Source organism: Artibeus jamaicensis, unplaced genomic scaffold, assembly GCF_021234435.1.
Source record: "Artibeus jamaicensis isolate MK-2021 breed Jamaican fruit bat unplaced genomic scaffold, CSHL_Jam_final contig_3303, whole genome shotgun sequence".
NCBI classification, from domain to species: Eukaryota; Metazoa; Chordata; class Mammalia; order Chiroptera; family Phyllostomidae; genus Artibeus; species Artibeus jamaicensis.
In genome coordinates this window covers 195055-256908 of record NW_026521782.1, presented here as the reverse complement: position 1 = coordinate 256908, position 61854 = coordinate 195055, and the positions used below count along the sequence as shown (strand labels likewise).

The 61854-nt window shown below is 41.9% G+C and overlaps 1 protein-coding gene across 1 annotated transcript; it reads left to right on the top strand.

Moving 5' to 3' along the window:
* The first annotated feature begins 2708 nt into the window (after positions 1-2708).
* On the top strand, positions 2709-43557 carry LOC119040291 (butyrophilin-like protein 1). The gene is made up of 11 exons (XM_053663810.1): positions 2709-2854; positions 31152-31309; positions 31828-31969; positions 35189-35539; positions 36131-36412; positions 36550-36750; positions 37316-37336; positions 37426-37452; positions 37642-37668; positions 40612-40638; positions 41284-43557. Exons 2-11 carry the CDS (start codon positions 31307-31309, stop codon positions 41811-41813), a joined length of 1611 nt encoding a protein of 536 aa, XP_053519785.1. The 5' UTR covers positions 2709-2854; positions 31152-31306; the 3' UTR covers positions 41814-43557.
* Positions 43558-61854: the final 18297 nt, after the last annotated feature.

The window sequence follows — 61854 nt, the reverse complement described above, 5'->3', positions numbered from 1 at the left end:
TTTTGTTTGGAAGATCTATCCATCTTTAACAGTGGGGTATAAAATCTCAAGTATAAGTGTGCTGCTGTCTATATCCTTCTTAAAATTTTCCAAGATTTTCCTTATATATTTGGGTGCTCCTATGTTGGGTACATATATATTTATAATGTTTATGTCTTCCTGATAAATTCTTTTCTTGAGTAGGATAAAGTGTCCTTTGGGGTTTCTTTTTATGGTCTGTGTTTTGAAGTCTATTTTGTCTAATATAAGTATTACTACCCTGGCTTTTTTTTTCTGTCCATTTGCTTGGAATATTTTTTCCAGCCCTTCACTTGCAGTCTGTGTAGGTGTTTTGTTCTGAGGTGGTCTCTTGTAGGCAGCATATGTGTGGGTCATGTTTTCTTATCCATTCAGCCATTCTATGTCTTCTAATTACAGCATTTAATTCACTAACGTTTAAGGTTATTATTGATAGGTATTTATTCATTTTACCCCCTTTGTACCTGTGTTCCTCTCTCTCACTCTTTCTTCCTTATCCTATAGCAGTCCCTATAGCATTTCTGGCAGTGCTGGTTTGGAAGAGGTGTATTCTTTCAGCCTTCTTTTGTCTGGGAAATTCTTTATTTTGCCTTTCATTTTAGTTGAGAGACTCCCTGGAAAGAGTAATCTTGGTTGAAGGCCTTTGTTTTTCATTACTTGGAATATTTCTCACCATTCTCTTCTGGCCTGTAGTATGCCTGTTGAAAGGTCAGCTGCTAGCCTTATCAGAGCTCTCTTGTACATTACTTCCTGCTTCTCCCTTGCTGCTTTTAAGATTCTCTCTTTGTCTTTAAAACTTGACATTTTAATTGTGATGTGTCTTGGAGTAGGCCTCTTGGGTTTATCTTGATTGGGACCCTTTGTGCTTTCTGAACTTGCATAGTTTTTCCTCTTTACAGGTTTGGAAATTTTCTGTCATTATTTTTTCAAATAGGGCTTCTCTCCCTTGCTTCTCTTCTTCTTCTGCTGGTATTCCTATGATTCAAATGTTGTTCCATTTCATGTTGTCTTAGAGTTCCCTTAAGCTATTTTCATATTTTCTTTAGTTTTTTTTCATACAGCTCTACCTGGGTGTTTCTTTTTACCTTATCTTTTAGGTCACTAATTCAGTCTGCTGCTTCATCCAGCCTGATTGTAATTCCTTCTAGTGTGTTTCTTATTTCAGAAATTGTATTCTTCATTTCTTCCTGGTTCTTGTTTATAGTTTCTATTTCCTTTTTCATACTATTGTAGTTCTCACTCAGTTCCTTATAATTGTCTGTGAGTTCCTTGAGCATCCTTATAGCCATTCTTTTGAATTCTATATCTGATATTTTGCTTCTCTCCATTTCATTGATCTCTTTTGGTGGAGAGTCTTCCATTCCTTTTGTTTGCAGATTTGTTTTCTTTGTTTCCCCAGTTTAAATGGGTCTTTTTGTTTGTTTCTGTGCTTCCTGATGCTGTGCTTTGCTAGCTGTCTTTGAAGGATGAAATTCTATGGTATGAGTTCTATGGGATTCAGTGTTGTGGTCTCTTTGATCAGCTTGTCTGATGTTCTAGGGTAGCTTTTTCTTGTGTTTGTGTGGGCTCTCTTGCTGTATATAGGCTTTACCTGTTGGTGGTTCCTCTGTTGGTGGGTTCTCTACTTCAGTGGGTTTACTGGTGTTCACAGCTCCCATCTTACTTTGTATATCACAGGTGGCACACACAAGGCCCGCAGGCCAAATCTGGCCCTCCACCTTGTTTCATCCAGCCCGGCATTTTGTTTGTACTTGGCAGGAGTGCCAAGCTCCCTGTCCTTAGTTAAGGAGTAGTTACATTTATACAGTCCTAAAATTACATTCAGCCCTTGGAAGGCAACTGCGAGGCTGATGTGGCGCCTGGTGAAAATGAGTTTGACACTCCCACTTTACAATGTGGTGGGTGCTTAGTTGCTTTGGTCCTTGGCTTCAGTGAGAACTTTTGGACCATTCCATTTTTAATACTCGAAAACTCTCCTGTAATGATGTGGGTGTGGTGTTAACTCAGTCTAAGATCATTCGTTCCTTAAGGCTGCCCACGCATTTCCTTTTGCATATTTTTTCTCTAAGGAATAAATTATTCAGTGTTCCATTAGGTATTGTAAGTCTAACAACATATGCTCTAATATATATATGTATATATATACACACACACACACACACACCTATACATATATTCTTTATGGTTAAAGTTATCCATTCATTCATTTACCAGACACCTGGGTGCTTTCCATGGATGCAACAAATACTGTGCACACACGAACAATGTGGGTCACCATTGGTAAAACAAACACCAGCCCTATCCGAGTGGAGCAGGAGGGGGGACCAGGTGCAAATAATTACATTTAAATATTTGCTTCAAGCACTGTAAATGAAAGCAATAGATTGCTTTGGTAGACAGTAAGGTATGGGAAGGAGACAATTTCATTGAGACAGTGACTTTGGAACCGAGCCTTAATGGATGGAAAGTGGCCAGGTCACGGAAACTGGGTCACATTCACTGTAGGACAGTTAAAAATAGCCCCATCTCTAGAGCCGGAAGGCTGGAAGTGTGGGTAATGAGGCCTTACTGCCAGCACTGAAGATGGAAGGTGTTGAGGGCATGCCCATGCCCTGACTGACTGGCCAGAGCTGCATCACATGGGTGGCCACCAAGCTTCTGGGCTCACAGGCCATGTTGCAGAGGTTGCCGGGAGCTGGCCTCACGGGGCCTTCTGGGCTGCCCACCTGGGCCAAGCAGCATGCATGCAGAGGATGGCAGGCTTGTGGGCTCACTGCCTCCCTGCCTCTCGGCCTTCTGGACCCCTGACTCCCTGCATGGTGGACTGTGGCACCAGGTAAGAGCACCACATGCCCCGGGGTCCACCCTCCCTTGCCTGCACCTGGGTCCTGGTGACCCCCGTGCAGATGGAGGTGACCTGCCCCACTCCCCTAAGGCCGCTCCCTTTGAGCAGGAGAGAGTCAGGGCAGAAGCTGGTCCACTCGCCTCACCGTCCCCTCTCCTCCTGGGCAGCGTCCTCTAACCTCCCAGCCTCCCCGGAATGCCAGCTTCAGGCAGGTGCATGCAGACCCTCAGGTGTTCCCAGTCTCTTGGCACACCTAACAGTGTCCTCACCTCCTAATGCCCTTAACACTGGCCCTCTCCTGGTCCCCGGGTACACGTCATTGTGCCTGGCTGGTGACTCTTAGCCACTTAATCCTGGGGGCTGTTACAGCATTTACCAAGGGGACACCTTGCTTTGCAGTGCACTCTGCTGCCTGCCAGGATCTGGGAGCTCTAGCAGGTTAAGCCCTGGCTATAGTTTGCGTAGACTTGCCCTTTCTCTTTAAAAAAAAAAAAGGCTTCATTTTGAAAAATAGATAGACTGAATTTAAGAAAGCCTGTCTTTGGCATAGGGTTCCCCCCCTTTACTTTTTTTAGTGTGATTGCTTCTTGTGATGTCAAGATAGGCAAAAGAGGCCTTCGGAAATTTCCTGTATTCTCTTGGCCCAAGCTTAGCTGATTTTTGGAAGGTGTTACTGAATCCCACCAGCTGGTAGTTTAGAAATTCAAGGTTGCCTGCTTGCTTTATAGATGAGGTACATAATAAAATAACCTGAAATGAAATGTAGTCTTTCAAAAGATTTTTCAAGATGGGATTTTGATCTTTTTTTTTTTTTTGTCACAAAATAGTCCATGAGTGTTCACTGTGGCCCTGATTCTTTTTTTTTTTTTTTTCATAAATGCACTTGGTTTGGTTTCCTTGACAACCTTGTGAGGGTGTCTTCTTTAATTTGCTGCCACTGGTCTCCTACTGATCTTTTTTTTCTTTTTGCTGCTGAAGCCACCAGTCGTGGTTACAGGCTGGAGAAAAGCCCCTGCGTTTTGGCTTGGACTTAATCTTTTTGAAAAACACATTGTGCCAGAAGTATTATGACTTTATTTTAGAGGTCATTTTGCTGCCCAAAACAATTCAAAGTCAGGATTGGTGTTAACACCCCCCACCCAAATGTGGGCTCCCTGGCCCATCCCCTCCTCCCCACTATCAGTGTTCACCCCTTACCCACCAAATCACAGGGGGAAATCACTTTTCCCCACGTTTGCATGTGCAATTTTTGCTTTTGTATTTTTGGTCTTGTCGGACTGTTGAAATCCAAAGTATTTCTTGGTAGCAGCAATAAAATAATGCCCACAGGGTTTGTCACTTTTAATATTAGTAAGCTGGAAACTTGACTCATCATCCTTGCTATAAATATCTAAAATGACCTCAGAAGTTTTGACCTTCTGAGGTCAGTGATCAATGTAACTTGGCTCTTTTGGAGACAGAACTACAGGATGTCATTATTTTGTGGCTCAAAGTCATGCTGTCTTCAGGCTGTTGTAGGCTTTGCCATCAAGACTTAGAAACAGTGTCAGGGGATCTGACGGTGGGTGTCACATAGGTGTGTTCTGTGATGGGAAGGACTGTGGTCTGTCATGTATGCCCAGTGTCCAGTGGATGGCCAGAAGGAGCTGCCTAAAAGAGCCCACATTTACTTAAAGCATTTTAGTAGTTCTCACATTTCCCAGAGACCTTAAATGATTTCTGGATGGATTTTTACCTTCAAATAGGATAAAAAGGGGTAAACACAGAGTAGAAATGCCCAGGACCAAGGGAAAGCATGGGCCTGGGGAGTCACCCGAAGGTGCAGGCCTGGGGCTGTGGTAGTCCAGCCCCACGTTTGGCCTCAGTGTTCCTGTCTGACAAACTGTAAGAGTCATCTTTGCTATGTAATTCTGTCACCGGAAAGCGAGAGAAATACCTGTTTCTCAGGTGAAAGAGCTTTCTCTAGTACTAAATTCTAAAGGAAAACTTCACATTGGCTAACCTGTTCTAGTCCCCGTCCCACACCCCTCCCCTCTGAGATCTGTCGGTCTGTTCCATGTTTCCATGTCTCTGGTTTTATTTTGTTCATCAGTTTATTTTGTTCTTTAGGTTCCACATTTGCATGAAATCATATGGCATTTGTGTTTCTCTGACTGGCTTATTTCCCTTAGCATAATGCTCTTCAGGTCCACCCATTCATGTATGCACAGCCCATGGGCACAGGCAAGAATGTGAAGGCGGGGGGTGGGGAGGGGAAGAGGGAGTTGGGTGAAGGGGGCAAAGGTGGGGGGAATTGGGGACATCTGGAATAGCATCAACAATAAAAATTTTTTAAAAGAATATTCACATCTAACTGTACATGGTGGACTCCAATGATTTAGTAAACAGTGTAGTAAGTAGTAGTTTTTATAGCAGATGAATTTCATCCTGGTGGCCTAGCATTGTCTGATAAACCCCGAGACCAAGGTGCGAGCCCCTGTGCTGGGGGCCAGGATGGCGTGGGCTGTGGGATCCGCCCGATCCAAAGATAAAGCTGGGCATTGCTGGGGTCATAGTTTTCAGAGAACATCCACAAACACTAGTCTCACTTCTCACAACCAAACTTTTTAAATGGAGATTCTGTATTTTTAAAATCTGTTTCTAAAACTTCCTAATCTACTGAAAAGCTGCCAGAAGTGTACCCAAAAAACTACATGTTCTTCATCCAGTTTCACCAACTATTAACATTTGGTTTACCATTCCCTGTATATCCATGTCTATTATTATTTTCTGAACTGTACTTCAGTGTGTATTTTCTGAGAACGAGGAACTTGCATTAGCACAGACCAAGGATGGAAACCAGAACAGTTAACATTGTACGATAGTGTTGCAGGCAGCCCCGTTTCCCATGCATGACCCCCACATATGCCTTGTGGACTCTGTCCTCCCTGTCCCCTAGCGGCACACCTGCTGTTTGGTCATCATCTTGTCCTCTCAGTCTCACGTAACTGGACCAGTTCCTTAGCCATTTTCTGTCTCTCAAGACATTGACATTTTTGGCAGCCAGTCCTTAGGGCATCCCATCAGAAGGCATTCTCTCCCCTCAGTTTCACTGACCTGTAATTTACCTGGGTAAGTTGAAGGTATAGAACATGTTGATTTGATAACATTTGTATACTTGCAAAATGGCCATCACCACAGCGATAGCTGACACCCCATCAGGACGCATAGTTACCATTTGAGTTTTGTGGTGAGAGCACTGAAGATCTGCTCTCTCAGCCACTGCCGAGTGTCTAAGACAGTGTAGTTAACTGTGATCGCGGTGCTGTCCCCGGGATCCCCCAACCTCATTCATCTCATCACAAGGCTGAAGGTCGTGCTTTGCCTTGCTCAGGATAAGGTCCACTTGGGTCATTTGGACTTGGCGATGCCCACTAGATTTCTTCTCTGTCTGGTTCCTGTTTCCCTTTCTGTTAGTACTGTCGTCTGTGGAGAGAGACCCTGTTGTTCCTTAAACTTTCACCCACTAGTTTTGGTATCCATTGGTGATTCTTGCCTTTAGCGGTTATTACAGTGAGTGTTGTAAAACTGTGATTTAAAAAAAACAGCTCTAGAATTATCCACATTTATTAATTAACATCTTACTATCAGGAAGCAGTTTCCCATAGCCTCCATTTATTTATTATTTGCCTAGGTTATTATTGATATTTTACTTAAAGGGTTAAAATCCATTATGTCATTACTATATTCAGTGGGTTATTATCTGTTATGGTCATTATTTGTTCTGATGCTTAAATTGTTTCAGATTTTGCCAACTGGAGCCCAGTCAGCCTGTTGCTGGTGCTCGTTAGACATATCCCCACAGTTTTTTGAGCATTTTGCTATTATCAAAAGGCTGCAATGATAGATACCTTTTTAAAATATATTTTTTATTTGTTTATTTTTAGAGAGAGAGGAGAAAGTGAGAGTAGGAGAGAAACATCAGTGTGTGGTTGCTCTTGTGCATCTCCTACAGGGAACCTGGCCCACAACCCAGCCATGCGTCCTGACTGGGAATTGAACCAGTGACCTTTTGGTTTGCAGACCAACGCTCAATCCACTGAGCCACACCAGCCAGGGCCATACATCTTGCTATATATTTTTTAAAGAAGTCTCTTTTTAAGAAAGATTTATTTATTCATTTATCTTTAGAGGGCAAGGGAAGGAGAGAGGGAGAAAAATATCAATGTACGGTTGCATCTCGTGGGTTTCCTGCTGGGAACTGGCCTACAACCCAGGCATGTGCCCCGACTGGGAATAGAACTTGTTACTCTTTGGTTCACAGGCCTGCACTCAACCCACTGAGCTACACCAGCCAGGGCCATCTTGCTATATTTTTTCCTGAAGTATCTCTGGGTTACATTTCTAGAAGTGGAATTTCTGGGTCAAAGAGTAAATGTGTGATGTGATTTTTCCAGTGTTGAATCCCACTCAGTGGTGTGTGTTTGCAGCAATGTATGAGAGAGCCTGTCTTCTTGCAGCTTCAGTAACGGTATATCATCAGTTTTTATTATTTTTACCAATCCAGAAGGGCAGAAATGACACATCTTAACTGTAGTTTGAGTCTGACTCTCTTATATTGTTATGTGGGCAAGTGAGCATCTTTTTTATGGTTACGAGGCATTGGCATTTCTGTTTTTTGTCTCTTCATTTCACTAGCCCATTTTTCTGTGGGGGTTTGGTTTTCAACCTCTTTATTTTCAGAAGTCCTTCATATATTAGGTGTGTTCAGAGCCCCACATCCCACCCTTGGGTTCAGTGATTTGCTGGGAACAATCATAGCACTGTACTGAAAAGGTACAAAGCAAAATCAGCCGAGGGGGGAACTGCACATAAGGCATGTTTGGAGGAGACCAGGAGCCAGCTCCCAGGGTGCTCAGAGCCACACCCCTGTGCCAACAGGATGGACCAACTGGCGAGCTCACTGTGGCTCTTCCCAGGTTTCCACTGTTTGGGGCTGCTGGAGGCACCCTCCGCTAGCACAGGCTGACCTCCTAGCGTCCCAGAAGGAGAGCAGGTGTGCAGTGAACTATTGCTTGCGTGGGTCAGGCACACACGAACCACTCTTACTGTTCAGGGGATGGTGAGCCCCTCCCGAAACCTGACTGCCCAGACGCCAGCCAGGGCAGGGCTCGCACGCAGGCCTGTTAACGCTCTTCTGCACACAGTGGTGCTCACCCTTCATCATGTAAGTTGCAATTACATCTTTCCTATGTATCATTTGTCTTTCGCCAGGCAAAACAATTTTAAAGCAATCAGATTTATTTTTTTCCTTATGTTTCTGGATTTTGAGTCATAGTTAAGGAAGTTTTTCCCCCCATTCCCAGGTGCATGTATGTATGTATGTGTTTAACTTTTTTATTTATTGATTTTAGAGAGAGAAACAGACATCAACCTGTTCTTTTCTGCTCCACTCATCCATATGTGAGCCCACAACCTTGGCGTATAGGATGATGCTCCAAGCAACTGAGCCAGCCAGCCAGAGTGTGAGGCCTTGTTTTTTGATGTGTAGGTAGATTCTGATTAGTATTTTATTTAGATTTTTGCACCAATGGACGTGTGTGCATGCCTGTGTGTGCACATGCCCATTCCCTTTCTGCAACTTCTGTTATTTATGTGTTGAATTTTGGGGGCTGTTTCTTAACCTTTCTCCCTGTTTTTCATTCTTCTGTCTATTTTCTTGGTTTCTAGGATATTCCTCTTCTATCCCTTCTCTTTTTTTCCATGTTTGCTCTAATTTCCACAAGTTCTTTGTGTTTTCTAAATGTTCTTTTAAAAAATAGCATCTTGACTTCCTCCAAGATGGAGGCATAGGTGGATGTGCCGTGCCTTCTCACACAACCAAGTTTAGAGACAACTAAATATTAGCAACAGAAAGCACAGCCAGAACACGGAAAATTGAACTTTTCGGAAGTCTGTTGGCAACAAATTCTTCAGCCTGACCCCGGTAAGGGGCGAAACCAGCGGCTGGTGAAGCGGAATTGCACAGGAGGTCTCGGTCAGCCGGACTCAGGCGCGGAATCCAGACGCGCGGAATCCAGGCGCAGGGTTGGACCTAGTGAGCGACCGAGCGAGCCACCAGGCGAGTGACCGCGGGGGAGACAGCGGGGGGAGCTGAGTGTTGACTGTGGTCGCGCATATGTGCGCGGGCGGACAGGTGAGGGAGTGGGCGGTTGGACCGGGGCCCAGCGGGTCCCCGCGGCCAGCGGCAGTGGAGGGCACCGCCATTTCCCTGCTCTGACCCCACCTCCACATACAGCGTCATAACCCAGTGACTCTGAGTGGCCCGGCCCAGGTGAACCACCTAAAAACAGCAGAGGGGGGTCGCCATTTCCCGCTCTGACCACGCCCCCACATACAGCGTCACAACCCAGCGACCTGGGAGTCCAAGGCACCGCTTCTCACACTTAAAGGGCCAGAACAGACCAAAAATGTCGCAAGAAGATCTCAAAGCCCCAGAGTCCATAGATCTAAGTGATGAAGAAATAGCAAAACTCTCAGATGCACAGTTTAAAACACTGGTGATCAGGATCCTCACAGAACTGGTTGATTATAGCCACAAATTAGACAAATATATGAAGGCGAAACTAATTGAAATGAATGGAATTGCACAAGACACCAATAGCAATGAAAAGGAAACTGGGACTCAAATCAATGGAGTGGACCAGAAGAAAGCAAATAATGGCCAAACAGAAAAGAGTCAAGAAGCAAGAATTCAAAGAAATGAGGAGAGTCTTAGGAACCTCCAGGACATCTTTAAATGCTCCAACATCTGAATTATAGGGGTATCAGAAGGGCGAAAGGCACAGCCACCAGTGGAAAACTTATTTGAACAAATAATAAAGGAGAATTTCCCCAATCTGGCAAAGGAAATAGACTTCCAGGAAATCCAGGAAGCACAGAGAGTCCCAAAGAAGTTGGACCCAAGAAGGAACACACCAAGGCACATCATAATTACATTAGCCAAGATTAAAATGAAGGAGAGAATCCTAGAAGCAGCAAGAGCTAAGGGGACAGTCACCTACAAAGGAGTCCCCATCAGACTGTCAGCGGATTTCTCAAAAGAGACCTTACAGGCAAGAAGGGGCTGGAAAGAGGTATTCCAAGTCATGAAATCCAAAGACCTACAACCAAGATTGCTCTATCCAGCAAAACTTTCATTTAGAATGGAAGGACAGATAAGGTGCTTCTCAGATAAGATCAAATTCAAGGAGTTCATCATCACCAAGCCCTTATTATATGAAATGTTAAAAGGACTTATCTAAGAAAAAGAAGTTAAAGAAACATGAACAGTGAAAGGACAACAAACTCACAGTTATTAACAACCACACCTAAAACAAAAGCAAACTAAAAGGACAGCTAGATCAGGAGTGGAAACATAGAAATGAAGATCTCAAGGAGGATTAGCAACAGGGGAGTGGGAGTAGGAGAAGGGGGGGAGAAGGTACAGAAAATAAGTAGCATAGACAGTAGATAGAAAATAGATGGGGGGGGCAAGAATAGCATGGGAAATATAGAATCTAAAGGAATTGAGACACATGGTCATAAACTAAAGGGGGGTAACAGGGATGGGGGGATAGGGTGGAGGGGAATGAAGGGGGGAATAGAACAACTGTAACAGCATAATCAATAAAAAATTGAAAAAAATAGCATCTTATCTGTAACTTAGATTACTCATTTAGAATGGAAGGACAGATAAAGTGCCTCCCAGACAAGGTAAAGCTAAGGGGGTTTGTCATCACCAAGCCAATATTATATGACATGTTAAAGGGACTTATTAAAGAAAAAGAAGATCAAAACTGAATGTTAAAAAAAAACAACAAATTCACAACTATCAACAACTGAATCTAAAAAAAGCAAAACAAAATGAACACAAAAGCAAACTAAGCAAACAACTACAACAGGAACAGAATCATAGATATGGAGACCATTTGGAAGGTTTTTGGCTGGTAGAGGGAAGGGGGAGAGAGGAGATAAAGGTCCTGGTGTTAAAAAGCATAATTGGTAGGAACAAAATAGACAGAGGTTGTTAAGAACAGTATAAGAAATAGAGAAGCCAAAGAACTTATAATTATGACCCATGGACATGAACTAAGGGGCTCAATTGCTGGAGAGAACGGGGATACTGGGCAGACAGGGGCAAAGGAAGAAAAATTGGGACAACTGTAATAACATAATAAAACATACTTAAAAATAAATACAAAAATAGCATCTTGTTTCTTGGATATAATGTCTTCTCATAGGATATTGATGATAGTGGGTTTATTTATTTATTTATTTATTTATTTATTTATTTATTTATTTATTTATTTTTGCTGTTAGTGGGGTTTCTCTCTCTAGTTTCTGTGTCCTCCAAGTTGTTTTTTTTAATTTGCCTGTTTTTATCTCTGTATTTCCTAGTAAAGGCTCTTCTCATATGTTGGTAATTTCTGGTTGCCCACTCACGATTAAAAGTCAGAAAATCGAAGAGCTACCAGAGCTGTGCATGTGTGGGTTTGGCTTGCTAATTCTGAGCTTCATCCAGGGTGACTGATGGGGCAGGTGGTTTGTTGGGGACTTATTAGAGTCTCCAGATTTTGGAGAGTGCTGGGGTCGGGAGAAGCAGTGACCCAGCAGTGTGGGACAGGAGTGGGAGTCTCCCCCCCACCCCCCCACCCCGGGCCCAGGGTTTTGGGCCCTCGAACCCAGTTCCCTAGGTCTCATGCAGCTACCACTTCTGGAGCCTTTCAGAACCCAGGTGTGTGGGGGCAGGCTCTCAGCTGTTGCTTTTGTGGGTTTTCTTATCTCTCCAAAGCCAGCTACCACTGATACCACTGGGTCTCTGCTACCCAGAAGCAGGATTTTGCTATTACTTCTTTTTTCTCCATACATCTTTTAAAAAGTCATTTTGCCTTGGTTTTAGTGGGGCTTTGGGACAGAGAGCAATCAGATGTTTAGTCTACCATCTTTACCTGGGAGTCAGAATTCACCTGATAATGCTCAAAATCCACAGAGAGGCCATAGCTCATGATCTGTGTTCACCAAGCATAGAGCAAAAAAGTGTTGTCTGTAGGAGAAATGGAGAAGTACAGGGTCTGGCACAAATAATGCCACTTTTTTATTGTAAAATCTTTTATTACAAAACCATAAGCGTGCACTTCTGTAACTTAACAATATTCTACTCAAACACACCATAGAACATTTCATGTGAAATGCTCAAATTAAAACTATAAATCATTACACCCATATTACTACCCAACTAACCACTCTCAAGCAGGCATTACTTCTGCCAGACCCTATATATTAGGTCATGTAAAACTTACAGATCAGAAAGCCAAAGAAGTGATAGGGGACTCAAGACTTGGAAAATTTTAGCTTAAGGTAAAAAGTTATAAGTCCAGTGTGTAAGTTAAAGCTTTTGTTTCAGAAACTACAGATAAAGTCCATCCTGGCTCCTGGGAAAACAGCCGACCTCCTGGGGCACTGCTAGATTACCACCTGGGGACCAGTAGGGGCATCCAGGCCTTTGTGTTTCAGGGAGAGGCAGACAACCACCCACCCCTGGGAACAGCTAACTGCCCAGGACAGGAACATTGCAGTTTCTTTCACCTAATTCCCCCTGAATCTCAAAGCCCTCACCACACCCTTTTAATCCCTGCTATAAAAACCTTGTCCTGGAAAGAGAAGACAAGATGGTCTGTTAGGGTATGAACCCACCATCTTCTCAGATTGCTGGCCATCTGAATAAAGTGCCCATAAAGATTCAATTGCTGTCATTGCTTATTGGGTTTGACAGTGACAGGCAGTCCGAATGCCGGTGTCTTTTCTGGTTACAGAATGATATTGGATTTAGGTAAAATAATAAATTTGAATGTGGCACAGAACACCCTGTTTTGTTCAGCAACCTAAGGAATATTCGAAGAACCTGGTCACATGCTAATTTACAGAGTACAATGTGGGAAGTGTGTATAATTTAGAAATATGTCATTAGGGTTTGGGAGTGGTTTTAAAACCATATTCTCAGGCACTGTGGTCACACTTATTTTTTAATACTGAGAAAGTTTTGGGAGTAGAGCTGTTTTGGGTGAAGTTGGGGTTTGCGACTGGACTTCACACAGGTCTCATTCGAAAGAGCCTCCCAGCATCAACACAGTTTGGAAAACACTGTTCTCAAGTGGGACATCTCCACTTTCAAATGTGAATTAATTGAGCTTAAGCTTGTCACCTTCTGCTCTAGACACAGGATTGTAGGAGGCATTCCAACCACATACACATGTGTGGAGGTGACTGTTATCAGATTGATCCTTCTGGCTGCCCAAAGAGGCTGCTGAGGGAGGGAGCTGAACAAGGGTGATGGAGCTCTGTATGAGGTGGTTTGGAAGGTGTGGGGCAGGGGAGGATCTGTCGTATTTGCAGAAAGAGGCATCGGAAGATACACAAGGTGGGTAGAAGGCAGAAATGAGGTAGATGAGTGTAGGAGTGGGAGCAAGACATCTTAACAGGTACCTCTCTCAAGTGCTTTGAGTCGGAGATATGAGAATGTATTCATTGAAGAGGCAGAGTTGTAACTGCTGGTGTTGCTCTGTGCAGCTGTTGGCCCTATCTCCCTGTCTGTCCTGATTCCATGAGGGGACAGGTCTCAGGTCAAGGCTGCAGGGAAGGCAGTGCTGAGTTGACAGTATGGCTGCATCTGGAAGCACAGTGAATATGTTTTGGAGAAGGGACTCATGCCTTCACCAGGTGGGCCAGCTTTGTGGGAGATAGTGTTCAAATAAACACAACCCCAGGGGCTGTTAATGTAAAATTATTGGTCTTGATTCCTCATATACACCGAGAACTGGAAGAGAAGCAATATGACATCTTAGCATTGCCAGGTGTTTCTACAAGCAGAAACCATGAAGGGAACTGCTCAGGAAAAGAATTGCTATATTTGATCACCTAAAACAGGGGTGTCAAACTCATTTTCACAGGGACCACATCAGCCAGTTGCCTTCACAGGCAACTGAATGTAATTTTAGGACTGTATAAATGTAACTACTCCTTAATTAGGGGCAAGGAGCTCTACATTCGGCCCTTTGAAGTCAACCAAAAGGCTGATGTGCCCTGGCCCCGTGAAAATGAGTTTGACACACCTATTGTATGTGATCAGTGGCAGGGAGGAGGCAAAATGGATTAAGACAGCGGGAGAGTATTCTATGGGATTTAAAGTACCAACTAGTAGAGAACAGAAGATCCTTTGGAGAAGCACATTGGTAACCTCGATATTTCACCCAACTGGTCACTTTTTATTAAAGGTGAAAAGAGATAAGACTTGTTAGAGGAGGGAAGGCTTGTGAGCTGAATCCAGAAAACAGAGCACTTGTGGGAGGTGAGATTATGAGATATGGTGAGAGTAAAGGATAGAAAATAGGCATAGTATGCGAGAGAATAGAGCTTAACCACAACAGTAATAAAGCCTGAAGACAGGGAAATGGGCTAAGCTCTAGGAGGGGTGCTGTGCAGTATGTACAGTTGCATGGAACAGTTATTTATAGTGCTACTGGAACAACAATCATATGAGAAGCACTATGACTTGAAGAACAAGAATAGAAAGTACACGATCAAGAGTAGCATGTTATTGGAATACAAGTGAAGGAAAGAAAAAAATTAAAATGCAATATGAAAGAGAGAACAAGGAAAACCAGTCAAACAATGCAATTAAATAAAACAAACTAAACAGAAGAGAAATAAAAATTATGATCAAATAAAAGAAATAAAAAATTTCAAAAAATAATAAAACGCAAGTTCTGTAGGCTAGCAAAATGAAATTTGTCTCATTTCTCAGCTGTTGGCTTAGCCTTGTGATCTCTCTCTGGATCTGTCTTTGGTCCTTTCACAGGTCCAGGTCTTACTGTCTCATACTTGGAGGGGGAAAAAAAGCCTCCTGCTGACTTTAAACCTGCTAAGTGAGTTCTGCTGGTCTTCCTGGATGCTGTGGGCAGAGGGGCAGGCTTTGTTTTTTTTCCTTTCCTGTGGTTTTGTGAGGATGGGGGCCAGGTCTGGGCTGCAGTATTCAGGTGCCCAGCCTCCAGCCCAGGCCTTCAGAGCACTGCCAGGCCCCCGCTGTCCATCTGTGCCAGGCCAACACCTTTAATCCACCAGCTGGAGGTGCACCGATTAGCAACTCGCACCCCACCTCTTTCCTCTCTGTTGGCCTAGGTGCTACTCACTCTCAAAGTCCCTTCAGGGCAGTTTAGTTCCCCTATTAAATTAAGTCTCTCTGGGGACTATTATCCCTCTGAGCCCCACTTTGATCAGTCCCCAAGGCACCATGATTAGGAGCAAATAGCATCCCTCCTCCTCCCTGTTTGCTGTCCCAGCTGCTGTACAAAGGTCTCTTAAATAGCTGCTGAGGGTTCCTTTTTTTCTTTTGAGTAAATTTCTATTGTTTGTGCCTGTCGTTCTCAACAAGTGCCCGGCTTTTCACACAGCCCAACCCTGACCAGTCTGGAGACTATCTGGGTCAGGGTCCTCCATGGCCCAACTCTTCTCCCGTCTGCAGGTGTAACCCAGCTCTCCAGTTTCTCTGGCAATGTCCCAGCTGGTGACCACAGTCCCAGTGGCGAAACACCACCTCTGTGTGTCTTTCACTTCGTCTTTATTCTTGCAGTGACTTCAAGCATCCAGGTCACTCCTGGTGCAATGCTGCCTTCCCTGTTCTGGGAGGGGAGGGAGCTGCTGACCCAGCTCTCCTTCAAACCTCCTGCAGCAGCCACCCCAGTGCCAGGCGCCAGTCCATGGACAACAGCAGCCTTGGTCCCTCTGCCCATCTCAGGGACCTTACCCAATCTAGGTACCCTCTGCCCAATCTAGGTACCCTCTGTTTTTCAATGTCCCCTACAATTTTGGCCTCCAAACTTCATATAAGCTGGGATTCCTCTGGCTGTTCACTCTGTTCTTCAGGAGATCATCTAGGTATTCCAGTGGGGTGTACCAGCAAGTGGGTTCAGCTCCCACCTACCCTGCCACCACCATCTTCCCCTCAGTTCAAATAAGTTTTGAATTTCTTGCTCTTTCTCATCTCCTTCCAGCACCCCTACGATTCAAATTTTGGTATGTTTGAGGTTGTCCCAGAGGCTCCTTACCCTATCCGCTTTCTTGGATTCTTTTTTCTTCTTAGTGTTCTGATTGAGTGTTTTTTTCCTTCCCTATGTCCCAAATCATTCATTTGATTCATGGCTCCATCAACTCCACTGTTGATTCCCTGCAAATTTTTTTTTATTTTCCTTAGTGTAACCTTCATTTCTGCCTGGGTCTTTTTTAATGCTTTTGAAGTACCCAATGAGTTCCCCAAGCATCCTAATAACCAGTGTTTTGAACTCTGCATCTGATAGATTGCTTATCTCCATTTTTTTTTAGTTCTTTTTCTGAAATTTTGTTCTGTTCTTCATTTGGGCCATATTTCTTTGTCTGCTCATTTGGCAGCCTCCCTGTGTGTGTTTTTGTGTATTAGGTAGAGCTGCTTTGACCCCTGTCTTAGTAGCGTGGCCTATTGTAGAAACACACACCATAAGTTGGACAGGGCAGAGCTTTAAGCAATCGCCAGGGCAGGACAACCCATGTGAACTAGGTTGATGGAGTCTCAGGTATGATGTTGCTTCTCTGTGGCTCTGTGTGGAAGAGGGCTCAGAAGGCACAGTGTCTGCTGCCCAGCCTCTGGAGATTTGTCCAGGAGGAAGCTGCCCTTTGGCTCTTGCCCTTATACCAGACACTTCAGCTTCTTCCCGTGTGTCACTGGTCCCCTTCCAGCTGCCCCGGTGCTGGAGCCCAGAGGAGTGAGTCTGAGTAATTCCTAAGTTCATTGCAGGCCCTTTAAGAGAAGATACCTGAGAATCCCACAGTTTCTTCTACCACACCAACCCCCACTGATTTTTACAGCTAGAAGTTGTGGTGACTTATCTTCCTGGCACTGAGACCCTGGGCTGGGTGGTCTGATGTGGGGCTGAGGCCCCTCACTCATGAAGTATCCTTCCCAATTTTTATCCACCACACCTGGGTGTGGGATTGCCTGTTCCACGTCTCCATGTCTCTGCATCTCCTCCCCTCCTACCCATCTGGATGAATGCACCTTCTTTAATTCCTTGGTCATCAGACTTCCACACAGTTTGAATTTCCTACAGTTATGGGTGATAGTTATTTTGTAATTTAGTTGTAATTTTTGCTGTGGTTGTGGAAGGAGGCTAGCTGTGTTTACCTAGGCCTCCATTTTGACTGGAAGCTCAAGAACCCTAAGCTCTTCTGAAGTGAGAATGAGGAGTACCTGTAAACGACACTCTGCAGCTTTCTAACTGACAATCATCAGAGTTCTCGCTGTTCTTTGAAGACCATTCAACTGCAGCATTTGGGGTTTCTTTACAGTCGTAATATTCTTTCTATTTTTAAACACTTTAAGTTTGAAGCTATGTATTATTTTTCCACAAGTATACACACATTTATTTTATTTAGTTTTTAAATTTTTTCAATTGTGATAAAATACATCATTTAACCATTTTAAAGTGTGCAATTAAGTGGTATTTACACTTTCACAATATTGTGCAACCACCATCATTGTCTAGTTTCAGAATATTTTCATCGCTCCAAGGTAAACTACATCCCCATTGAGCAGTCACAACCCATTTTTCCTTCTCCACAGCCCCTGGAAACTGCAAGGAGCTTTGTGTCCTATGAATTTGCTTATTCTCAATATTTCATATAAATGGAATCATAAATAATATGAATTATTTTTGTGTCTGGCTTATTTAAAACTCAGTATAATATTTTCAAAGTTTATCCATGTTGTAGCATGTACCAGTACTTCATTACTTCTTTCTAATTAACAGGCTATTTCTTAAGAGCTGTTTTGGTTTCATAGCACAGTTTAGTGGGAAATCCAGAGTGTTCCCTGCTCCCATATCCCGCCCCCCTCCCCCTATGGTTTTCCATTTTATTAATATCTGTCCTCAGCATGATCACAACAGACGGATCAGTGCTGACACATTATTTTCAACTGCAGTCCACACTTTACACTGAGGTTCATGTTTTGTCTTGTATATTCTGTGGGGCTTTATACATTGTTTACATTTTTTGATAAATTAATATTCACTTATATATCTTTTTAATTTTTATTTATTTATATGTTTTAATACAAATTTAGTAGTAGACAAAATTTGTAGTATGTTAGCACTGCCTTAAAATATTTTTGACATTGCTTTACTTTAATTTAATGTAACTGAAAATGTTTTATTTAATGTTTGAAGGTTAACTGTTTTTTTAAATTTTTAATTTATTATTTTCAGCTGTTCTTCCTCATCAAACTAACTCTTGTTAGTCTTGTATGTTTGTGCAGGACCTACATGTAAGTATGCATACTCCCTAAGAAAGTCTCATGAAACTATTTTTTTTCAGTCAAAACCTTTATTATGTATTAAGAAATATATTTTTCTTTAGCTTCCCAAATTGGGGATTAATTTACAATCTCCCTTATTTTAAAAAAAATTTTTAAATTTTAATTGTTGTTCAAGTACAGTTTTCTGTCTTTTACTCCCATCCCAGCCCACCCACCCAGCCCTCCCCTCCTCCCTACCATTTCTTCCCCCTCTAGTTTTTGTCCATGTGTCTTTTATACTTGTTCCTGTAAACCCTTCCCCTTTTCCCCTGAAATTCTCTCCCCTCTACCCTCTGGACATTGTCAGACTGTTCTCTATTTCCTGTCTTCAGTTATATTTTGCTTGTTTGTTTGTTTTGTTTGATTAGGTTCCTGTTAAAGGTGAGATCATATGGTATTTGTCTTTCACTGCCTGGCTTATTTCTCTTAGTAGAATGCTCTCCAGTTCCATCCATGCTGTTGCAAAGGGTAGAAACTCCTTCTTTCTTTCTGCTGCATAGAATTCCATTGTGTAAATGTACCATTGTTTTTGGATCCATTCATTTACTGATGGGCACCTAGGTTGCTTCCAGCACTTGGTGTTTGTAAATTGTGCTGCAATGAATATTGGGGTGCATAGGTTCTTTTGAATTGGTGTTTCAGGGTTCTTGGTGTATAATCCTAGCAGTGGGATTGTTGGGTCAAAAGGAAGATCCATTTTTAGTTTTATGAGAAAATTCCATACTGTTTTCCATAGTAGTTGTACCAGACTGCAATCCCACCAACAGTGTCATTGGGTTCCCTTTTCCCCACAACCTCTCCAATACTTGTTGTTTGTTGCTTTGTTTATGATGGCCATACTGACTGATGTGAGGTAGTATCTCATTGTGGTTTTAATTTGCATCTCTCTGATAGCTAGTGATGCTGAGCATCTTTTCATGTGTCTCTGGATCCTCTGTATGTTCTCCTTGGAGAAGTATCTGTTCAAGTCTTTTGCCCATTTTTAATTGGGTTGCTTATATTCTTAGAGTGGGGTCATGTGAGTTCTTTATATATTTTGGAGATTAAACTTTTCTTAAGGTATCATTGGCAAATATGTTTTCCCATATAGTTGGTTCTTTTTTTATTTTAATACTGTTTTCTTTAGCCATGCAGAAGCTTTTTATTTTGATGAGATCCCATTTGTTTATTCTTTCCTTTATGTCCCTTGTTCTAGAGAGCATACCAGTAAAAATATTTGCTGTGTGAAATATCTGAGATTTTCTTGCCTATGTTCTCCTCTAGGACTTTAATGGTGTTACAACTTATATTTAAGTCTTTTATCCGCCTTAAATTTATTTTGGTGTATGTTGTAAGTTGATGCTCAAGTTTCATTTTTTTGCAAATAGCTGTCCAGTTCTCCCAACACCATTTGTTGAAGAGGCTATTTTCACTCCATTTTATGTTGCTGTCCCTTTTGTCAAAATATTAATTGACCATAGAGACTTGGGTTTATTTTTGGGCTCTCTGTTCTATTCCATTGGTCCATGTGTCTGTTTTTATGCCAGTACCAGGCTGTTTTGATTAGAGTGGCCTTGTAATACAGTTTGGTATCAGGTATTGTGATCCCTCATACTTTGCTCTTCTTTCTCAAAATTGCTGCAGTTATTCGGGGTTGTTTATGGTTCAATATAAATTTTTGAAGTGTTTGTTCTATGTCTATGAAATATACCATTGGTACTTTAATGGGTATTGCACTGAATCTGTATATTGCTTTGGGTAATATGGACATTTTGATGATATTAATGCTTCCAACCCATGAACATGGTGTATGTTTCCATTTGTGTCTTCCTTGATTTCTTTCTTCAGTGTTGTGTAGTTTTCTTCATACAGGTCTTTTACCTCCTTGGTTAGGTTTATTCCTAGGTATTTTATTTTTCTTTTTGCTATATTGAATGGGATTTTTTCTTGATTTCTGATTCTGCTGTTTTGTTGTTGGTGTACAAAAATGCCTTTGATTTCTGAATATTGACTTTGTACCCTGCTGTTTTCCTGAATTCATTTATTAGGTCAAGCAGTTTTTGGGTTGAGTCTATTGGATTTTCCATGTACACTATCATGTCATCTATAAACAATGACAGTTTTGTTTCCTCCTTTCTAATTTGGATGCCTTTTATTTCCTTTTCTTGTCTGATTGCTGTGGTTAGGACTTCCAATAGTATATTGAATAGAAGTGGTGAAAGTGGACAACCTTGTCTTGTTCCTGATCTTAGTGGAAAAGATTTTAGTTTTTGCCCATTGAGTATGATGTTGGCTGTAGGTGTTTCATATATGGCCTTCATTATATTGAGTAATGCTCCCTCTATTCCCACTTTGCTGAGTGTTTTTATCATAAATGGGTGTTGTACCTTATCAAAAGCTTTTTCCGCATCTGTTGATATGATCATGTGGTTTTTGTCTTTGCTTTTGTTTATGTGTTGAATTACATTTTCTGATTTGCGAATGTTGAACCATCCTTGCATCCCTGGGATGAATACACTTGGTCATGGTGTATGACCTTTTTAATTTACAATCTAACTTCTAATTGCAGTTAGAAGAATCATAGGGAAGGAGAATGATTCTGGCTGGAGTATAATGCATAGGTTGCTGAAGCAGTCACCATGGCTGAGGGACAAGTGACTGGGTCGGGCCATCAGGGATCCAGTTCTGATGCATAAATAGTTGGTTGGACTCATGTAAAGCATGGCAATGCTCAGAATAAATGCATAGACCTGGTGAATCTTAGTTTCAAGAAGATGACTGGAGGACACAGAGAAACTAAATCTGTTAAATTCCCTGCAGGATTTTTTCTCACTTGTCAATAGACTGTAAGTTCAATTAGGGCAGAAACACTTTTCTTTTTATGTATCCTCACAACCTAGAAAAGTAGCATAAATTCGTTGATCAATAAACATTTGTGGGATGCATGAATAAAAGTAGAATATTTATTGAATCAATATTTATAGAATGCACTGTGCGAGGTAGGCCCTAGAGATGAAATGCCTAATAATACATAGTTTTAATTTTTACTTTTTAATTTTAATTTTTATGCTGTTACAGTTATTCCCACTTTTTCTCCCTTCCCCCACCTCCACCCAGCTCTACCCTCATCTTTTTCAAGTCAGTCTCCATACTGTTGTTTGTGTCCATCTGTTGTGCATAAAAACCTCCTTTGGTTAAACCCTTCACCATCTTTCAACCCATTCTTCCCTACCCCCCTTCTTTCTAGCAGCTGTCAGTCTGGTTTATGTATCTAAGCTTCTGTTACTCTTTTGTTCATGGGCATAATTTCTGCCCTAAAAATGTTCTTATGCTATAAGTCTTTTTTGTGTGAATGTCTTATCATACCTTTATAGACTCTACTCAAAATAGGATTGCCAGTGTAGTTTATCAATAAAGAATTGATGGAGTCAGATGGTAAATTCAAGGTCATTACTTTGCTGGAAACAATAGGCTTCTTGGAGACCCTTCACTTCTTGTTGATTTACCCATAGCTAGACATGAGGATGCTATGGACCAGGCCATCCCTCACATTTCTACAACTGATTCCAATACAACATCAACCTTCTCATTTTCTTTCATTGTCCACCTCTAGCCTATGATCCCCAATCACTAAGCTTAGGACAAAAATTCATTAAAATGTGTGGGCAAGTATCAGGTGAAAAAATCCTATTGTAGAACAAAATATGCATTTAGTTCCTGCAGGAGAGATACTAAAAACCCATTTGGGAACCTTATGCTAAATGTCCTGACTTGAGAACAAAAGAAAAATTTCCCAAACTAAACCCATTATCCTTCCTGCTCTATATCATAGTTTCAGTTCCATTATTTCTATCTTGCTGTTGCCCACATATAGGGTTTTCATGTCTAGAAATGCCTTCTGATCCACCACATCTATTTGACTATACCAATTAATATTTTCCACTGTACATTTACCTCTCTCCTGCCTTTATTATTTTTTACTGGTTGTGTTAGCCCTTCCTTTACTGTCAGTGACATCAATATCCTGGGCTCTGGGTTTATTCTTCCTGGTTTCAAATACTGGCTTTGTCGCTTCATGTGCCAGGGAAGTTTTTCTAAGGAGATGCATCTTCCAAGGAAGATTCTTATGAGGACTTGTGGCTGAAAGATCTGTCAATAGTGTAGAAAAAGCTAAGTGGATCCCTTCTGTCACCAGGAAGAGAAGGCTCACTTAACAGGAGAAGGTCCTATGTTATATCCTTGAAGACATAAGCTTGGTGGTACAGTTACAGAAGGCTTAGTTGCATTAGAGGGAAAGGAAACCAGACTCTGGTCTGGATCCAGAGTGGGAAGAGCATGATGAGGAAGAGGGGGGAAAGCAGTGTTGTCAATGACTCCTTCTCCATGAAGGCTGCAGATGTTTCTTCATTCCTATTTGACTAGGGCTTTTTGTTTTTCTGAAAACATAAACTTTAACAGCAATTTCTTTCTCAGTCACATACTCACAGAGTAAAAGGTTCTGGACTTGCTGACCAGTGAGAACTTATTTTAAAAAAATGGGGAGAGGCTCTGGCCTCCAAAAAGGCTTGGTCTCCTGCCCGAATATTTTATGGTATTATACCAGTCCTCTCCACCTCATGGAAAACTCCAGGTTTACAAATCAGTGTACAATGAGGCAAGGACAAGCTAAATTTTTAACTGTCAGAAGATTTGAATGATTTTCTGTGTATTTCCAAAACTAGTAACATGTATAGAAAATTCACTCAATTGTTGAACCTCCCCTTCAAATAACACCCCCTCTTCCACATTCAATAACACAAAATAGCAAGAGGAGAGATTTCCCTTTTAAGTATAGTTTTTTATCAACATTATTAATTTTTTAAAATTTTATCGATTATGCCATTACATTTGTTCTATTTCCCTCCCTCATTCCCCTCCACCCTGCACACCCCTCCCTAACCATTCCCCCCCTTTAGTTCATGAACACGTGTATCAGGTCCTTTAGATTCTATATTTCCCCTAGCATTCTTACACTCCCCCCTATCTATTTTCTATCTACTATTTATGCTACTTATTTTCTGTACCTTCTCCCCCCTTCTCCTTCTCCCACTCCCCTGTTGCTAACCCTCCACGTGATCTTCATTTCTATGGTTCACCCCTGATCTAGCTGTCCTCTTAATTTGCTTTTGTTTTAGGTGTGGTTGTTAATAACTGTGACTTTGCTGTCCTTTCTCTGTTCATCTTTTTTATCTTCTTTTTCTTAGGTAAGTCACTTTAACATTTCATATAATACGGGCTTGGTGATGATGAACTCCTTGAATTTGATCTTATCTGAGAAGCACTTTATCTGTTCTTCCATTCTAAATGAAAGCTTTGCTGGATAGAGCAATCTTGGTTGTAGGTCTTTGGTTTTCATGACTTGGAATACTTCTTTCCAGCCCCTTCTTGCCTGTAAGGTCTCTTTTGAGAAATCAGCTAACAGTCTGGTGGGAACTCCTTTGTAGGTGACTGTCCCCTTAGCTCTTGCTGCTTCTAGGATTCTCTCCTTCATTTTAATCTTGGGTAATATAATTATGATGTGCCTTGGTGTGTTCCTTCTTGGGTCCAACTTCTTTGGTACTCTCTGAGCTTCCTGGATTTCCTGGAAGTCTATTTCCTTTGCCAGAATGGGGAAGTTCTCTTTTATTATTTGTTCAAATGAGGTTTCCACTTGTGACTGTTCCTCTTCCCCTTCTGGTACTCCTATAATTCAGATGTTGGAGCATTTAAAGATGTCCTGGAGGTTCCTAAGCCTCTCCTCATTTTTTTGAATTCTTGTTTCCTCATCCTTTTCTGTTTGGTCATTTTTTCCTTCATTCTGGTCTGCTCCCTTGATTTGAGTCCCAGTTTCCTTTCCATTACTGTTGGTTTCCTGTGCATTTCCATTCATTTCAATTAGTTTAGCCTTCATATGTTCCTCTAATTTGTGACTAAAATCAACCAGTTCTGTGAGCATCCTGATCACCAGTGTTTTGACTGTGCATCTGAAAGTTTGGCTATTTCTTCATCGCTTAGATTTATCGGCTCTGGGGCTCTGAGTTGTTCTTGAGCCATATTTTTATCTGTTTGTGCCTGTTATGTATGAGGGGAGTGGAGCCTTAGTTGTTTACCAGGGCCGGGCCACCCAGGTCGCTGGTTTGTGGTGCTGTATGTGGGGGCAGGGTCAGAGAGGGAGCAATGGTGGTCCTCTCTGCTCACCCAGTCTGCCTCACTGCTCGCCCCCGCCTGTTTATCTGAGCTCAAATGCCCGGGGCCTGCTTGGTCTGTCTCAATGCACATCTCTTCACTGGTTTATCTGTGTGCAAATGCACAACCGCAGACTGCCAGCCAAGCCGTGCCTTCCCTGAGTCCGCCCGTACCTAACCCACACCTGTGATTCACGCTCTCGGCTGCCTGCGTGCCAGGTTGGGGGATCTTTTTTGCCCGACCTGCTCCGTGGCTGGCTTCGCCCCTCTCACCGGTTAGCTGAGCTGTTCATTATTTTCGGACTCCATATTGTTCGATTTTCTGAGGTTTGGTTGCGTTTATTGTTATTAAAACTTTATTGTTTTTAGATTTGGTTGTGCGAGGAAGCAAAGTGTTTTCATCTATGCCTCCATCTTGGCGGAAGTCCCTAAATATAGTTTTTAAAATGGTTATTTCAACATACACTGAGCACAAGAACAGAAGAGGTGCCATACATTTGTTCAGAGTTTTCTTGTGACAAATTGTTGCTATTCATAAAGAGTATGCTTCCCCAAAGGTAACATTAGAGGAAATTCCCCGAAACATTTCCCAATTGTTTCATTTGTCTTTCTGTCTCTCCCTCTTTTAAAGGGGCTAAAGTGATGCCTGATGAAACTGAGCTACTCTCACCCTGGCTGGTATGGCTCAGTGGATTGAGGGCCAGCCTATGAACCAAAGGGTCACTGGTTCAATTCCCAGTCAGGGCACATGCCTGGGTTGTGGGCCAGGTTCTCGGTAGGGTGTGTTCAGGAGGCAACCACACATTGATGTTTCTCTCCCTCCCTTCCCCTCTCTAAAAATAAATTCTTACCTATAAGAGCTTTGAGTGAAGCCAGCTCAAAGATACCCAAGGGACAGACATTTAACTTCCTATGGAGAAAATAGAGACAATAGAGATCACAATGCCTTAAGAGAGAAGCATCAGGACAAGTTTCAGTGTGATTTGAAGTTAAGCAGATGGCCACAGATGCTCCAGGACCCTGAATGCTAAAATAAGGACCGAGGATCCCACAGAAAGTGATTCTAGTAAAGAAATAGATGTGAGACCCGTCAGCCATGTTGTAGAAGGACACAGGCCCAGCCTCCCAACCCCCACCCTCCCAGTCCAGGAAAACTATCCTATGAGCAGGGCACTTGCCTCAGTGACACAGATTCTGGCATGGAAGTGAGAGCCCTGATCTCTCCTTCCCTGTATGCTACCACCCAGAAATTCTTCTCTGGACATTCTACAAACCACCCCTCTCTTTTCACTGTATCTGAGCAGACACCCAGAACCCATCCGGTTCCAGGTCCACCTTCTGTTTTCACATTTACTTCTGCCTCCCTGTAAGGTCTCCCTGTGGTAAAGCAGTTCTGGCCCAGAACACTGAAGACGGTTTCAGACTCCTCTTGCCCTTGGTGTGTGGGGGCAGCATCGTTCTGAGAAACATTTTCTATTGAAGAAACATGTTTCTTACTCTCACATAAAATGAGTTTGGAATGAGCTGTGTCTGGATCCAGAGTAACAGCCACTGCAAGTATGGGGGAAAAAATTAAGGTCACTCCACCCTAAAGACTGATTGGCCTTAGGAAAGATGCAGATACAGGGGAAGGACAAAGGAGGGAAAGAAGAGGGAGAGAAATGGAAGAGCGAGTAAAACAATGTATATTCTGTCCCGTGTCTATTCATAGGAGACGCATGATGTGTAGATCCTAGAAAGCCGGAGTTGACAGGACCTTGGGTGGTCATCTGTTCCCAATAGGCAGAAACCATGTAGCCAGGAGGGCTGCCTTACCTGACATCCTCAGGACTGAGTATTTCAGGATGGGGTCTCCGCTTTCCCTTAAATGCTAGCGCTTCACTGCTTGCTCTTAATGATTAAGCCCTGTTGTATTTCCAGTCACCCTGTACCTATTTTCATGTACGCTTCTTTAGTATCATTTTTCTGTGGGTGTATGTGGTAACTAAGTCATCTGCTTCTCACACACCCTTATACAATATTTCTAATGGTTGAAATCCCAGGCTCTAGTGAGAAAGATCTGAATTTTGACAACCACTTGGTCCATAGTAGCTGAGATCTTGGTGAAACTACTTTTGTTTCTCTCAGCCTCACTTTGCTTTTGTGATGATGAACATAATTATAGTCTCTCAGCATAGAACTAGTGTGAGAAAAAACTGAGAAAATGTGTGGAGAGTTTAATATATGTCTTGCCCTTGATGAATACTTGGTAAACTTCAGCTTCCAGTGTTCCAGTAACACTAATACTGGTAGTAAGAGTAGCAATAGTACTGGTACTAGTAGTAAATAATCTGATTCTTGTCAAACCAAACATTTTCAATAATTTAAGTTTTTCTAAAAATTTGCATGTGATATATAAGATATATTTTAATTTGTGAAGGGTTATGTTAGCTAGAAAAACATGTGTAGATGCGGGGATATTCAGAGTAGAGCAGCATGTACTAGAAATTGACAATCGGTTCATAGCCCCGGAAAAACCCTAAGGTGGCCGGGGCCATCGTCCGCTTGCACTGACGTGGAACAAGCTCCACTCTGTCTCAGGATGGTTACATGACAGACTTCTTTCAGGCCAAACTACTCTGTCAATGTTATGCACATGAATAAATCTATCAAATCACTGAAGCCTCAGACTAAACATCAGTTCTTCAGGGAATTTCTTTAATCCACCAGTTTTCTTTCTCACTGCAATTGTTTATTACTTAGAACATTTATTATACTTTGTATGTGTATGTTCCCTAAAGTCAGACATCGGCTTTATTTATTTGACTCTGAATAAATAATTGTGTAAAGATATGCTGAATGAATGGTATCTGATCAGTAAAAAATCCCTTCATGTGTCAGCATGAGGTTGAGGGTGAAGTGGAAGTCATGAAATACGTAACCAAGTTGGTATTGCTGGGAGTTTATATAAACGTGAGTTTCTCATTGGTATAAAAGAGAGTATGTGAAACAACAAAATATGATCACTTGCTTGCTTTGAAAGGCTCCTTTCTCCAGTCTAAAAAGAAAAAATTATGTGTTAAAATATGGCAAGAATGTGTCCTCTGAACTAGCGGGGTGCTTATTCCCTTAGCCCCTGCATTTTTCTGGACTCCTAGCTTCAAACTAAAATCTCCAGAAAAAGGCCCCGATCTGATAATGCCCTGGAATCACCTCATGAAATCCTGATGCACCTGAAGCCCTAAGACAAACAGATACTCACCAGCATATAACCCAGCTTTTCTCTGGTCTGACATAAAGTGAAGAAATTAGATTCTCCCATTCATTGGACATTCACTTCAGAATGTGAAATTGCAACCACATGAAATCAGGTTTGTGATACAGCTGTATTTCTGTGATCATCATCTCAATGACAATTCTGGAATATTTGTCTTTTTTTTATACCTTCTGTTTTATTTCCTCAGTTTCCCACATCCACCAACATATCTGTGATAAAATATGAGGGTCTGGTTCTTTTGGGAGAAGAAGAGAATAGGCTATGAACTGTGAAAGTATATTGTAAATCCTGAAATTTCATTTGCTGACTCACAGGCCAAACTGCCAAATGCCAAACTGTTCATTTCCCTGTTCTCACTGGAAATCCTTCCACCCAGCAGGAAAGGCTCCCCACCCAGCTAATTCTCTTATCAGCCTAACTGGCTGCACCCCACCTGGTCGTCAGTCTAATTATAATGGACTGCACCCCATTCTATTGAGTAATTGGCAAGAGTACTCAAACAAGCCAATCGCATACTTCCACAGAAAACCGGTGCTCCTCATCCTCTCATTACCACAAACCTTCCTCCCACAGCCACTGCCGGTTCGCTCTACTCCCAAGTGCAGCCCCCATGTGGTCCTGCACCGTGTGTGGTGCCCTCCCCAGGATGTGAGTGTATGTGATTAGTACACTGCTGTCAATCTCATCTGTCCAGTGTCGGGCGTCGTGTGTCTGACCGTCTTATTCTATTTAGGGTGGGGAATGCCCCTTCACCAACAAGATCAATGGGAGGTGGTCAGAGCAGAGGGGCAGGTGAGATGGTTGGCCCAACCATAATCTTGCTTGATGATACAATTCCTTCCTTCTGTCTGAAAAGGAGTGACAGCTCGTGAGGTGCCAAGTATACAACATAAAAGTAATGTCTATTTAGCAAAGAAAATGGAGAACTTAACAAGCTCTTTTTTGAGTGACTCTGAACAGGAAAGGAGATAACAAAACAGATTTTACAGAAATGAAGTTCAAGGTGTACTTTCTAGACTACAGGTGGCAAACACAAGGCCTGTGGGCTGAATCCAACCTTCCACCTTGTTTCTACCTGGCGGCAGCGCCCAGCCCCTTGCCCTAGTTAAGGTGTAGTTACGTTTATACAGTCCTGAAATTATTTCGGCACTTTGAAGGCATCCTCAAGGCTGATGTGGCGCCCAGTGAAAATGAATTTGACACCCCTATTCTAGACTGTTACTAAGCCCAGATCCTAAATGCTACTTTCATATACCTAGATCAAGAAATTTACCTTAATCAAAAATTACTATGATCATTTTTTATTCTTGTTCAGTTACAGTTGTCCCACCATTTTCCCCATTGCTCTCCCCTACCCTGCCCCCCTTCCACAGTCAACCCCCACCACTGTCCATGCCCATGAGCCCTCTTTTCGTGTTCCTCTGTTTGCCCCCTCCCCTTCGTACCCCATTATTCCTGTCCCCACTCCCATCTGGTGACTGTTAGTTTATTCTTTATTTCTAAGCCTCTGCTTCTATTTTGCTCATTTGTTTGTTTTGTTGATTAGATTCTACTTATAGGTGAGATCATGTGGTATCTGTCTTTCACCACCTGGGGAATGGGCATCATAAACAAATCAACAAACAAGTGCTAGTGGGGTTGTGGAGAAAAGGGAACCCTAGTGCACTGTTGGTGGGAATGCTCACTGGTGCAGCCACTGTGGAAAATAGTGTGAAATTTCTTCAAAAACTAAAGATGAAACTGCCTTTCAATCTAGCAATCTCATTGCTGGGACTATACCCTAAGAATCATGAAACACCAATCCAAAAGAACCTATGCACCGCAGTGTTCATAGGAGTGTTATCCACAATATCCAAGTGCTGGAAACAGCCTAAGTGCCCATCAGTAAGTGAGTAGATCAAAAAATGATGGTACATTTACATAATGGAATACTATGCAGCAGAAAGAAAGAAGGAGCTCATACCCTGCACTACCGCATGGATGGATCTGGATAACATTATGCCAAGTGAAATAAGCCAGGTGGTCAAAGACAAATACCATATGATCTCACCTATAAGAGGAACCTAATCAACAAAACAAACAAGCACGCAAAATATAACCAAAGACATTGAAATAAAAAAAACAAATAGACAGTAACCAGAGGGGAGGGGAGAGAGGATAATGGGGGAGGAAAGGGAAAGGTCATCAGGGAACATGTACAAAGAACACATGGACAAGCCAAAGGGGGGTAGGATCGAGGTGGGTGGTGGAGATGGGTGGGGCAGGGGTGAGGTATGGGGAAACGGAGACAACTGTACTTGAGCAACAATAAAAAAAAGAAAAAAGAACACTTCTAAAAAACACGTGTTATTTAAAAGCATATAGAACATTAAAACTGATTTAAACTTAAAAAATATATAAAAGGACTAACACACACGCATGGTTGAATCTCAAAAAGCATTCTGTTTAACTGAGGAGGCCAACACAAAGACATATACCCTGTGTGATTCCTTTTTTGTAGTTTTGAAATTTTAGAATAGGCAAGACTAAGGTGCACTGTTTGCTTTCCCTGGATTGTCCTAACAATGGACATGAAGAAAAATTTTAAGAAATGGAAATGCTCCACATTTTCATCAAGGTGGTGGTTACCTGAGTGTAAGCATTTGTGAAACCTCACTGAAATGTGATTGAAAACCCATACTCCCACTGTATGTAAATTATATCTCAACACTTTGAATTTCTTAAAAGCTCATTGCACCTCACTGTCTCTAGAGACTTTAGCTTGGCGTCCCTTTGGCCAGACTCTTAGTGGCTCCCGTGCCAATATTTATGCAACTGCTGTTTGTGTCCCTGATTATCTGTAAACCTTGTGTGACACGAAGAATCACAAATTGAACTTGGAAAGTATGTGAAAGGGAAAGAGCATACCTTTAGAGTGCGTTCTGTGTCTGGCACTGTACAGTTGTGTTGTTTCTATTCCACTTTGGGGAGCCCTTTGGTTCTCGGCAATACAGCCCTTGGGTTCTCGGAGCACAGAGCCTTCCACTCCCCACCCCGCACGTGGCTTCTAATGTCACTTAGGGTGCGGAGCCAGGAAGCATGCTCCTGTCGGTTTCAGTCTCTAAATCAGTTACACTTGTGAATGGAACGTTGGGATGACCAACACACCTGAATATGTTACAGGAAGAAGAGTTCCTCTCTCTGAATGGTGTGATTGCAGCCCTTTGCAGGCCGGGGGAGGAAGCTACTCTGAGCGTTTTCCACCAAGGCCATTTGAGAGTTCCTATCGTTTTATAGCTCAGCTCAGTCCAAAGATCATTGGGATGGCCTTTATTACCTCCACTTTCAAAGTAATTAGACCTAGAGGTCGCCCCTGCCTTTCTTATCAGGCACATTCTAGGAGAGATATTCAAATGCCACTTCTTAGAAGTCCTCTTTGTTCCTGCTTCTAAGAATCTTTTCCCGGTGCAGGCGTGGGTTAGAAACCTGCTGCTCCCAGCCCCTGCAGCCACACCCTCGGACGCTGGCTGCAAGGATAACCGGGTGCAAACTGTCTCTGGAGCCGAGCATTGCAGGTGCACTGAGGAGACCAGAGGCTTCAAGGAACACCGCGTGGCTTAATACAAATGGTGAGAAAGAAAAGAGCCGTGATGTGCAGGTGTATCTGGGACATGTGGGTCCTGGGTTATGTGGTGAGAAAACTGCCTTCCTTATTAGGAGTGAAGCCACAGGAGAGATTTGTGGTCAATGAAAAAAAATAATGTATCAACGAAGGAAGGAAGGAATAAGTGCAAGAAGGAAGATAGATTTGCTGAGAAGAGTGGACTAATTTTATGTTTTACTTAATTTCTCAGCTTTGAAAGCAAGGTTTTCTATTTCAAGATCCCAGGAGAGAGGGTGCGTCCCCAGGGAAGCAAGACGGCTCGCAGGACACAGAACGGTCTGCAGGTGTCTGCACTGCTGGTTTTCAGGAAAAAAGACAGGAAAGGGAAACCTCCTGGGGGGCGGGTGGGGGTTGGTAGCGGTTATCTTAAGGTCTGTGGGAGAAAACAGACAAAAGCCTGTTTATAAACGTAAATGTTTGAACCGGGGATGTTTTTTTCTAAGCAGGATCGTTCCCTCTGCCTTTTCTGACCTTCCCCCACAGAGCACCTGGGTCCGAGGGCAGGCACTGTGCTCCGGGCGAGCTCGGCCGCCCGCCCCGAAGGAGATGGCGGGTTTTCCTGCCGGTCCCGCGGCCTCTCTCCTCCCTCTGCTCCTTCTCCAAGTGCCCGCGTGGTGCTTGGCAGGTCAGTGCTCTCCCTCATGCTTTTTATTTACTGGTTTATTTTCAGTGGCTCTTCATAATGACAAAACGGCTGTTCAGTTGTCACAGCTCTGCCCGCTCTCAGAGGCAGTCACATCCCGGGGACACTGTGGCTGGTCTGCTGCCCGCAGGAGGCTTAGGGTCGGGCCAGGATGGGAGCCTTCTCCTTGGAGTCCATGGTCCTTACTCCTTTGAGTAGACCTCGTAAAACTCACAGCTCTAATATGTATCGATGAAATACACTTTTATTGAGTATGTGGGATTTTAGTCTGTCTAATTTTGATGTTAACATTTGTAAAATGTGCTTTGTAATGTTCACACTGCCAAGAAAACCCAAGTGTGAGTACAAAGAATTTGGACTTCAGATCTCTGAGCTCTACCGGGTTATAACCTTGGGAAAACTATTATTTCTGGGACATGAATTCTTCCATTTTAAAATAAAAGGGCCTTCACAATAAACTTTTTAGATATCAGGTTTAACAATAAGCCAGCTATGAGATTATAATAGTGATATTTTTTATCTTTTTAATGTAAGGTCAGTTAGGCAGTATCAAATGTTTAATATCCATATATGTGGACTCAGTTTTTCTACAAGAATCTATCCTAGAGAAACTCTCCCGCGTGTACACGTATTATATACGTAAAAGGTTTGTTGTGGGGCTGTTTGTAGTAATAATCAACTGGAAGCAATGTAAATATACACCAGTGTGGGAAAGTTTAAACATGATGGTGTAGGCACTGTCGACATTTAGTGCTCTGTGTACTATTAATAAAATGGTTGGATGTTCCTTATTGCAGAATTGATATATAATGGTCCCATTTGGGTGAGGCAGAATGATAATTTCCACTTCATTATGGTTATAAGCAGTATCAAATACTTTTTTCTAATTTCAATGTCTCATATAACATGTATGACCAACAGCCCAGTATCAGTTGGTAAAGAACGTAGATCCTTATACCAGTACGCTGGGTTGTCCACAGGAACAGGTAGGAAGGGGGACCATGGCCTCCGTCCAGCCCAGTAGCCAGTGCCCTGCTCCCTGCCGAGGACTGCCCGATCCTGCTCCCTGGGTCACACTGGCCACGAGCTTCTTCCTCTATGCTCATGTGCCTTCACCGTTTTGCTCAGCCCTCCCAACCACCCACAGAGCTTGCCTTTCTGGACTCTTCCCACTGCAAAGCTCTGCCTTTACAGGCCCTTTAAGTCCTAACCATTCACCGGACGGTATCTGGGCTTCTGAATGCAAATTGTGTCCAAGGGTGCCAGTCACTTCTTAGTCATCATGGATCTCTGTGGCGAAATAATTTTCAAGCCGATGGCTGTAAGTAGCTGACAAGAAAATGTATTTTATAATTCAGATGAAGTTTCCAGTTTAGCCTCAGGCATCCTCTTCTCCTTCCCGGGGAGCCCAGCCCTCCTCGCTGGTAAGGACTTCCTGCCTCTCCACACTGGAACCACTGGCCTCCAAGTTTTGTACCGCTCTCAAGTTCAAAAAAAATAATTTCTTTTAAATTAGTATTTTTTATTTAAAATATTCTTAATTTTTCAATTACAGTTGACATTCAACATTATATTAATTTAAAATGTACTACACAGTGGTTGGACAATTATATAATTTATAAACCGTTTCCCCTGATAAGTCTAGTGCCCATCCGACACCACACATACTTACTACAATATTATTGACTGTGTTTCCCCGATTGTACGTTATACCCTGTGACTATTTTGTAACTGCCCATTTGTACTTCTTAATCTCCTCACCTTTTTTGCCCAGTCCTCTAGTCCCCCTCCCCTCTGGCACCATCAGTTTGTTCTCTGGGTCTAGGAGTCTTTTTCTATTTTGTATTTTTATTTACTTTGATTTTGAGATTCCACATAGAGGTGAAATCATGGTATTTGTCTTCTGTTTGTCTGACTTATATCATATATATATATATATATATACACACACACACACACACACACACACACCCCCCACATCTTCTTTATCTGTTCAGGAAAATAATTTCTCTGTGATTTCAAGCCTTCATGGCTATTTGGAAAAGAAAAAACCAGCCTACCTCACCTTATAAATTCTACTTTTCACCTTGGGAAAGCCATATACTATAACCCTCCCTCCACTGCGCCCAGCATGTGGTAACCGAAAATTCAAGGTCCTAAAGATCTACTTATCCTCCTAGGACCAGAGTGCTGAGAGCCAAAGAGATGAATGGAGGGAGAAGTACCTTCCAATACCCCCTTCACCACAAAAAAAGATAAATTCTTAATATGCTACTTTGCCATATTTAATTCTCAATAAATCTCTTTTACATAGATTTTACATAGCTTACATATAAATGCATAGAAAAAATGTCTTGTTACTAGGGAGACCCTAGTCAGGGGCTCTCCCTCCTTGATTCTTGTCTTGCTCACAAGAGAAGAATTCAGATGAGAGATAAACATGTACAGTGGAGATGAGATAGCAAATGTATTTGTGAAATACATTGGAGCATGAAAATACAGGCAAGCACTCAGCTAGCCTGAACGCCCCATGTATAGAGGAAATAAAGTTATTTTATTTCCTCTAAAACAGCAACAAAGCCACACTTGAGCAGAGACTACAAGTGGGCACTCAGCTAATCTGGTTCCAGGGTTTTGTACTTCAACCATCTTCTAGGTTCCTCTCCTCCTCCCGCTTCCAGACCTTGAGATTAATACACAGTTACAGAGACTTCCTTTCCCAGCCAGGGAAAGCCTTGCGAAGGGTTTCTGTTCCGTGGACACACGTAATTTCAAGCACTCTCCTCCTGTGCTGTCACCGTTCCACTTGTAATTCTTGGAATGCCTGGCAGTCTTATCACACCAGGCTCAAGCCTGCTGAGTGAGCTGGTGAGAGGTGTCTCCCAGTTTGTTCCCGGCCTCTTGTTTTGAGTTCTTCATTAGACTGCGCTGGGCAGGGGCCCTGCTCTAGTTCCCATCTGGCCAGTCGTTTCTGGCTGCTACCTAACATTATCACATGCCAAACAATCCACAATTGTTACTTCAGGGGAATACAATGGAAAAAGTAAGATTTTTATATATAAATAAATTCTAAATATATATTATTTTTTGGAAAATAATACAAATAAGACACAAATATGTATGGGTCTCTAAATAAAGAAATGCCGATGGGTCTTTCATCTCATCTCCTCTCCTTCTAATCTGTCTCTGATTCTTATGCAGCACCTGGGTTTTCTGTGAAGGGACCAGCTGAACCTGTCGTGGCCCTGCTAGGGGCAGATGCCACTCTGCCCTGCCAGCTGTCCCCTGAGCAGAGCACAGCCCACATGCACATCCGGTGGTACCGAGCCCAGCTCTCCCCCGCTGTGCTTGTGTACCAGGATGGACAGGAGGACGGTGGAGAGCAAATGCTGGAGTACCGTGGCAGGGCGGAGCTGGTGGCAGACTCCATCAGCAAGGGGAGCGTGGCCCTGCTGATACGCCATATCCGTGCCACCGACAATGGCCAGTACCGTTGTTATTTTAAAGATGGCCACGTCTCTCAGGAGGCCACTGTGGAGCTGCATGTGATAGGTATGTTGACACGGCACAGAGGACGCATATTCTCCTATAAAGCAAAGAGAAAGGTGAGGACGTTTGGATCTCCAATCTGGCGTTTCTGTGGTCTTCCATATGGTGACATGTTATATTTTCTCACAGAATGTCACTTTTCTAAGATGGACTGTGAGGATAAGACTATATACTCTATTCACTTCTAAACACCAACAAAGGCAATATTTCTGCTATTTGGTATCCTGAAAGACCCTAGAGAATTAATTGACTAGTATTGATTCAGATACGTACTGATACCCTCAAACATTAGTTTTACCCAATCAGGAGTGAAAGACAAGTAATAGAATTTAACTTCTTTTTCTAACTTTAATTTTCTTGTTCATTTCTCTTATCGGAATGACCTTGAAGCCCTCTTACTCCAAGTGCAGTGCACAGACCTTCATTCAATTTCGAAGGGCATCACAGGTCAGCATAATGCTGGCTTTGAATGGCTTCTTGACCCCTGAGCTTCAGTTCATTCCTCCGTCTAGTGAAGGGCAGCTTGGCTTTCATCCTCAGAGACCCCTGGGCACCAAACACTACCTGCCTCAGGCACATACCTTCTCTCCTCAGGCTTGGGCTCTGTCCCTCACATTCACATGACGGGGCCTGAGGATGGCGGGATTCGAGTGCTGTGCTCCTCAGGCGGCTGGTTCCCGAAACCCAGGCTGCAGTGGAGTGACAAGGCAGGAGCGAAGCTCCCATCCCTCTCTGAGTCTCACACCCAAGATGGAGAAGGGCTCTTCCGCACGGAGGCATCACTTGTGGTCACAGACAGTTCTCTAGGCAATGTGACCTGCTCCATCCAGAATCCCCTCTCTGGGCAGGAGAAAGTGGCCACCATCTTCCTCCCAGGTCAGTGAGGCACAAACCCCAAAGCAGAGTCGGGGTGTGGTAAGGGCAGGGAGGGAGGCAGGGGCTGCAGGGAGCCTTAGGGAGAGGGAAGGGCTTCCCCAGGTCGGTCCTCACCGCGTCCGGCTGGGCCGTGTCAGAACCCTTCTTCCCCAAGATGTGCCCGTGGAAGGCGGCCCTGGCTGGAACACTCCCTGTGCTGGCACTCCTCCTCGCTGGGATCAGCTACACTGGCTGGAGAGAACATCAAGCCAAAGAAAGAGAAGTGGAGAAGAGGAAGAAAGAATCTCATGAAAGAGATCAGATGAAGAGTGAAAAAGAAATGGTACTTAATGCCAAAGGTAATTTGGGGCAGCAGGGCAGATCAGAGGTTTGTGAAAAGGCTGGGCATACATTGTATGGAGCAGACAAGGAAATGAAAGGTTGCCAAAGGATCCAAGGAAAACACAGGGCCCCAGAATTCCAAAGAGCTAGGAGCCCTAGGGAAGGAGAAAACCATGAGGGACGCCCAGAGTTCTGTGTGAGTGGTCACGAAGCTGCCTCCATGTGGCTCAGACCATACCAAGTCCCTGCACGCCCCAGCCTCAGCTGCTGTTCCTCCTGTGCAAACGTCTCCCACTGCCTTCTCTTCCTATTGGTCCTTCAAGGACAAGCTTTGGAAACACCTAGAAACCTTAAACTGCTACAAAGCGTGGGTGCACCTTTCTCTGTGACCCCATGACACTGTCCAGGCAACTTTTCTTAGCTCTTGTCATTTTAGGTTTGACTTGTAAATCTGCTCATTTTTCTTATCCGCTTAATCATGGTACCCTTAGGGAAGGCCAGACTGAATTCATTTAGCTACACCCTGAACTCAGGAGCAGCTAAAACCCACTTTCATGGAGTTTATATTTTCTCCTCTTTCAGAAAACCTCACGACAGAGCTTGGTGAGTCTTGCTTCTTCTCATGCCCTGTGCAAAACTTGTTCTCCTTTCACAACTGTTCCGGGTCTCTCACTGAATGTCGTCTCTTCCAGAAAGGAGAAAGAAGCTGTACGCTGCAGGTAAGAGACTCTGGGTTTCCCAGGCCACCTGAGGCCCTGATGCCAAACACTTTCTCAGCTCCCTCTCCTCAGAGGAAAACACCAAAAGATCTAACAATAATTAGTGGAAGAAAAATAAGGGGGAGGGAGTGGAATTTGAGGCCCCAGATTCATGTCTCACAATGTTTTACCCGGATTTGTTCTGTTTAGATTGGAAGAAGGCCCTGCTATATCCTGGTAAGTAAGTGACTCTCTGGCTTTCGATCTTGCCAAGTGCTTCTGTTACTCTGAGCCTCACAGGCCGAGACAAACACACACAGACCCACCAGAAACACACATCCACTTGCAAGTTGTGAAAATTTATTCACTTTCGACCTGTAGTATTTTGTATTTCAAGGCTTAAGTAATCGATGGTTTTCTGGAGCCAAGAATAAAGGAGAAATAACTGCTAACTTGGACGTGTTACAGCACAGACAGCGTGTGACTCGGCATAGATTGTTAGCCCATCCACTGTGGAGCCGGAAGGGGCAGAACTCAGAGCAATTTTGATGAGATTTGGAAGGAATGGAGAATATGCTATTATGTCAGCATCTCTGTATTACAAATAAAGTTTAAAAGAGCAGATAATATATTTTGAAAAATATAAACTATGAGTTTGCTTATTTTACCTTTTTTTCCTTTCCAGTAATTATTTTATTTTATATTTTTTTAATTTATTAAATATTAAATTTTATTTAGTTACTTTTCAAGTACATTTTTTTTTCTCTTCCTCCCCCCGCCCGGTCTCCCCCCTCCCTCCCATTCCCCCCCACCCCAGTCCTCATCTCTGTGTCTTTCATACTTGTTCCTCAAAATCCCTCCCCCCTTTTTCCCCTTAAGTTCCCTTCCCTCTCCCCCTCTGGTCGCTGCCCACTTGTTCTCTATTTCAGCGTCTTTGTTTTTATTCTGCTTGCTTGTTTGTTTTATTCTTTAGCTTCCTGTCAAAGGTGAGATCATATGGTATTTGTCCTTCAATGCCTGGCCTATTTCACTCAGCATAATGCTTTCCAGTTCCATCCAAGTTGTTGCAAAAGGTAGTAGCTCCTTCTTTCTCTCTGCTGCATAAAATTCCATGGTGTATATGTACCACAATTTTTGGATCCATTCATTTACTGATGGGCACCTAGGTTGCTTCCAACTCTTGGCTATTGTAAATTGTGCTGCTATGAACATTGTGGTGCATAGGTTCTTTGAAATTGATGTTTTAGGATTCTTGGGGTATAATCCTAGCAGTGGAATTGCTGGGTCAAAAGGCAGGTCAATTTTTATTTTTCTGAGAAAATTCCATACTGTTTTCCATAATGGTTGTACCAGTCTACAATCCCACCAACAGTGAACTAAGGTCCCCTTCTCCCCACACCCTCTCCAACATTTGTTGTTTGTTGCTTTGTCTATTATAGCCATCCTGACTGGTGTAAAGTGGTATCTCATTGTGGTTTTAATTTGCATCTCTCTGATAGCTAACGATATTGAGCATCTCTTCATGTGTCTCTGGATATTCTGTATGTCCTCTTTAGAGAAGTGTCTGTTCAAGTCCTTTTCCCATTTTTTAATTGGGTTCGATGTCTTCCTAGAGTGGAGTCGTGTAAGTTCTTTGTATATTTTGGAGATTAAACCTTTGTCTGAGGTATCATTGGCAAATATGTTTTCCCATACAGTTGGTTGTCTTTTTAATTTAATACTGTTTTCTTTAGCCCTGCAGAAGCTTTTTATTTTGATGGGATCCCATTTGTTTATTCTTTCCTTTATATTCCTTGCTCTAGGGCACATATCGGTAAAAATGTTGCTGCGTGGAATATCTGAGATTTTATTGCCAATGTTCTCCTCTAGGACTTTAATGGTGTCATGGCTTATATTTAAGTCTTTTATCCACCTTGAATTTAATTTGGTGTATGGTGTAAGTTGGTGCTCAAGTTTCATTTTTTGAAATAAAGTAAAGTTCAATATACAGGGACGAATTTATGTTTGAAAAGCCTGAAAATATCTCAATATCAATTTATAAAAACATGTTTATCTGGCGGTAGAAGGAATTGACCATTTTTATACCTTCTGTGTATTGTGTGGGTTTATAAGTGTGTGTGTGTGTGTGTGTGCATCTGTAACAGATCCAGACCTCAGAAGCACACTAGGTCATTTTTGAACACACGTGTGTGCAGTTGTGTATGCCAGACATTGTTCTGGGTGTTGGCAGTATAAACCATTATCTCTGACCCTGTGGATCTCAAAGTCCCCTGGGAGAGGAAGCTATGAACTACACGCAGGCTGATAAGTCTCTGATAAAAAGAAAGTCCCTCCCAAGACCTGAAGTTGATTAAGCAGTTTCTATTAAGAATTTTCTTTCACAAGATGCTTAAAAATGTCCCCGTGGCTTTAGAGAACACGGCAAGTTCTAAGGAGCTTTAGCTCTAACTCCACCAGTCACAGCTGAGGAAGAGGGTCGGTCTCGGTTCTGACCCCAGTTTCCTTATTCTGAGATGAAGAGTTTGGAGCACAGGGTCTCAGAGGTTCTTCTGGACTCCCATACTCGCAGACTCTGCGTATTGGCATATTACACTTGTCACAGGAGGGATGTTCAGTGAGAGGCCACAGTGCTGCTCCTGTCACAAATCATGGATCTGTCTTTATTAGCCTTTGTCCCAACGCTCTTATGAGAATAGCCAATCTTTAAATAAAATCGCATGTCCCAGAGGCAGAAGCAAATACAGTAATCTGTCTCTGGAAAAAATATTAACATTCTGATTACAGGGGTCAAAATAACAGGGTCAATTTAAAGGTCTTAGTCATAAGCTTAAGCTTTCCTCTGAGGACGTCATAAGCTGGGAAAAAACAAAATTAAATGAAAGGACATTTTTGTAGGTCTCATCCTCAATGAGGAGGCCCATAAAGGTCTTAAGAGCATAGGCATCTAGGACATTGGACCCTTCTACAGGTGCCCAAACCTGGGTGATAGTCCCCAATCTGAGACAGGGCATGGGAAGCACACCGTAGTTTCTGGGCACTCCCAGAGTTTGAGGGGCTCAGAGGAGGAAGTGGGGGGAGTCGAGAGGGGAGAGCAGTGAGCCAGGGAGGGAGGCATCTCACCTCCCTTTCATTCCCTGGTGTGTTTTCATCTTGATCTCGTCTTGTTTTGCTCTTTTTCAGACTGGAGGAAGGAGCAGTTCAAGCTCGGTGAGCAGTTTTCTTTGGCTCCCTTCTATCGGCCCCTCTTTTCCTTTCTAACATCATTTCCTAGTTGAAGATGGAGGTACCATTATTCTGGTAAAGATGGGAAAGAACATGAAGGTCAGTAAACGTGAGCCTGAACTGAAAACTGCTGCTGGGATTGGCTACTATGGTTGTGCTTCCAGCTTTGTATGCAGACCTAGCTTTCTCCTCTGTGGAGTCCACTTGGTTCTAAAACAGAAGTTAATGTGGCCCTTCCACTGAGGAGACCACAATGAGTAAAAATGGCCTGAAATGGCAAGAGTAACTTAACTGCTCTTTTTAAAGAGGTCAGACTAATTAAGGAATGTAGGTCTGATTTGTAGAAAACGAGGAAAGAACATCATTCTCAGGTAAACACTGCAAGTGGCTCACACTGACATTCTGCCAAGACCATGATAGTAGCCTAGACAAGATTAGACTAGAGAAGAGGCACAGCACCCTGGTGAGGGCACAGCTCACCCCTGGCTCCGCCTCCCCCAACTCACCCACTCAGAGAAGCGCTCCTTCACCACTCCAAACACATTTGCTACTTTATGCACTTTATGCACCCCCCCGCAACAATAGGTGTCTGAGATTTACAATGTTGTCATTTCTTTCTTTTTCTTCCAGCCCCTGTGACTGTAAATCATAAACATTTTTGCCAGAACAATTCTGACCCAGAGAGAAAAGAGAACTTGGGAGAGGAAACACAGGATCTCTGTCGTAGTGAAAAGCAAGGAGACCAAAACCTTATCACACTTCATGAGGAAGGCTTCACTTCAGGGAGACACTATTGGGAGGTGGACGTTGAGGACACCTGTGAGTGGACTCTAGGCATTTATGAGGAGCGGAAAGACAGCAGTGGATTACTCCAAGCTCTACTAAAGAAGACATTCAGAGTCTTAGAGAAGAAGGGATGTGAATACAGGGCTCTCGCCTGTTCTCCCCAAGACATTTCTCTAGAACGGCTTCTCGGGATAGAAATGTGTCCAAAAAAGATTGGGATTTTCGTGGATTATGAAGATAGTGACATTTCTTTCTACAACATGACCGATGGTGCCCATATTTTTTCCTTCACCCGGGCCAGATTCTCTGGGTCACTGTATCCTTACTTCAAAGAAAGTTCATGGAGCTTTCTCCATCCGCTCAACAGTGAATGACTTAGAGAAAAAATCTGGACCATGGAGGCAGGAGCTATGAATGGTCCGGGAGCGCTGCCGGGACTCCAGTCCTGGTGGCTGGCCTCAAGCCCACCAATTTTGAGGCCTCTTTGCCTAAGGCCTTGTAAGTCTGTATGACCAGAGTTTCTGACCACATCAAGCAGTGTTTCTTAAACAATCTGTAGAGAAGAATCATTTTTGGCTATTGTTATAAATATTGTTTCTTGATTTATATATAATATATCACAGACCGATCATTTTCTAAAATAAATTACTGTGAAGGGAATAAAAAACAAAGACACAAACATGTAAGAGGTAATTATTAGTAGATTCAATGTACCCAAATTTAATCTGTCAGTTTGCTCTAAAAGTTTCACGATGTGTCTGTGTCTGTATTTGTTTCATAAGCAGCTGGTAAGAAACAGTTAACACAGAGGCACTTGTTTGTGGGCCCCACCTGGGTAGCTGCGCTACTGCAGTATTCAAAGAATAAAATTTTAGATAAGCTTCCTCACGTTTCTCCACTTCAACACTGAATAAAAATGACAAAGAGTGCACTTGCAAATGTTGGAGGGGAAAAGTTAAACTGTAGTTTTATAACAAGCTAATCTATATCTGAAATGCAAGAATAATTTGAGGAAAGAAAAATATCAGTTACAGTCTAATTTCAACAAATGTAATGATGTCGACATGCTGGAGGTGGGGAAAGCGGAATGAAGTCAGAGCATAGTGTAAGCATAGTGTAAGCACTAAGGTGCTTACCTTGTCGACGGAAGAGAGAGATTGCCTTGTCTGAGGTATTAACAAGGAAAGGGCTACGTTGCACTCTTAGGAATTCTCTGTGTGTCTACCCGCAGAGGTCAATAAAGGCCTTTCTCCCTCCAATCACACTACCTATTACGTTCCAACGAAATGAAATGGTTAGAGGAAACAATATCCAGTGTTCAAATGGATGAGAAGAGAGAGTGCTCCTACCAGCCAGACTGGGAAACTTACAAAGTCTGTGGACACGGGGCAGAGGACCCAGAAACAGGGGATAATTATTAGCACTGGACTAAAAACCGATCTGATACCAATAAACAAATCTTAAAATCGAGACTCAGAAGGGTCAAATTGCTCGCAAGAATCTTTACCTTCATCCCAGAAAAAGCTCAAATTCACAGTGTCTGACATCCAATAAAAAATTACCAAGAGTGGAAAGAAGCAGGAAAATACAACTCATACTTAACAGAAAATGAATAAATTAAAGTTAACACAGAACTGATATAGGTGTTAAAAGACAAGGACATTGCAGTAGAAGCTGTAACTGTATTTCAGATGTTTAAAAGGTTCACTAGGGCTATGCGCTTAGAAGGAAGACCCAAATCGAGCTTCTGGAGAGAGGAACAGCAGCGAGTAAGATAAAAACTGCATTGGATGGGGTTGACAGCAGATGAGCCATTGTACAAATAAATTATTTGTGAACTTGAAGACATACAAATAAAACACAGAAAATAAAGAATTTGTTAAAATTAAAAAAACCTCATAGACGCAGACAACAGCAGGGCGATGACTGGAGGGAAATGGTGGGGGAGGCAGAAGAGGGTAAAGGGGGTTATGGGGGCAGAAGGAGACTGGACTCGAGGTGGTGAAGACACAGCCCAACATATACAGATGACATACAGAATTGTACACCTGAAACCTATTGTAATTTTATTAACCAATGCTGCCCCAATAAATTTAATTTAAAAATTTTTAAAGAAAAGAGTGTGAGTCATGAGAAAAATTTAGAGGACCTAACAAAGGTAATTAGAGTCCTTGAAGAAAGGAGAAGGTGGTTAGAAAAAAAGATTTGAGAACACATATGCTAAAATATATTCTAAGTTTGATCATTATAAATATCAAATCTAAAGTGATGTCTTAGTTTATTTGTGTTGCTATAATAAAAATACCATGTACTCGGTGGCTTATATACAACAGAAATTTATTCACAGGTTTGGAGGCTGAGAATTCCAAGGTCAAGGACCCAGCAGATGTGTTGTCGTGTGAGAGCCAGGTTGCTGGTTCACGGGTGGCTGTCTTCTCTCTGTCTTCACATGGCTGAGGGAGTGAGGGGGCTCTCCGGGGTGTCTTTTATAAGGACATTAATCTCATTTATGAGGGTTCCATCCTTATAACTTAATCACGCCTCCGTTTAGAGGTCCCATCTCTAAATTCCAGCACACTGGGGATTAGGTTTCGACATATTTGGGGGCACACACAATCAGTCTATAGCAAAGTCCAGTGAACATGAAGCACACAAAAAAAGACAACCACGGCACATAAAGATCATGTTTCTCAATGTGATGGTCAGAGTAAAAAAAACATGTACAGAAGAACAAAGGTAAGGATGACAGCATATTTGTTTATGAACAATGCATGTGAGAAAACAGTGGAAAAACATTTTCAGCTACTGAAAAACATATTGTTAGTATGGGATTTGTCCCCAGTAAAATCTCAAAAATAAAGGTAAAGATATTTTTAATTTAAGCAGAGAAAATAACCACCACTGAGACCCACAATAAAAGAAACGCTGAACACAGTTGTTTCTGCAGAAAGAGAACGGTAACTGCTGGAGATTTGGGTCTATGCAAAGTCAAGGAGAGCCTTAGAGATGAATCTGCGTAGGTAACTGTAGAGTTATTAAAAATTTAAAAACTGATTCCTTAAAAATAATAGCAATGAAGTATGAGCTTCATCACAGAGGAAACATTTAATATTTTATTTCTTTTTTAAATTTTTACTGAGCGAGGGGAAGGGAAGGAGAAAGAGAGGAAGAGAAACATCAACGTATGGTTGCCTCTCACATGGCCCCCACTGGGGGCCTGGCCCACAACCCAGGCATGTGCCCTGACTGGGAATTGAACCGCAACCCTTTGGTTCACAGCCCCTGCTCAATCCACTGAGCTACACCAGCCAGAGCTAGAGGAAACATTTAAATGTATGAGAGACAGCACAAAGGCCAGGAAGGAAGACCTGAAAATATACTGCTATAAGTCTCTCATACTGGACATGGAGTAGTAGAATGTCACTTGAAATTAGAATACTGTAAGTTAAACATGAATACTATAAACCTCAAACAACCACTAGAATAACAAAAAAGAATTTCAAGAGACAAAATAGAAACAAAAAATATTCAATTAGTCAAAACAAAGACAATGAAGGAAAAGGTAACAAAGTGCAGTGGGGACAATCAGAAAATAAATAGATGAACCATATCAACAGTAACAGTAAATGCAGAGGCAGAGAGCCTTGAGTTGGTTAAGAATAAAATACCCAGCCCTGGCTGCTGTGGCTCAGTGGATTGAGTGCCAGCCTGAGAGCCAAAGGGTCACCAGTTCAATCCCCAGTCAGGGCACATGCCTGGGTTGCAGGCCAGGTCCCCAGTAGGGGGTGAGAGAGGCAACAACACGATGTTTCTCTCCCTCTCTTTCTCTCGCCCTTCTCCTTTCTAAAAATAAATAAAATCTCTTAAAATGAAATAAAATACCTAAATATATGCTTCCTACAAGAAATACTTTAAATATAAAAGCACAATAGGTTAAAATTAAAAGGATATATCATACAAACATTAATCAAAAGATAGCTGCTGGAGTGGCTCTTGTATATCAGACAAAGTAAATTACAGAATGAAGAACATTACTCAGGATAAAGGTGATCCTATAGTGATAAAGGGATCTGTTCAAGAGAATATAGTACTATGACCTTGGGTTAAGCAAATATTTCTCAGTTATGACATGGAAAGCACAGTCCATAAATTTTTTTAAATTAATAAATTAGATTAAGGAACGAGATTCTTAGATAACCCTGGTCCCTATCCACACCCTTATTTCCACCCTGGTACAATTTTGGATTATGTTGTAGCAACAGTGGGGAATTGTAATCCACCCCACCATTCTTTTGACATTGTTTCTGTAAATACTGACTCTGACAGATGTGTAGCTTGTAAATAAACAGCACATTTGTATAAGAATCCTAGGAACTGACTTAAAATGACACAGACTTTCAGTCATCCCAGGTATGGGAGATTTGCTGACCTTCAACCCTAAGAGCAGGATGATGGAGGTCAAAGATGAGGCACGCCAGATCATCCCCTGACCAGTTTTGAGATCCTCGTCTCAACGGTGCGTGCTGAGCTGCACGTACAGAACTTTTCAAACTCCTCCCTTTGATCTCTTGTTCTTCTTTCCCACCCCCACCTATAAAAAATCTCTGCCTGCACTGAAATGTAAGATGGGCTTTGAGACAAGGGTCCCCATCTGGTAGGTGACCAGAATGTAAATAAGCCTCTTTCCTTCCCAGTAGCACCGTCTCATGAGTGTGGCTTTCCTTGCAGCAGGCAGCCAGACCTGCATTCAGTTACATTGTCCGTAGAGGAGAAACTGATCATCTGGTCAGAGAGAAAACTGATGATAGCTTAGCTAGAAATATAGTTTAATAAAATGCCAGTATATTAAATAATTTCATAGTCTAGATTTGTAACCTCCAAGTGCCAATTTAGAAATCTCTTTTCTGGGGAATTTGATTTGCCTAAGAGGAAAAACTTATGAAGATAACCAATAGCAGGAAGGTTCTGGTCAAGATGGCATCATGGATACATGGGGTACTCATATTCACTCACAACCACATCAGAGTTACTACTGAACTACAGAACAACCACTACTCAGGACCACCTGAAATCTAGCTTAACAGAAGTCCCATGCTTAAGAATATACAGAAGAACCCCCCATCGAGAATGATAGAAGGAGTGGAGACTCAGACTGGGCTGGCCCACACCCATGTGTGGCAGATAAAAATGAGGGGAAATAGCTTGTTTGGGAAGGCCCTCCCTGAGGAGCAAGAGGTCCCAGCCCTCTGCCCCCCACACACACCAGGCCCTCCAGCCCAGAGTTCCAATGCCAGAAAAAGAAGACTCCATTACTTCTGGCCATAAAAACCAGCAGGGATTGTAGTTGAGCAAGACAGGGAGTGGCTGAGTCTCAGGAATTCCTCTTAAAGGGTTCTCACGTGGACTTACTCGGACTCACTTGCTCTGAAGTCCAGTGCTGGGTCAGCAGCATGAAAGACACCAAGGGACAAACAAGGAAAAACTGAGGACTTCCGCCAAGATGGAGACGTAGGTGGAGGAACCACCTTGCCTCTGTGCACAACCAAATCTAAGAACAACTATTTTTAACAACAGTCACAACCAAGCCACATGGAAAATCAACAATACGGAGGGAGTCCAAAGGACATCTAAATACTCAGCTAAACCGGTACGAGGAGCGAAGCCAGCGGCGGACCAGGTTAGAAAAAAAAAAATTTCCTGGGTGGTGTGCGGTGCTCACGCAAGCAGCCAAAGGCGCTGAAAGGCGCTGATCGCAAGCGAGCTAGCTACGGGAGCGCGCAGGGAAGAGGCGCTGGGGATCTGTCGGTCGCGCACGTTCCGAGAAACCAGTGAGGTGGGAAGCCTGTGCGGGGCAGCAGGCTCGCACAATTCCGATCGGATAAACAAGCCCAAGGCGTGTGGTGTGACTGGAGGGGCTGGGCTAGCGGAGAGGACCGCCATTGCTCCCTCTCTGACCACGCCCCCACACACAGCGTCACAAACCAGCGACCTGGGTCGCCCCATCCTGGTAAACAACTGAGGCTTGGCTCCGCTTACTTAACAGCACGAATAGACCAAAAATGGCTCTAGGACAACTCAGAGCCCCAGAACCGATAGATCTAAGCGATGAAGAAATAGCCAGTCTCTCAGATGCACAGTTCAAAACACTGGTTATCAGGATCCTTACAGAACTGGTTGATTTTAGTCACAAATTAGAGAAACATATGGAAGCTAAACTAATTGAAATGAATGGTAATACAAAGGAAACCAATAGTAATGGAAAGAAAATTGGGACTCAAATCAAGGGAGTGGACCAGAAGGAAGAAAAAAATGATCAAACAGAAAAGAATGAAGAAATAAGAATTCAGAAAAATGAGGAAAAGCTTAGGAACCTCCAGGACATCTTTAAACGTTCCAACATCCGAATTATAGGGGTACCAGAAGGGGGAAAGGAACAGCCACCAGTGGAAACCTCATTTGAACAAATAATAAAAGAGAACTTCCCCAATCTGGCAAAGGAAATAGACTTCCAAGAAATCCAGGAAGCTCAGAGAGTCCCAAAGTAGTTGGACCCAAGAAGAAACACACCAAGGCACATCATCATTACATTAGCCAAGATTAAAATGAAGGAGAGAATCCTAGAAGCAGCAAGAGATAAGGGGACAGTCACCTACAAAGGAGTTCCCATCAGACTGTCAGCTGATTTCTCAAAAGACACCTTATAGGCAAGAAGGGGCTGGAAAGAGGTATTCCAAGTCATGAAAACCAAAGATCTACAACCAAGATTGCTCTACCCAGCAAAGTTTTCATTTAGAATGGAAGGACAGATAAAGTGCTTCTCAGATAAGACCAAATTCAAGGAGTTCATCATCACCAAGCCCTTATTATATGAAATGTTAAAGGGACTTACCTAAGAAAAAGAAGATAAAAAAGATGAACAGTGAAAGGACAGCAAACTCACAGTTATTAAGAACCACACCTAAAACAAAAGCAAACTAAGAGTACAGCTAGATCAGGAGCAGAACCATAGAAATGAAGATCACGTGGAGGGTTAGCAACAGGGGAGTGGGAGGAGGAGAAGGGGGGAGAAGGTACAGAAAATAAGTAGCATAGACAGTAGATAGAAAATAGATAGGGGGGAGGGTAAGAATAGTAGGGGGAAATACATAATCTAAAGAATTTGAGACACGTGTTCATGAACTAAAGGGGGAAATGGTGGGGGAGGGGTATGCAGGGTGGAGGGGAATGGAGGGGGGAATAGAGCAAATGTAATGGCATAATCAACTAAAAAAAGTTTAAAAAAACTGAATTGGTTGGTATTGGGGTGAGAGCTGGAGGAGCAGCTTTCTCCCTGACAGAAGTACTGGCAGAGGCCATTGTCCCTTTCATAAGCCCTCCCCTGACAGAGCTTGCAGGCAGGTACCATATCTAGGCTTCATAACCTGGCTCACAGAGTTTGCCCACCCTGGTGATTCCCTGACACCCTGCACCATGCAACTTGCAGGTCCAACCTCAGCTGTTTGCAGTGGCTTTTCCATACAAACAGGCTGTCTTGGCTCATGGTTTAGACTTTCCTAAAATCTCTCAAACCAGCAGCATCTGGCCTTTGCCTGCTGCATACCTCTCACTAAGTGGCCCCAGGCCGCTCCTGGGCACCTTCAAGCCCAGCACAAGTAGTGACCATCTGCAGATCACTTTGTAGCTCATACCAGGTGGGGCACAGTTGGCAGCTGACCTTGGCCTGCACCTCCTTGGAGGCTCCAGAGCCAGTCCACCTGGCGAACAACTTCAGACCATGTCAAAGCATCAAAGCACCACCCAACCTCCTCCAACAAGTACACACTCAAGGGGTGGACTCAGCAGGCACAAGAGCCTCACTGAAGGAAGTCCCACTCTGTGGGGTCTGCCCCTGCATAGCTGATCCTCCATAGCAGCCAGTTGTCCTGGGGGAAAATCTCTCTCTCAATCTCTCTCAATCTCTCTCTCTCAATCTCATGTCATATTGCTATGACAATAGCAATCAAGGCTCAACTACAATAGGAGGGTGTAAACAGCATATATGGGGGTACATTTGGAGTTCCCAGTTCTATTAATTGGGGAAGCTATGCCACAGGACACTACTGGACTCCTTCTACATAAAGCCATCCTACCAAGCCCAGGATATATACAATAGTAACTGTACCTAATACATAAAAACAAACATAGGGATGCAGCCAAAATGGGGAGACAAAACAGCAGCAACAACAAAATGTGTTCCAAATGAAGGAACAGAACAAAACTCCAGAAAAAAATGGGGATAAATAGTCTACTAGATGCAGAGTTCAGAACACTCGTTATGAGATGTTCAGTGAACCTAGGGGAACCTAAGTAGATGAACTTAGTGAGAACTTCAAGAAAAAGATAGGAAATATAGAAATGGGGATAGAAGAAAATCAGAATGAAGAATACATTAACTGAAACAAAGAATATTTTACAGGGAGTAACAGTGGAGCAGGTGCAGCAGAGGATCAAGTCAGAGATTTGGCAGATGAGAAAGCAAAAAACATCCAACTGGAACAGGAAAAAAAATCCAGAACATGAGAATAGTACAAGAAGCTTCTGAGACAACTTCAGGTGAACCTGAAGCTCACATCATGGGGGTGTCAGGAAGAGAAGAGAGAGTGCACGAAATTGAAAACGTATGTGAAAAAGTAATGATGGAAAACTTCCCTAACCTGGTGAAAGAACTAGACACACAAATCCAGAAAGCACAGAGTCCCAAACAAAATGAACCCAAAGAGGCCCACACCAAGATACATCACAATTAATATGCCAAAGGTTAAAGACAAAGAGAGAATCTTAAAAGGAGCAAGAGAAAATCAGTTAGTTATTTACAAGAGAACTCCCATAGAATGTCAGCTGATTTCTCAACAGAAACTTTTCAGGCCAGAAGGGATTAGCAAGAAATATTCAAAGTGATGAAAAGCAGGGACTTACACCTACGATTACTTACCCAGCATAGCTATCATTTAGAATTGAAGGACAAAGAGGTTCCCAGACAAAAACAAAACAAAACAAAACTAAGGATGTTCATCACCACTAAACCAATGTTACAAGAAATGTTAAAGGGTATTCTTTAATAATGATAAGAAAAGATAAAAATATAAATAATAAACTGTCAATAATTACTTTAAAAGAAAATGGACACATAGGCTGAATTGATAACCAAACAAGACCCTCACAATGTTCTGTCTACAAGAGACTGACCTCAGATTGAAAGACACACAGACTGAAAGTAAAAGGATGAAGAATGATATTTCATGAAAATGCAAATAAAAAACAAACAAAAAAGCTGAGGAAGCAATATTTACACTAGACAAAAAAGACTAAAAAAACAAAATAAATGAACCAGCAGAACAGAAATAGACTTTTAGGTGCAGAGGACATTCGATGTTTGTCAGATGGAAGGGGTGTTAGAGGGATGAGTGAAAAAGATGAATGGAGTAAGAAGCATGCCGCGGTCCGGCCGCAGTGGGTCTAAGGGTCCCCTCGAGGTGAGGGTTGGAGTCGGCGCGGAAATCAGGCAACTACACAGCTCAAGGCAGGTGATGCTCTGAAGACCTTTATTGAAAGTAAGGCTGAAGCTTTTATGCTATTCTAGCTGGCAAGCGATTTCAGCTGGCAAGCGATTTTGGATTAGTTGGCTTTTGCAGTTACTGTTACTATGCTTCTTGGTCTGAATAGGAACTTGGCTGTCTGCCTTGGTTAGGCTGTTGCAGGGGGCCTATTCTTATTCTGTGTTTTAGATATGTCTAAAATTGACTCGGGGTGGGGGTAAACATGCCCTGCTGGTTGACCTGTGTACTTGTCTATGCCCTTCCTTATTTCCTCTTTTGCTAGGGGTTCTAATTCTTTTATTTCTTTTAATATCTGTTCTCTCTTCTCGGGCCAGTATGTAAGGTACCATGGACCGGAAAAATATCTTATGAGGCTTTTTCTAACTTTCTATTAATTCTCCAATACTCATATTTTGCTTCCTGATTTCTTCTGGTGTGTTACTATGATTACTTTCTTTGTTCCAAGAACTCTCTAAATCATTCGGAGTCACGTCACTCAATGTACTTTCTAAGTATTATTACTTTGTTCAGTGAACAGGGAAAGATCTGCTTGTACTACTTGGATCACAGAAATGGTATTCAAAATAATCAGAGCGGAAGAGGTCAAAATCCCCAAAGCAAGAACAATCACAATGGGTATAGCAGGGCCCTCCATGCCACAACCACCAGGTTGGAAAATGCTTCTTTGAAGTCTTGGACCTCCCCTCCTGACTTTGTCAAGGAAGGGATCCAACTGTGGACATGGCAGAAGCACAAATTGGTTGTTACAGAATAGTCATGGGGATATGAAGTACAGCATAGGAAATACAGTCAATAATACTGCAACAACCATGTATGGTATCAGATGTGTACTAGATTTATTGGAGTGATCACTTAATAAGTTATATAATGTCTAATCACTAGGTGTACACATGAAACCAATATAATATTTTATGTCAATTATAATAAAAATAAAATTTATAAAAAATGATACATTACAAAGTAACAAAAAAAGATATCCAACAAATAGATATCCATCAATTAAGGGTGACTGATCAAATCACCCTCTATTGAAGGTCAATGTCAACAAAATACACCTATGCACTTCAACTATCTGTTTCACAGAGGGTCCATGCTTTTAATCATGGTCAAGAATGCAAAAGATTTATAGGCATCAGAGGAAATTTTCTAACAAGGAATTCACAGACATCAACAAAACAAAAAATTTGAAGAAAATACACTATTTGTGGAGAGGACAATTTCAAAGGGAATTATTAATAATGTCACAATGATCTAAAAGTTATTGCCTCCACTAAGCAAAACAAACATTATGAAAATAGGCCAGTCATGTAAGTGTACATTTTTAAAAATGACAGTACATAGAAATAACCCAGCAGAAGACTTAGAATATAAGTTGAGTTACTCCCCAAAATAGAGAATTAAAAAAATAGAAGACAAAATATAAGAAAATGGAGTTTTAGCATGTGAATAATAGGTGTGACAAAAAATAATGAAAAGTGGAAAAGAGAAATAATAAATTAAATAATTAGAGAAAAAAATTCAGTTTGGAAAAACATGAGAGTCCAACATAAAACAGCAAACCAAATTATTGGCACCATGGCTGAAAACACATTTATATGGAGACATGTCACTAAGGATTTAGACCTCACAAGAAGACTACTAGAAAGAAAATAACAGTGAAGGAAAGTAATTTTTCACCTTAACATTTATAGACAGCCAAACAATCCATTGGGTATGAGGGTAGAATAAAAACATTTTCAGGCCAGCAAGATGCCTACCCTGATGTTTTCTTTATCCTATTAATTATCTTGCTCACTGACTTCTCTAGAAGTCACTTTTATAAACTACCAGAGAAGATTTTGATGGACTATGATCAAGTAATTATTTTCATCTTATTCTATCTTTAGGGTTTTCATATAACGGTTTTAGTATTACCCTTTCTTTGCACAAGTAAGTTTAAGCCTGCTACTTGGTGTTTCCAACTAAGTTAGACTATTTAGAAATAAATAAAGAGCTCATCGTAGTTTGCCTGGTATTTTCTCAGATTTATCACGAAAAGTCCCACATCTAAAAAACTCTTTAGTCCTGGGAAAACTGGGATGGTTGTTCACCCCTAGAAGAGGTGACAAATCTATATTTGAAAAAGTGAGGTAAAAATTAACTCACAAGAGAAGAAAGTAGGTACCTCTGGAAAGAAGGAAGGGGATGCGTTCGGAAAGGGAAACAGAGGAGGCTTCTCAGATGATTCTGGTTTTTAATTTGGGGCATTTATAATTATTATTTTAAATATATATAGGTAGGCTTATATTTTCATCACAAATCTGTAAAGGGCTTGGAAATCATCATTACCACCCTTCTGACATTAAAAGACAAACTGAAATTAATGACTTTTCTTGGACCCAATGGAAAACAGTTCTCAAGGACAACCACAACCTTGACATCTGGAGGGACATGTGCACCCACAGCATCTGAGATCTGCTTACCTGGAGGAAAAGCCACTGGAGTCGTAAACTGATAGGAACACTTGAATTGAAACTTTGATGAATTTTTTGGAGGCTGAGTGTGGACTAGATCGGGAATTAGAAACTCCCATGGTTCTCAGCCCTTTTGGAGTTTCCATACTTTTGTGGGCCCTCCTTCTAGTAACTTCACCTGGTTCTCATGATGCAGACAGGAGAAGGATCCCCTCATGTTCGCGGAGGGCAGAGGGGAAGAGTAATATTTGAAACCCACTGAGACCCTACCTTCCAGGGGAAAGGACTTCATCAGAGTATAATTCTCAAACCTTATCCCAGCTGGTGGAAGAAAATTCCTTCCCAAGCCAGTCCCCTCTGTCCTTCCTGTCTCAGCAAAGGGCGTGGCGTGGGGAGTGAAACAAAGGCAAAAAATGGCAGGGTTTCAAGGAAATAGATTGGGACATGGCAGCAAGGAAAGGGGAAGGGAATAAGTGGCAATAAACATTCTTGTTAAGGAAAAAACACTTTTGAATGCCACAGCCTCAAGATACAGGTCCGCTAAGAGACTGAGACTAAACGAAAGATCGCAGAATTCTGTACCATCCCCAGCTGCTGCTACATATCACTAAATTATTAGGTTGAACCTAGAAATAAAAGCAACTTTTAATATAAGCACAAAGTAAATGGTTTTTTCAATATTCATTCTTAAAGATTTTGTTTATTTGTTTTTAGAGAGGGTAGGGGAGGGAAAAAGACAGGGAGAGAAACATCAATGTGTGGTTGCCTCTTGTGCACCCCTCACTGGGGTCCTGGCCCACAACCCAGGCATGTGCTCTGACTGGGAATTGCTCCTGGGTCCACTGGTTCCAAGGCCGGCACTCAATCCACTGAGCCATACCAGCCAGGGCTCAGTATTCAATTTTCAAGATAACCAATGAGCAAAAGGGGAAATGACTCTTAGGTACACGGGAAAGAAGATCAATAGTAATGTCTTAAGAATATAGAAATAATAGTGTAACTGGAGTTAACTGAGAAAAAAATAGACAAATCATTTTGAGTGCATGAGGGAGAAATGAGGAGGAAAGTCGAGTTTATATGTTCACAGTGGTTACTTCTCAGCAATACGTACTGTTAAAAGTTGGTATGATTTTATTTAATTAATTAGTTCATGTTTAATTGTATTTTTTTCATTATCATTTATCCTCTTTAAACTGTTATGATTTCTATTGTTTGCTGCTCTCTTGTGTATGTAGACTGTATTGCAAGCAAGTTAACCTAAGACCTAGGGAAGTATATGACCCAGCCATTTCACTTCTGGGAATATATCACAAGGATCCCAGACACCAACACACGAAAAATGGAGAGCATTAAGCTAGGTGAAATAAGCCAGGTGGTGAAAGACAAATACCATATGATCTTTCTTTTAAGTGGAACCTAACCAACAAACAGACAAGCCAAGTAAAATATAACCAGAGACACTGAAGTTAAGAACAATCTGATAGTAATCAGAGGGGAGGTGGGAGTGGATGATGGGGAAGGAAGGGTTTTCAGAAACAACTGTAAAGGACACATGGACAAAACCAAGGGTGGCTGGAATCAGGGGAGGGAGGTGAGGATGGCTGGGGTGGGAGGGGAGTGGTGGTGGATAAATACAGACAACTATACTTGAACAACAATAAAACAATTTAAAAAATAAAAATTTTAAAAATTAAAAATATGTATGCACCACTATGTTTATACCAGCACTATTTACAATAGCCAAAGTTGGAAACAGCCTAAGTGCCCATCAGTAGATGAGTGGATAAAATAGCAGCGGTACATTTGCACAATGGAATACTATGCAGCAGTAAAAAAAGAAGAAATACTTACATTTTGCAACAGCCTGGATGGATCTGGAAAAATTATGCTAAATGAATTGCCAGTCAGTGAAAGAAAAATATCACATGACCTCACTTGTATGTGGAATCGAATGATAACAATAAACTAATGAACAAAATAGTAACAGAAGCTTAGGTCCATGAAACAGACTGACAGATGCTGGAAAGGAGGGGGAAAGGGATGAAAGATGGTGAAGGAATTAACCAAAGAACATTTATGCACAAACCATGCATGTGGACAACAATATGGGGATTAGTTGGGGTGGGGAAAAGGAGAAAAATTGGGAACAACTATAACAGCATAAACAATAAAAAAAATTTAAGTTTCTGAAAACAAAGCCTAAATCAAGAAACAATAAAGATATTGTTTCCAGTGTATTTTAACCTGTTAAGAGATTCTAGTACAGAACTATTATAGTCATGTATGGATATATTATAGAATAATTTTAAACAAATGTGCTGTTTAAAATGTAATAAATTATGTGTTGCCATGAAGAAGGAAGTCTACTTCTATGCAGAGGGATGAGGGGAGGAGAAAGCCAGGAAGCCAGAGCACAAGAGAAGGGAATAGTTCAGAGGAGGGGCTGATCGGCGTCTCTCCGGGGAAGTGACAGGAAAGAGAAGGATAAGGGCGAAGAACTCCTCCATGGAGGGGAGTGGGAGCAGACAGAGAATCCCCCTTAGGAATTAGGAGAAAATGAGAAACCTGGGTAGGCAAGAAATACCCCCAGATGGGGGACAAAATGAAAGTTGCACGATCTCACAAGCACATGTGGAAGGACTGTTATTTTCAGAAATGTGAAAAATATTTGTGGTCACCAATTGTGACCAGCCTTATAAAAACTGCAGAGTCTAGGTGATTCATGTATTATTTTCTTTTTAGGGAACACAATCAAATAAATACATCAAAGATAATGGTGGTCAAGTTTTTCAATATAAGAAAAGGGAATTATAAACGCAGAATGGGGGAAAACCACAAATAAACTCTACAGGGTTGAGTTAAAATTGGTGGCATCATGGTGAGCTCAACAGCAAGGTAACTAGCCTGCTAGCTAGAGACTTAGTGGAAAATATTAATGTGCCTGTATGTGTGTGTATCCACTGAAAGGGCCTGAGACCAGTAACACCCCACAGCAATGAACACATCTAACACACAGTTCTTGGTTTCTAAAAACTATTTTTTAGTAAAACAAAAATAAAGCAAAAACAGGTATGTGTGGGAAAATCACTGGTAACAGGGATGGGGCAAGAAAAAGATGAAAGTAGAACATTTTACCCAGAAAGCAAGGAAGTGCCCAGAGAATGATGGGAGCATCAAAATGACACAGAAACCACTGGAAAATCTGGAAATATTTTAGCATCAAAATAAATAATGCTGGTAATGGAATAAAACCCATTATCTGTTAGATAGAATGGAAAACTATGTGTTTGTATAGATGTAAATAAATAAATGAAAAATTTTTGAAAGTTTAATGACCTAAGTGGGATATTTACATAATTTTCAAAGTATTTATCCACATACTGCATATTAATTATAAAAGTGGACGAAAGTAACTTCAATGGGGAAAAGCTTGACAAACAGTATTTTAATAAAGTGATAAAAATAAACAAAACTGCTTGCCACCTCATGGGTATATAGAATACCGTGTCCCCTCTGGGATATTTTTGCTAGAGATGCATCACCAGAATTTGATAATAGTAAAACATCTTAGAATCCCAAAGTGAGTGGCATTCTATAAAATAACTGCTCTATAATCCACAAAATAGATTTGTGAGTGACAAATGACACATGTCAAACAGACATGACAACTGAATGTAATGTATGATTCTTAACTGGGTTCTTTTTTAACAATAAAGAACATCATTAGCAGTTTTGGCAAAACATGAATAGGGACTGAGCATTAGCTAGTAATCCCAATCTTAACTTGTTGAATTTGATCATTGTAGTTATGTGGAAAAATGTCTTGTTTGTAGGAAATATATACCAAATTATATGGGGGTACATTGCTGTATGCTAGAAATGAGGGGAATATAGCTTCAATCCTATTGTTATTAAATCTTAAATTCCACTTTACTGAGTTTTCTTCTTTCCCTTTATTTTTATGTTGACACTCGTGCAGAGGCCCCGTTGCCCCCTCTCTGCCCACCTGCACCCCCCACTTCCCCTTTCTCCTGACCATCATCACACTGTCCTCTGTGTCCACATGAAGGGACTCAAGAGGTAGAAAATTTTAGTTAATAGTTAATAAGCCTAGTAGGTAATGAGTATGTTAAAGCCATTATTTCAGGAACTGCAGGTATGGCTCTCACACGGGGAGAGACAGCCGACCTTCTGGGGCACAGCTGGAGACACCCAGCCATTGTTCCCTGGACAGACAGACAACCACAGGAGTTGGGGTGACAGGTTGGGGGTGGGCCAAGACACAGCTAACCACCCAGGGCGAGAATGCTGCAGTTTTTAAATCTAATTTCCCTGAATTTCAAAACCTCTCATCACACTTTGTTCTTTTCCATAAAAAAGCTGGCTTGAAAGGAAGTAAGAGGGCACAAACCCTCATCTTCTCAGACGCTGGCCAACTGAACAAAGTGCGCGTAAAGATTCAATCCCTGTCTCTACTTACTGGGTTCGGTATGTGACAGGCAGCACAAATGCTGGTTTTTCTGGTTTCATATGAATTACGTATATATGTCCTTTGGCTAATTCCTTCAACTGCTTTTATCTAGTCTTATCCTCAACCCTCCTCCCTGATGGCTGTCAGTCTGTTCCCTGTATCCAGGCCTCTGTTTCTATTTTTTTTATCCTCACCTGAGGATATATTTGTTGATTCTACAGAGAGGGAGAGGGGCAGAGAGAGAGAGAGAAACATCAATGTGAGAGAAACATAGATCAGTTGCCTCCTGTACTCATCCAACCACGGATCAAACCCACAACCTAGTTTTTTGTCCTGACTAGGAATCGAACCTGCAGCCTTCCCATATATGGGACTACGTTCCAATTAAGGGAGCCACCTGGCCAGGGCACACACTTTTATCCTTATGATCTCTTTTCAAAGATCACTTTACATAGTCTTTAAAGTCAGAGGATTTAGAAACTAAGGAAAACAGAGTAATTTCTTCAGGTGGAATCCCAAGACTGTGCCATGGCTCTCCTCCAAGAGCAATCACACTGTAACTGCCCTCTGATTTTTAGCGGCATGCAACAAACTGTGTGGGTGAGGCTCCGCAGTATCTTTATGCCCATGAAGATGGTGATATGGATCATGAACAGTCAGTTAACTGTGGGTGAAACTCCTAGTGAGAAGAACAGAGTTCAAGCTATTTCCTGTCTCTTCCCTTTGAGGCTGGTGAGATAAGAGAGTCCTTGACCAGTGCACTCCCCGCCCCTCTGCCAGGCTCAGCAGGAACTGACACATAAAGAAGGAGAGGCATGGAGAGGTCAGTCTGGGGCTCTGCTTCTTTTTTGTTTGTTTCTTTGTTTAATTTCTACTTAATTTATTGGGGTAACATTGCTTAATAAAGTGATATAGATTTCAGGTGTACAATTCTATAATACATCATCCATATATTGATAATTGTGTGTTCACCAACCAAAGTCAAGTCTCCTTCCATCGCAATTTCCGTACCCTTTACTTTCTTCTACCCCCACCCACCACTTTTCTTCCCTCTGAGGTTTTTGTATGTTTGCTAGCTTTTTTTTTTTTTTTTTTTTTTTTTTTTTGCAAATCCTGGGCTACAGTATAATCACTTGAGAGTATAATTGCTGGTTGCAGGTTTGGTCACAGTCAGAGATCATACAAGAGGCAACTGATTGATGTTTATTTCTCATATAGAAATTTCTCTCCCTCCCTTCCCTTCTTTCTAAAAATAAATCGATAAAAGAAAATGAAGTGGAATATATTTCCTTTCCCTTAATTCAGAATTTGACCATGTAACTTTATTAAGTCAGGAGATGTTAATAGTTGTGACTTCAGCAGAATTTGTGAAAACATGCTTGTTTCTCTTGTCTCTCGCTGTGTGGTCACCACAAAGCACGTCTAAGCGAACCCGCCTGCGGCAGAAACACACCGAGTTGGCTCAGCGATGCTAGCTGAGCTTATTCTAATCAGTCACAGCTCACCATCAGACATTCGAGTGACCCTAAATCCCAGATCCCCACAATCATGAGCTGAATATACACCTATTTTGTATGCCATTGTGGTTTTCTGTTTTGTTACACAGTATTATTGCAACAAAGATAATACCCTGCTGTAAGGCAGCTCCAGAAGGGCATAACTTATTTGTTTTGTTCTGTGGTTTATCTCAACTACTCGGTACAATGCATATAATAGACACTCAAAACATATTTGCTGAATTACAAATACAGTTAATACACACACAATTTTAATGCATTATTTATATATCCAGAAAAAGGATTAGTTAAATTCTACAACAATTAGAGTGGCAAGAATATAAAATGGTCCTGAATAAATATATTTTTATAAACTTATACATAAAAATACCTTTCTCAATTATTTTGAAAAATGAATTATTTTTCAATAAAATACATACTGTATATAAAGTGATAAATACAAGAAACTAGGAACCAAACAGCCAGCAAGATAATTTAAATTGCCATGGGCAGTTTATGAGATAATAGCTACCATGTGTGGTGGCTAAAAAATATTAATATTTTTCCTCCCGCCTTTTAAGTTCTTCTTAGAACTTAGTTCTTAGGCTGAGTTATAAACCACATTAACAGAGACAGATTAACAGGAGAAAAATCAAAGTTTAATACATGCATATGGGAAATGAACATAGGCAGGATTGTTCCATGAAACTCATGAAGATGTTGAGGTAGCGTGGGTCTATAGTGCATTTGGGGACAAAGGGGAAAGGGAAGGATGGATATTAGAGTCTAGAAGTGAGAGTGGGTGTTTTACAGATAGTTACAGAAGAGCAAAACACACATGGTGGGGAAATCATTGTTAGGAATCTCAGAAACAATAAAACACAGAACTATCTAGCTAAAAGCCACCTGTCTGAAGCCTCTCATTTATCATACTTACATTCAAATTAGGCTAAGGTGACATCCTAAGATCTTCCTGAAGCAGGTTTTCTCTCTTGGGTGGAAAATGGGGCGGGGCGGGGAGGGTGTCAAATGTTCTTTCTGAGTCCTCTGTTTCTTAATAAGCAACTTAAATTAATATTTCAAAAGGCACAATTTTGATCCCTTCACCGGCTAGCCCATATGAAATATTCATTCAAATCAAACTCTGAAAAAATTTCTTCAATCACTTCTGACTTTACTGTCCCCCTTTATGACCATGTGGAATAAAAAGGACATACCTGGAATCCACCAGATTTTGTTTTGTCCTTCTGGGCTGGTGCTGCTGGGTGAGATGCCATTATCAAGGACACTTAACACATAGAAGAGAAACAATTTCTTGGCTCTGTAATCTCAGCTACACATCCAATCCAGTATTCTCAGGAAACCCGCTCTCAAAATGACAAATTGTAGAGATGGAGAGCAGTTTATTGCCAGGGGTTAAGGACAGAGTAAACAGAAAGGAGCAGGAGTGGGAGAGTGGGGTTGGGGGGTTGGAGTGGAAGGTGTGTATGACCATGAAGGGGAAGCACAGAGGGAAGCTTCGTGGTCACGAAACAGCTCTGACGCTTAACTATGCTGGTGGTTCTATGAATCCACAGATGTGTGAAGCTGCTTAGAGTGAGACACACAAACACAGGTGCATGTAAAACTGTTGACATCTGAACAGCATCTACTAATTGTGTCCTTGTTAATTTTTTAGTTTTAATATTGTACTATAGTTATGTAAACCTCAGACGCTAATGATGAGAATACAAAATGTTTAAAAGATTTGTAATCAAATTTGTCAATTTCTTACAAATTTAAAATTATTTCCCTGTATTAGCTAGAGTTCCACTTATCGTATTTACTCAAGTAAAATATAAACAAAAATCTTTAAATAGTTGTACAACAGTGTAAAAACAGAATTACCATAAATGCCAAACATTGGAAACAGTAACATGTTCATCAACAGGTAAATGTATTCGCAGATATTTGTATTTCACATAATGGAATAAATACTCACTAATAAAATAAGCAAGTTTCTGAGAGACTCAACAACATAAAAAAAGAAATAAAAGTTTATGATGAAAGAAATTCAGGTAATAATTACCATAGGGTGGAGGAGTAAGTGGAAAGGGAGTGTAAAAAATCTTCCTGGGATGCTCAAAATTCTTTTCCTTTATTGAGTTGTTGGAAAGGTTGCTGGAGATGTCAGGTCATAGTTCTTGAGTTCAGCAAAGAAAGACTTTGGAGCTGAGAACTCAAGCACAAGAGGGAGTTTATCATGCAAAGTGCAAGTACATTGGAGGAGATGATTTGAGGAGACTAATAAGAGAGCTGTTTTGGCCTCTTAGAAAGTCACAGAGGCAGAAGATGTGAGCCACTTGGGCTTCGTGGATTCAGGAAACTGTTACAGAGGAAACAGTAGGGCCTTTCCGGAC

What these genes read in the sequence shown, in the direction of transcription:
- LOC119040291 (XM_053663810.1), top strand. An exon ending in TGTGGAGCTGCATGTGATAG is followed by an intron (nt 35,540 to 36,130) that starts GTATGTTGACAC and finishes TTCTCTCCTCAG; the next exon opens with GCTTGGGCTCTGTCCCTCAC. An exon ending in AAAGAAGCTGTACGCTGCAG is followed by an intron (nt 37,453 to 37,641) that starts GTAAGAGACTCT and finishes TGTTCTGTTTAG; the next exon opens with ATTGGAAGAAGGCCCTGCTA.